This window comes from Acipenser ruthenus, chromosome 18, assembly GCF_902713425.1.
Source record: "Acipenser ruthenus chromosome 18, fAciRut3.2 maternal haplotype, whole genome shotgun sequence".
Lineage (NCBI taxonomy): Eukaryota > Metazoa > Chordata > Actinopteri > Acipenseriformes > Acipenseridae > Acipenser > Acipenser ruthenus.
This window is the reverse complement of record NC_081206.1, coordinates 28,461,652-28,533,740: the sequence shown is the minus strand read 5'-3', so window position 1 is coordinate 28,533,740 and position 72,089 is coordinate 28,461,652. Positions and strand designations below refer to the sequence as shown.

The 72,089-nt window shown below is 37.4% G+C and overlaps 2 protein-coding genes across 5 annotated transcripts in view; both read right to left on the bottom strand.

Annotated features, from left to right (window-relative positions):
- Positions 1 to 20,917, bottom strand: part of LOC117416686 (steroid hormone receptor ERR2) — a 76,822-nt gene extending 55,905 nt beyond the window's left edge. The window contains exon 1 of one of the 2 annotated variants that reach the window (XM_058991838.1): positions 20,784 to 20,917. In XM_058991838.1, coding sequence (XP_058847821.1) covers positions 20,784 to 20,785 — 2 coding nt within the window. In that variant the 5' untranslated portion in view covers positions 20,786 to 20,917. Of the gene's footprint in view, positions 1 to 1,027; positions 1,125 to 20,783 lie in introns of those variants that run through there. The other variant, XM_058991839.1, reaches the window with a different exon arrangement.
- Positions 20,918 to 40,754: 19,837 nt separating this feature from the next.
- On the bottom strand, positions 40,755 to 67,734 carry LOC117963856 (G patch domain-containing protein 2-like). Of its 3 annotated transcripts, none has more exons than XM_034905320.2 (10): positions 67,592 to 67,734; positions 64,942 to 65,601; positions 60,673 to 60,734; positions 58,980 to 59,156; positions 58,297 to 58,379; positions 57,767 to 57,834; positions 56,186 to 56,225; positions 55,461 to 55,546; positions 48,847 to 48,932; positions 40,755 to 45,297 (listed from the first exon to the last, which is right to left on the bottom strand). In XM_034905320.2, the coding sequence occupies exons 2-10, from the start codon at positions 65,592 to 65,594 to the stop codon at positions 45,125 to 45,127; spliced, it is 1,428 nt and encodes a 475-aa protein (XP_034761211.2). In that variant the 5' UTR covers positions 65,595 to 65,601; positions 67,592 to 67,734; the 3' UTR covers positions 40,755 to 45,124. The 3 variants fall into 3 exon arrangements, with proteins under 3 accessions (XP_034761211.2, XP_034761210.2, XP_034761212.2); XM_034905319.2 differs by having other exon boundaries at positions 67,634 to 67,734; XM_034905321.2 differs by having other exon boundaries at positions 58,297 to 58,376; positions 67,634 to 67,734.
- Between the last annotated feature and the right edge of the window lie 4,355 nt (positions 67,735 to 72,089).

Below are 72,089 nucleotides of genomic sequence, written 5' to 3'. Positions count from 1 at the left end.
AGTTTAGAAAAATGTTATGAATTCTATTCTCTACTACAATTTAAAAATATATAATTAAATTAAACATTTTACTTATTTAAATTATTTTTTTTAAATATCAACTTTCTGATAAAAAAAAAACAACCCAGTAAATAAAAACGTATCAATAAATGATAATAAAACGTGCACGGCATGATGTTAGAACTGTGCCGATGTCTTTGTATTTTGTATGAAATGTAATGTCTCAGCACAGCTGCAGTTTACTGTACAGCGGGGCTTTCCACATAGCAAGCAAAGTCACACAGTATTTCAACACAAGTACTGCAGCAGCTCTCATACTAAAAAAGGGCATCTCAAAATAAATCAATAAATCAATCTCTATAGGCTGTACATCTTTGACTTGACTGGGAAACAGAGAATTAACTTCTAATATCACAAACATATGGGTAACCAGAAGTACCATTGTCCCTTCCTTGTTTTCCTTCATGCTTAACCCCTGTTTGAAGACTACCAGGTAGTCTAGCATTCTCTTTTAAATGCAAGCCAATAGACTCTCCCCAGCAGGGCTGCTTTCATCAAACAATCAGTGAAAACTCACTGGACTAACAAGCATTCGTTTGAACTCAACAGTTCTCTTCCTTTTATTTTATTTCCCATTTACTTTCATTTACTTACTTTTCAACAGAATGCATCACAGCTTTAACACATGCTGAACACATGAACGGTACAGCATACAGAAGACACCACTCATGCAAAGTCATAGTTTTACGTGACCCCTGCAATGTCTTCAGGCACAACTTTTAATTCGAGGCAAATCAGAGACAAAATTCCAAACTCTTAAAAAAAAAAAAAAACTTTAAATAGATTCATAGGCTCGTACAGATTACTTTTGCATTTAAAAAAATAAAAAAATCCTTACTCTCCAAGTAAAATATGTATCCTTGTTTTGTGGACCTATGCCAATCACATGCAGTGTAAACACATGAGAAAAAGAAGTACTGCACTTGCATGATAAAGAAGACGTGCAAAGGAGGAATGGTTACTCTACCTTATCAGACAGGTAGGTCATAGTGAACTCCCCAGGAGGTACTGCTATGAAGAATGAAGTCTCAGAGTTACAGTGGCAGCCCCAGCCTCTGTGTTAGTAAATGTAGGGTTTATTAACACAGGACTAGCAACTCCTCCTCCTCCTCCTCCTCCTACATTCAGACTGCCCAGCCTACAGAGCTAAACACTTTAAAACTCACAAACCACCTCAGAGCCTTAAAGCTGCTCACCTCCATTCCTGGACACTAATGTAAAGCAAGAGGAACAGGCACCGTGCATTTTGCCAAAGCATTAGCTGGACAGTTACCATTAGTTTTTGTCCGGCGTGTGTAACAGAATCCCTGGAAACCCCAGTACCACTGAGACGGACACTTTCAAATGCTGTTTCTATAAAGGTATTATGTTGATGGCATGGTGCCTAACAACAATTCCAGGTAGTGTATAAACCATAAATCACAAACTGTCACAAGCTGGCATCATTATACAGTGGCGGTCTGGCACAATAGTTTAAATAACCCCCAACGTGTTAGAACACTATTGTTTAGTGCTAGTGTATTATTTTACTGTGTTTTGTAAGAGGTGTGGAAATGTGGAAATGTAGGCTAGCAAATGTTGTATAGTACATAATTATCTGTGTGCCAAAAATGAAAGAAGACAACCCATTCTTTCTTCTTGACTTTTCTTTGCTTCATTCTTTAAGATGTACAAAAAATATTCTATCAATCTTATTGTTTTTCTAATAGTTTTTTTTTTTTGTAACCTGATGGCAGATTGTAAAAAATCCCTTACAAAAAAAACTAAAAAACTAAAATGGCATTAGTAATGTATTGTGTGATGTTAATTTCTGGTCCACCGCTAGAGGGAGCATTTTTTCACAGGAACACTCAAGCCAGGTGTGTAACAATTGCATTTTTACAGTTTCCAGTTTCATCATTAAACAAATTATAAAATAATAAACTGCTTACTTTTGCACTGGGTTCAAACAACACTTGGGCAGCAGAGCTATATATTAATTGACAGAACACAAATAGTTCGGAATTGGGTTTTGAGACCATGTTTAGGCAGTTTGTCTTTTTCTTTTCAGACACTTAAAAAATCACTGGCCTCTGCATGAAGTAATCATGAGTACTATCATTAGCACTACATACTGCATACTGTCATTAATTACAGACACAACAAAATCAATACAAAATCCCATTGCTTCTGTAGGAATGTATAACTGAACAGTTTCTTACACTGTGGGAATGAAATAATAAGGCAGAGATCTGAGAGATGTTCCAATTTCAGAGATCAGATTTCTTTTTCCCTGCTGAGATTCAGATGTGGTATAAATTATGAGCTCAGATTATCCCTCACAAAGGGAAAATCTATAAATGTAATTTGTTAAAGGTGCAAAATCCCTCTGCCCAGGCTTATTAGCAGCGGCCTCAGTGTAAGACGCAATGAAAAGAAACCTTGAAATGGAGATTATATATTTCGGTCTTCTTAAAGGCCAGAGCTGGTACTTTTCTAAATTAAGTTATTAGCTGGGATCATAAAACCATCAGATGTTTAAGATCATTCAGACACAAAAGGGTATTAAATATTATGACATTGGACAGATGCTTCGGAAGCATTTCTTCTGAGATCATTGGAATTACATTTGTTTGGTCTGCAAGGGGGCTGATTCTAAAGATAATCTCCTCAAAACTGGAAGCTACTTAATCACTTAATCACTTTTTTGGTAGGAGGTTCACGGGACTTCCTGAACAGTTTCCTACCAAAATGCAATTCATTCACTTCCCTGTTCTGAGGACCTTGTCTTTTGAACTTTGCAAATTGATGTATTAATTAACAATAATATATCAAATGAATGTCTACCGCAGGTTTAGTATTATTATTATTATTATTATTATTATTATTATTATTATTATTATTATTATTATTATTATTATTATTAGAATACATGGTGAGCAATAATCAGTAATTCTCCTATAAACTGTGGTGGTGTGAGTCCAGTGCATAGTAAGAGTATAATATAAGGGTGATGATAAAACTGCTAACCTCAGTTTTTAAGAACAAGCTCTACACCATCAATAGCAAAACAACCAACAATAACGCATGTAAGTTTTATCTTCAGAAGAGCGGGAGAAACTTGTGGAAGAGCAGAATAAAGCATTACAAGTATTTTTGCACTTTCTATTCAGACAGGTTTCTGCTAACCTTCTCTGCTTTGTGCCTCTTGGTTGTTTTACTTGATGGCATGCATAGCAATACACTAATCTGTGCTCCAGACAGTGTATTTCATTAACTGTAGAGATCTCGGTCATTACCTCTATATGTGCGTATGGGCAATTTACTTATGTATGTCTTTATGTACTTATATTCTTAACATATTTACATCTCCGAATAGCAATACAAGGCAATGCCACAATACAATAAAATAGTATGTATCTACAGACCCACTATTCCTGACAAACAATGCAAAACATCTTACAAACTGGAGGGTTTTAAAGGCAGCTATATATATAAACCTGATGCTACAGTATGTCACGCAGAAGTCTTTACCTGTGATAAACGAGGTAAGAGTGAACAATCTGTCTTAAATGTGAACAAATATTTATCACAAAGCTATACGAGATTACATTTATACAGTGTGGACAGAGATGGAAAATAGGAAACCTAAAAACAATAAAGAAACAATAAACAATACTCCCCTGTAAACACATTGCTGTGTTTATTTTAATTGTCTGAGAATATACAGTCCTGTAGGTGGACAGAAAAACAGGTGCTACCAAAAGAAACGCATTCTACACAGTTAACTGTTAACTGAGTGGCTCTGCAATGGAATATATACTGCAGTCTGACCTAAACACTGGCAAATGCTTATAGGAAGTGATTTAAAATAACTGTACAAAGATGCAAGATGCAGTACCAATTACCATTGGGAGGGCTAGATTATTTGTAACAGTGGTACCATCTAAGCAATATCATTTGTATGCAGAAATAAAACTTGGGTTCACTATCAGAGTTTTCAGATTTAAAGTATTACACATGAATGTTCTGCAAAAGAATACAAATATGAAAGAATTGTACTATACGGTATATGTTTGAGTTTTCAATACATCAGCTTTTAATTTCCATTTAAAACTTGAATTAACCCTGAGCTTGAGAGATACCTTTGCTTGAAGCTTTATATAGATCTTTCTTAGCATCTTCCATGTCTGTACAGACACTGCCTCGTTATCCAGCTTCACCAAAATAATGTATTCATAATTAAACAGAGAAAATGGAGAATTAAAGCAGTTTCCCCTGTGCTTCAATTCTGTGTCTTATTTGTTTGTTTTTTTATTTGCTTATTTATTTTTACTTAATACTAAACAGAACACTGTGCAATTTAATTGCTTACCACACCCCTTCAACTTTAAATTAAGTAGAGGGCAGGATTAATTAGAATATGTGCTCTAAAACATTATTGTTGCCAGGCTAAGTTTATTTAACCCGTCTGATAAGTCTACTGCATACTGTCTTGATTGATACAATACATACTGAAATTTCAGAACCTTGTTGAATTAAATAAAACATTGATCACAAGGGGACAGAATACAGTTTTAAAACAAATCTGCCCATTTCTCTGATTGTATGGCGTGCCTATACGTTCAGCTGGCTGCAACCAGCCCAGCCCCTGGATTGTATGTTTTTAGTTAACCCAATTTTGATCCAGAATACATTTCTCGCTGGCTCTGAAGTCAGTGCACATCAGTTTTTATATTTACTTACTTACCCAATGTGGACAGGAGGACTAAGTGGTTTTTGAAATCTTTGAATGGACTTTGGAGTGCCTCTGTTTTTTTTTTTTTTTTAAAAAGAGCTCGCAGCATTGGTGGGAATGCAAGCGGTAAATAAGATAAGGATGTCTGATTCATGGGAACTGACAGGAAATCTATATGCTGCAATGTTTATAATCCAGCCATTACTACACAGCCAAATGAAAGAACAACAATCCAATAATTTACTCCATATTTACCTGAGGCAGATTTTCAGCTTTAAAGGTGAAGTACATCTTCTCTGCTGGCTGGGAACCGAATGCGGTGGTCTAACAAGCTCTAATGTGACGGGCTAAATTAAATGCGCTAGACTAATAGACTATATAGGACTGTGCAGACTAAAGCACCCCAATGCTAACAGTTCTAGGTTACAATGAGACTACAGATACATTGGCAGCTCAGCTGATAAACTAGAGGCCAGTGGATTGCAGTATGTGTTGGTGAAGTACCCTATTTCATAGAACAAAGTGGCAAGAAGAGAAATTACATTAGTCCAAAGTATATCCATGTTTCATTTGAGACATTATGAGATTTGCTCAGGGTGGTTTTTGAACCCAGGGATTTGACTGGTTTTCAGAGCATTGCTCTTACCAGTACTAAACAGCAGCACTTTGACAACATTTATTAAGCATCTCTGTGTATTTTCACAAGCATCCGGTAATGTCGCTGCTGTCTCTTTAACAGACTTCACATTTTTTTAAGTTATGGAAAATGTATTGGTACCACCCACTTTGACCTGTGACCTTATACGTCTGTATAAAGCCTGTAATAGTGAGATGCACGTATTTGTGTCTCACGTCACACTCTAAGCTAACCTCATGCAACATACAATGCATCCGTTCCATTCAGCTAGCCGGGCACTGGTGTGGTGAACAGAAATCCTGCCATTTCATTGTCTGCAATGAAGTCAGTGCTGGTCCCTGTGGCAGGGGTATTCTACTGGCTAAGAGATTGCACTGGATATGTACTAGACAATAGGATATGCATGTTGTATTCATTGCCTCCCTACCGATCTTACAGAGAGTGTAATAAGTTAAAATGTAACAACTGTATAAAACTAAATTCAACTGCATTGACTTGTATTTATAGTGCCTCTTGCTATTTGTTTTGATGTATATGTGATGCATGTTGCTGTCAAAATATTATATACTGCCACAGTTTTGTATGTGCACCAAAACTTGTCACAACAGAATTTGCTGTGCAGTCATATTTTATTAAATACATCAAACTCTGCCGAGTGAGTTTTAATATTCTATTAAAGTCATGTTAATATCATATTAACAGCGTATTGCAGTACAAGATGGCCTTCACATGTTTTCAAGACAAAAAGGAACTAATGAAAACATGCAAGCAACTTGAGAGGAGACAACCCCGCCCACTCCTTGGAACTATCACCTCCAAAAACTCTCCACTCATTTCCATTCCAGCAGCCCGTTTGTGAGTATAAAAAAAGAAAGCCTTCCACTGAGATGGCCAAGGTTGACAAAAACGAAATGCTTCCCTCCTTACAGGGTAGACTATCTTCTAGTTCCTTCTCCCCATTAAATAACTGTACCTTTGCAGCTTAAGATAATAGAATGCAGCTGTTTACTGCCAGGCTAAGAGCATTGTTCAGCTGGTGTTTTTCTGTTGCAATCTCTTCTAATCTAAACGTATCTACAGTTTCCTTCAGTTATTAAAACAACAAGCTGACGTAGAATACAGGCTAATTAAAATACCTCTATTGTAAGACCCATTCCCCGTAGTTGCAACAGGTTGAATTGCTTGTGCAATCTGAACGTTCATTTCCTGTCAACAAGTTCCTTCAAAGAAGCCGAATGTTGATTATGTGGGACCTGCTGTTCTCCCCTCTGTTTTATAGAAGGGTTATCTTGTTGTTGAAAAGTGAAGGGGCACTGTCCTTATCTGTCAATAAACTGTAATTAGATTTCAGTGCCCGATAGCGTCAATTGGTTTCTAATCTAGCTGTCGCCCTAGACGTGTGTAATTAAAATTCTGATTGATAAAGAAGCAGAACCCTGCCTCCGTCCCTACCTACCTGACCCTTCTAGCGACCTCTTTATAAAACAAAACAGATATGAAGAAAAGCCCGGGGAAAGCATCACATGTTATTGATCAACGCTCTCTGTGTTTCTACTGTGGCCATTCACACGATTGCTTTATAATGGAGGGTTCTCGGTCTCCGTTTCTGTTTAATTAACATCTCCTTGAGCAGTTAGTTCTGTATCTCTGGACGGGACCTGCTTGACTGAGTGTTTTGAAGTTGGATCTGTGAGAACCTGACCATGCCATTTATGAGGACACATCTATGAAAACTACAAACCCTGGCTCCAACAGCACCAAGCAAAGACAAGTAAATGTAGCAGGCTTGTGATTGTACCTTAGGCAAAATAAAATAGGATCTAAGTTGTGCCTGCTGTGCCAGGGTCTCTGTAACACTGAGCATGAGCTAGATCACATAGGGAATTGGATGCTGACTCTCAGATATGTCACCTTGGGTATCCTACGCCAGTCATTTTGTGCTTCAGTCACTATTGAATAAAACAAAAGCAGTATCCTAATGGAATCTAATGGGAGCTCACAGTTAAACTTCACAATTCCTTTGTTTAAGTCATTGCCAAGCTCATTATCACTTTATCACGAAATACATTTTTCAAAAATCAGAGTTGTGTTATCTATCAGGGCTAATGTGTCCCTATGCCACCTGCAGTGTCACTTTTTTTACCAGTTGATCAAATTAATTCATGTTAAAAAATAAATAAATGACACGACTGCTCTGTACAAGGCCGGGTTCCAGGTGGAAGGTTTTCCACTAATCTGGATGCCTCTTAAAACCCAGAATTGAAAGAAAGAGAACCAGGTACAATTGATAAGAATGACATTCAATAAGCCTTTTTTTGTTACCCGTTCTGTGGTTAATTTTCTTTCTTTCCCCTCCTTGCTAATACAACAGCGGATATTTCATCAAACCGTTCCGGCGAGGAGTTTAAACATGGCAGTCACTAATGAGGAGAGAATTACTGTGAGTTTAATGCAATCAGTGAGGAGAGACCCCTGAGGCGATCTCCAAAAAAACACCTTTATCTCTCAACGAACGACTTCTGAAAATAGAGAGGCTGGAAATACACACAAAAAAGAAGAAAGCACTCGGCATAATACACTAGATAAATAAAAGTGTTAGCTTTCACTTGGTCCGCGTGTCCCATAGGAGCCCAGGCTTGAATCCTTACCTCAGTAATATTCAGAACTAGAGCCTCCAGCCTCGGCTGTCATCAGCTGGGTACAGATACTCCAGCAGGGAAAAAAGGACCCCAGCTCAGAAAGAACAAAAAAGACCTATTATACCACCCAACCCACATAGAACTCATCAAGCTATGAGGAAAAGCCTTCAAAGCACACAGAAGACAATGGTTTTGTTTTATGGTACCATTCATTTCCAAGTATAAGCAGGGACATTTCTGAAACTGGGGTAATCAGTTATTATTATAATAATTATTATTATAATGCTAACTCAGATAAGTTGCAGTGGTTAAGGGTTTTGAAATACGATACGAAGCCTGTGACGTTTGTTAATCACAGGTTCAATTCCAACATCGAAAATTATTTTTATCTGTTGGCTGTGAAAACCTTGGGCTTTTATCTCAAGCCGTACTTTGTGGATGATGGAAATACAGAACTACTGAGATATTTACATGAAGTGGCTGAATTAACACAGGTTACAGGCTTGTCCTAAGAAAAGAGTTGCCAAGATCAGTCCTTGAGGACAAGTTCAGGTTTTTATTTCCAAACCGGCCCTAAATGTGCAAAATATATTTACACTGCTGTCAGTTCACATAAAAGGCACTACTCACAGCATACTAAGTTTAATAAAGCTGTCACTTTTCTGGGCCAGATTCTAACAAATGCCTCCCCGGGCCTGATTGTGACCGGCCCTGTTTGCTGTGCAAGGTTGCTTCTTTAGCGCACTGTAGCTGCTGCTCTGGGCCTGCTCTGAGGATAAACAGAGGACTTCATTCTTCAGTGCTGCCAAACTGGCTCCCCTCGCAAGAGCTTAATAAATCACAAATTAAAAGAAAAAAAAAAAAAAGACTGTTCCTGAGAGCAGTGTTCCAAGGACTGATTTACCTCTTAATGGAAAGCAAAGTTTCCAAAGGAAAACTTCCATTGAGCACAACATTACTTTCCTTAGTTTTCCAATTTCTCGGGCCCTCACAGAGATTAAGATTGATAAATGCTGGCAGAACAAGGAGCAGCAGTGTCAGGTTTTACTCCCACGTTTCCTTTAGGAGGCATCTTTTCCAGTTGGATACATGGAATAATCAAGCAAATAACCTGGGTCATGCGGCTGAACAGGTTTTATATCTGTTTAAGTCACCTTTAGCATGCAAATGCATTTGAATCACACCCACTCTGCTTATCAGATATTAGAATGAATACAGTATATAAAAATGTGGTAGTGCTTGCAGAAGAGAAAGAGGGTTTGAATTCCAGTTTGTCCGACTCAATGGACCTCAACTCCCCAGTAATGTTTACCAACTCCACTGTAATGTTGTTGAAGCTGACACCCTGGAATCCTTCAAGAAGCCACTTGATGAGCAAGATGGGCCGAATGGCCTCCTCTCGTTTGTAAACGTTCTTATGTTCTTATGAAGCTACAACTAATTTAAAGGAACAAAATATAACCACAAAGAAGCAGTTCAAAGCAGCTTCTTGCTAGCTTTATACAATTTTAATGTGCACTTGTTTCAAAGTAGACTTAATGTGTGCCTTTGGAAGAGTCCTACTGGAAGGAAAATGTGTTGAAAGTATTTCTGTATAGCAAAATAAAAACCATTACTAGGTGAAAAGGGGGACCAGGTGTATTGGTACTGAAATTTCTTTCACCTTTTTACCCTCAAACTGCTGCTGCTAAAGAGGCTTCTCTTCAGGAATGACAGCCACTTTACAACTGGATAACAAGAAAGAGCCATTAGGGTGCTTCATAGAGCCATTGGAAATCACAATTGTGGGTTGAGTTATAGGTTATTGAAAGTGATCATCACAGATTGCTTGCTTATCAGTGACACAGAAAGTCAGCTTTCAGGAAACAGGATCCAAACAGACACAGGCTGGAGGCTGTAGCAAGTTTTCTCTTCCATTAACTCCTGGAATGAATGCTCAACCCTCAGTGACCGAATGTAATTGTTACAGTATCAATGTGCATATTTCTTCCATGCTACATATCCTAATAGATGTTTAAAATTTACTGTGGCTCAACTTATATATAGAAGGACAACTGAAAAAATGGTTGTTGTGGTGCTATTGTGAGGTTTACAGGTAATTACATTTCATCTGCGTTTGTTTTCACATTGAAAAACCTGTACCCCTGGTGTTTACGTCGTGCTTTTCTTAAATTACAGAATTACTATTAAAGGAATGGATTGTCCAGGGTAGGGTTTTTTTTAAAAATTTTGGACATGTTGTAGCATGACAAGTAAAACATAATTTGTTAATTTGGTCTGGCTTTAATTAATTAAAAACTGCTTGTTCAGATCTAATAAATTCCAAACCGTACAATTTATTTTTATTTTTTTTAATCCAGGCACATGTGCCATCACTAAAACTTGCCTTAAGTGTGTTTTCACTAAATGTATACTAAATGTATACCTTTTTAAAAACAATTTTAGCATTTTAAAATCAGTAATTAATCAGTAATTAATGCATCTCTGTAATTAATAAATAATAAATAGATTAGCTTTCACTGCTTGCTCCTCCAGAGAACCCCAACCTGTGTTAAGTACACAGTGCTATATCATTGCAAATTACTGCATTTTTTGTTCTGTTTCTTTCAATGATTAAAAATGTATGTTGCCGTGAGAGGCTTTCATGTGGAACTCCTCTGAAAATGATCTCATTAATATTCACCTCCTTGTCCCTGTAAAGCTTTAAGTGATAAATAGCAGGAGGGAGGGGACAATGAAGCAGTTTTATTTGATAGTTCCTTATACATCATTTAAAGCACAGGCACATTATAGCCATAGATACAAAATGTCGGAAATCTTGTCACAGGAGGTTCCTGAAATTGAAGTCAAAACCCAAATAGTATAACAGCAGTGCACATTTTATTATTATTATTATTATTATTATTATTATTATTATTATACCCCTGATTTTCTCCCTGATTTAAAGTCCAATTATGTTCCTTCACCACAGTAAATTCCCCACGCAGTTTAGGAGAACGGAATGTCCTCCCAGGAACTCAAGATTGGATACCGGACTCTGAAGGACAAAGGCCAGCCCTGCAGGTGTCTGTCTGAGCTCACCAGGCACCTGGCCAGTAGAGTCCACTGTACCGGGATGAGGAGAAACAGTCCCTGTATACAGTATACATCTTATCTAATCTGTGAAAGCTCTGCTTCACTATACCAGGTGCCTGCAACACTGAATGAACATTATATTTAAAACAATAATCATTTACAACACGGATGCATTGATTCCTGTTTCCATTTCTGTGTCTGCTACAAAAAAAATACTTCACACCTTTTTTTTTTATGTGGAAAAATGATCATTTCCAACAGTACCATATTTTGCTTAGTGTAGTGGAGAGTTTTATAACCTGGGGCAAATTAGAAAAATGTTTGGCTGTGAAGCATGACAGAGTTATTAAAGCAGGTAAAACGTGTCACTAAGGGATGTTACCTGCTCCTCTCACTCATCAACCAAGCCATCAAGTGAACAGTTAACCCCATCCGCACGCCATGACAGCAAGGACAGACAGGCTGTTTGCAATGTATTGATTTGGTTTTCATACGCTTCAGATTACAGTTCTCACTACAAACACAAAATCCAACAATTTCTAAATAGTATTTTTTTTTTTAATTCTGCACATTGAAAATCTTCAAATTGTATTACTACTGTTAGTTTCTTTTTATTCTACTGTGTATCAGTTGATTGAGTGTTTAAAGTTATAAATCCATTGAACATTATACAACAGCTTCATTATACAGTCTAGGCTCCTAGTGCTACTTTAACCCCATTAAATCCCATAGGCATGCACCCGCATTGTTCATTGGACTATTCAGAAGAATACCTGAATAGAACGCCTCGAGGCTAAGCTACACCACATAGTTTTCAAAAGAAAAACACAACTCAATGCTTCTGAACTAGAAACTCAGTATTTAATTATATGCACCTAAGCAGCAGTGCAAACTTTGCAGTGCATTAGAGCAAGCTTTTAGTAAGTCTGTCCATAAAGGTTTGTTCATCGCTATTTTAAAGCAAGACCATAATATAACATATTATACAACAAACAGACACTGCATTGTTTTCTATGGAGGTCAGATGTTGCGTTATTAGTCAAGAACGGAAAGGCAAAAAAAAGCATGGCTGAGATGACACTAAGTAATGACACCTGTTCTAAAATCACTGCTTTCTGATAAAACGAGCCACACAGATGATCAGGCCCTGCTCTCAAAAATTAACTCTTTCAACACACTACAATGATGATTCCAGACCAACTAAGGCATATATATCACTTTAAAATCTGTTGTATAATTGTGGTAATGGCGTTGGTGTGATATGTTCCTCGGTAATAACGGAACTCCCTCAAACTCCCTTTATCAGTAGTTCCATTATTACCTTGTTACATGCCACAGTACCCTTATAAAAGTTTACCACTGTGTTTTGCATGGGTTTTTTTTTTTGCACAGTTATACTATGCATTCACCATGGTTTGTCATGATTATTAATATGCTTTAACATAATGTACCTCACTATTCTATGCTATGCTTTACTATGCTTTCACTATGTTTATTACACTTTGCTATACTTTTACTATGATAAATGTTTATAAGGGTAATGCCATTATACTTAAATGTACTCTTATAACATGATTATATTACAGTGGACGATGATAATAATTTAATGTCCACTCCTGACTGTTACAGTAGTTAAGCAAAAGTAAAAGCTCAATCACAAACACACAAACACAAATTAAATACAAATATTTACAACAACAAAACAGGGGACAAAAAATATTTAAAGCGTAGCCAGATAGCACTGAAAATGTGTCACAGTATGAGCATATTAGACCAGTTTCAGAAATGTTTGATTTGCCTTCCTAATTGCTCCTTCCATATCTCCGCTGGCCCTTAGATGATGAATGAGTTTCCCCTCAGAGGAAAGGGGTTTTAATTGTCAGGCCTTGTAATATGACCGGGCAGTCGCTGGCATGTTTCTTGTGTAAGTTTCCCCCGGTCCTGCCAAGCTCAGTACAGAGAGTTTCTGCATGGACTCAGCATCAGCCAAACACATTACAATATGTGTTTTGAGGAGGCACAAAGCGCAGCCTGATTAGCTTCTATCTAAAACTGTTGCTCAGCTAGTATCACCATTGTTTTCTATAAGGAAACCCACAGCGGGAGGGATCCTAATTAACAATCTATTCATTTGCAGTAAGAGCTCCGATTTCCAAGCGCTTGTTTTATCACGCCGTGGAGCGATGTCCAGGGATTTAGAGTGGGATAATTGCCTTTGCCGCAGGCTGCAGTAATCTGGTCGGCTAATTCATTATTTTAATAAGTTAGCCGATCCTTAGGGGTCTCGTGACTGCGCAATGGCAGGCTTGACGGTGGGCCTCGTTATTAAGGCAGACTTTTATGGCGACGCCTGTGCGAGGTTAATAACCATTATTAGCCTCTCTCTCCAGCCTATAATTTCTTGTTTAACGGGGGTAATTCAAATGAAACCTTGCAAGCAGTTAATAATCAACCTCTCAGATACCAGGGTAATCCCTTTGAAGAATTTAATTCGTACGTGACGAAGTTTATGAAAAAAAACATAAATGTAATCATTGAAGTAGTTGAAAAATAAAATATTAAATAGAAAAAATTAAATTGGTAACAAAAACAATTGCACTGGGTTTATAATCAACGGTATTTCATGCAGTTGTGATATTAAAAATCCACCTCTTCCTAATTCAGTGCTACCAAGTGGGGCCAAGCTGTTTGTATTATTTGTAATTCGTCCTGGTAGGCCTCATGAAAGTATATGAAATGACTACAGCTGCATTTTGTAGAAGTTTTATTCCTGCACACTTATCCTGCAGTTTTACATTTAGATGTGGAGGTGGAGATCACAACCAGCAGATCAGTTAAGATTCTCAGATGAGTATGTGAAGACTTGTTGCCCAAACATTTGTCACTGTACACTTTACTGTCAACATTGCTTTACGGCGAATTAAGCACATTTGTTAAAATTGTGAAACAAAGTAAATGAGGGAGCGCCTATATCTAAATATACAAAGAAATATACAAATATAGATGTAGAGATATACGATCTAGTGTGGACATCCACAACATAATGTTGAAGTGTTTCTTGCATGCCTTTTCAACAGTAACATGGTTCAGGGTAAAGATGTGTTTCGAGTATGTGGTGAGCGCTGTATTTAACAGAAGCCATCATGAAGACACCGATGCGTAGTTGACATCAACAGAAACTTTTCCTGATGCCAAGCAGGCTCTGAAAGTCATCATTCCCAAGGAGAAAGGGAAACTGCAGGATTATTAAGCAGATTGTGTTTATGTTTGGAGAAGAAACATAACCAGGTCTGACTTGATTACTTTAAGTTTAATCCACTTGCAGATTGTGAGTGCTCTGCTTCCACGATCTCTAAGGAGGCTTAGGAAGACTATAAGCCTCTCTAGACTCTCTGCTTCTACACTGGAGTGATAGAGGATTGGAGAATCAAGAATCAGGAGTTTAAACTGGCTGAGCAGACTGATCGGATGAGTACTGCAGACAAGCCAGCTCAAGAACTACCAGGCAATAGGAAAACAGAAAATACTATTTAAAACAATGTAAAAACAAAAAGGTCAACGACTGATTGCCATTTGTTGAAAAATAAGAGAACGTTAAAAAAAGACTCTCTTTTATATTTATTCAACTAAATAAAAAGGCAGGATTCAATCAAAATTATAGCACCACTTATTATAGCAGAGCAATACAGAACAATGCTTTTTTAATGGCACTATAGAGCTACTTTCACTACATTGTACTAGTCAGATGACTACCCTGCCTTTAGGTTTTGTACTCTAAAGTTGGGCACATGATCTGCAGTTGATGAGGGGTAGTCACAGTCCATTAAACCCCCATGTGATATTAATTATCTAGTACACTATTAACTACTTTATGTCCATTTCGACTAGCCAGTTGTGTAATAGCTGCTCGTTCGTGACGCAGTCAGCCTTGGGGGCATATTAAAGTGAATGGATTTTCAAAATCAGGAACACCAGCTGTGCTTACAGAACTGTTATCAAATGGCTAACGAGAATGACACCTTGTGCAAAATCCACTTGTAACCGGATAATTATATATATATATATATATATATATATATATATATATATATATATATATATATATATATATATATATATATATATATATATATATATATATATATGATCATTGAAGTGCAAAAGTCTTGGACACATTCAGGAGTTACAATGTATATCGATGTTGTGAGCATCAGGGGTTTACTCCGGGCCTCCGCTGGTGTTTTCTGCTGTTGTGCAGCTTTGACTGTTGTTGATGCAGCTTGGTTTGGGTGGGGGAGGCCAGGCTTGTCGTTTAGCGGTCTTTGGTTCGTGTTGATCGGGGTCTTCAAGACCTCGTGATCACGGCAGCTCAGGGTGAAGAGTGCATGGCAGCTGGTGTGAGGTGCTGTGGTGGCGAGTCCATCACATTTACCCAGTGGTTCTCAACGGGGGGGCGCACCGGCGCCCCCTAGGGGGGGGAGTGAAGCAGTCCAAGGGGGGGCGCAAGAAGCATCCAAAAAAAGAAATGTAAAGCGTTTTTATGTACATGTAGAAAGGCAAAATCCTTTAAATTGTTGTAAGGCATGGCAGGGTCAGATAAACAATGTGTGATTGAGATGCGGAAAATGCAGAGTAAAAACATGACTTTTGCACAGCAGTATATATGTATATACAGTATATATACACATATGCATGTATGCTGTATGTACTGCAGATAAGTAAGGCAGATATTTATTCTCGGGTCAACACATCGTTTTCATTAATGTTGTTAATGAGCTGAATAACTTATACTGGTATAAAAATATCCATTATTAAGAAATATGCAAAAAATGTGAAAGTAAACTTGTTCAAATGCAAGGCTCTTAAAGCAATTTAACAAGAATTCTACCATAACACGGTCAGGTGTAAATAAACTGCACTGGTTTTTGGATGTGTACTCTAGGTAAACATAGCCATTTACTTGTTAAATTACATTTCCACAGAGAAGGCCGTCATAAAAGTTTCCCACAGTAAAAGCATAGCAAAGAGTAATAAAGCATAGTGAAAGCATTGTGAAGCAAAGGCAAGCACTGTAAAGCACAGAGAGGTATGGTAAAGCACATTTAAAAACTTGGCAAACCAGTGTAAAGTATGGTAAATGCAGAGTACAACCATTGGAAAAGCATGGGAAAACTGCAAAGTGACTGTGGTAAATGTTTGATAAGGGGGAATAGGAGTGATTAGTGGATTTCTTTATTTTCCTCATGCTTCAAGCCTGCCTGGAGGGCCCTCCTTCTTAGGGCGTTAGGGAGTCTCCATACCCATCCAATCCCTGGCCTCTATTTTGAGACTGCCTGCAAAAGTGCCCAGTGCCAATTGTGCAGAATGCCTGTGATGTGGGATACTGGCCACCGAGGGCTTGTGTCATGCAAACATGGTCAAGTATGCATACTGGAGATTTTCAAGCTGGATAATAAACAAGGTCTGATAGTTACTGCATGTTTCCTCCTTTAAGGGGGTACTTTATTTCATGTATAATTTCTATGTATTGAATTACATTGTGTGTGTTTAGTACGATTTTCTATTGCTGTTTCTGCTAATATCTTTATTTGCCATGCTTATTAACTATCCCAACTATTACACACATTGAGATGGAGAGGCACAGTAGCATTGCTCTGTGCAGTGAAGCCCATTGGTAGAGCATTGTGCACGACTGAGCCTGTGCAACACTAATATATTTCCCCACCTTAGAAAAATCAGCCTCAGTCTTTTCAAAAGCCTTTTTGTGCAAGAATAGAAAAGTAGAGATTTATACAGAATACACACAATAGAATATTAAACAGGTAAGGCAGAATTGTAACACAATTGTGCAATCTAGACCTCTTGGTTTGAAACGTACTAAGTTGTTGCAATTAAAGGCACTAACATAATTTCTGTTACAAGTGCTCCTCCAGAGTATGTTGTGGGCTTTGCAACGACATTGCTGAAATAAAAATAGAACCACAGGGGCTGCAGACCATTGTGGTTCACTCCAGGCCACTAGCTGTTAGTAAGAACAATTTACATAAATTCTGTGAAGATTACAATAAATCAAGTGCAGTAATAAATGACATTAATGCACACTGGTAACACATGTTAACAACTGCCACTCAATTAGTGTCACTCACCATACAGATACAACACAGCTAATTCTCACATGTATTATTGAACAAGTTGCCTTGTGGAAAGTATTTGTTCACTATCATTTCCTAAAAGTAACAACAGTGTGAGCTGTTGACCTGAATATACAGTATATATTTATTAGCTTAAAACTCATCATTACAATAAAAGAACATATAAACCAGCACTGTTGACGTCTCCAATTTTTGTTTGTCTCAAAGCTACTTGGTGTAGCAAGATCTACTTAGTAATCATTTAGTAACTTGTCTTAGGAGGATTTGTGGAAGCGCAATATAGGCTAATGGTCTGTCTTTATTATAAATTGCACAGCAATCTGAGATGCCACACAAAAGCGATATCTATACCATTTGCACTGCATTGTATTAGGTGATGTATTTATTTAGCATGGCTCTTATTTCAGTATCTTCTAATACTGAGGTTAGATCTTTTGAGCAGTATTAGCGTGGGACCGCAGGAACAGTCACACTGAACAGGGCTGGCTCTGTGTATTACAGTTGTCTTAAAGCAGCTGGTTATGCCACAAATGACAGGACCCGTGAATACTCACTGAGAGTCTATAAAGGAATCTGATCAATAAATCCAGAACTATTGAAATACATGAACACTCCCTGTAGACTTCAGTGAGCCTCGGTCAAGAGCCTCCCTGTCATAACAGAATCTCAGTGATCAGTAATAAATTAGGACCCCCCACTGCAGAATGTCCTGCTCTTTACATGTTATAACTGCTGAACTATTTCCTCCATGATTGATGAAGGTTCTCAATTCCTCAGGGGCTCTGACTAAATGTCAATGAGAACGCAGAGCAGAGTTTCAGCTTCTAAATGGGGGGAATACAGTAAGTCCTGAACTCCTGAAAGGGACTTTGAGAAGAAGAGTGTTGCTAAAGTGGTCAATGTGATCAATGTGGAGGGGATTGATGGTAATACTGTGCTGGGTATTATTCACAAAAAGGAAAAGACCAAAAAAAGCTCACTATTCTGATTCAAATGATAATGAATTGCCCTTACTTCAGTGCCTGCTGTTTGTTTCAAAGTAGCAATTTGATGGTAACCTGAATTAATTGGTCACCAGTGAAGGTACTCATTGTATTACTGAGGTACTACAGGTAGAGCAATTACAGTACATTAGTACATTGTGTCACTGATAGGTTAAACCAGATATGCTGAACAACAGTGTAAAATATTTGTCATAAGTTTAAAGGATATAATTTTAAAAAGGCAAACCAGGAATGTTAAATATAAAAATAAACAGTACACCCACTTGCTTCATATATTCTTTAAAAACAAAATTGTGATTGTATCCTGCACATTGTGTGTGCGCGTTTGTGTGTGTTGTGAGTGCACGTGGTTCTTTTCACAAAATCAGAACCACCGAATTTTTTTCCAATGATAATCATATACCACACCTTTATCAACAGTGATTGATATTCTATTATTTGATGTAGATTATGCATATAAAGACGTATTTATGTATGTGTGTATGTATGATTTTATTTATTTAATTATTTATTTATTTAGCTGTACATCGCCCCCCCCCCCCCCCCCCCCCCAAAAAAAAAAAAACACAAACACACGCAAATACAATTTAAAAATATTTTTTTTTACATGAAATTATCTTTTGAACCGTAGCTTGGTTTAATTTTTATCCAGTGTTATGCCCGGAGGGGGTTTAACTCTTTGTGCAGTTTAATTTTAATCTGATGCTTTTTGTTAAATGTTTAACTTAAATTCCGAGCCTCATAAATATTCCAAATCACTCGCTCCGTGTTTGATGAGGAAATGAGCCTTCTACACTGTGCAAATCCCCAGGCAAGGAAAAAAACTCTACAACTTAACTAGTAGAATTGAACCTGCAGAGCGCAAGGGCTGCTGTGATTAATTATTCCGAGGACTGTTCTGTACGGGTAGAACCTGCTCAGAAGCGAATCATACCAATAATACAAATGAATAAGTTAGATCTGCACTATATAATAATCAGCATACGCATTTAAAGCTCTCACCTCAACAGGTTTCTATTTTGTACCCCTTAACTCGTTATTAAACTGTATTTTAATAAGATGCGCGTTTGAAAAGCAGTATGTCATGAATATCTGCTTATGAACTCATTTATGCTGTTACAAAAATACAATATTTATATTTGTATTTGGAATATCTCAATTTCATTGTATTCTTAAGCATTTATAACGTTTGTGTTTAGCATCTATACATATCTATCGTTACAAAATGTCAATCAATGTTGTAAAAATGTGTGTTTAATTGAAATATCTTACCAACAATGCTCAGTTTCAACAGCTACAGGTTAGAAAAGAAAAAAGTAAAAAACGTGATTTTTTTTCTTTTTAACAATACTAAGCTACAAACTATCGAACCATTTCAAATTGCAATCGGTTCTAATGCCTTTCCACTCAACGACAGAATTGAATTATGTATACACGTTCAATTGAAAGAAATGCATAACAATATTAATTGTAATGTGTTCACAATTAATACAGTACCTGTTGATAAGTAATTGAAACGGTTTTATGTTATAATCAGTAGTGTTCCGCTTAAACTTTTTTGTTTGTTTAAAAACACTAATAGGTTTTCCTTATTGCTAACAGCATAACCATTTCTTCGTCAGCTTCGATTAGCCGATAACGCCAGCATAAAGTTACAATTATTTTTCCTCTGAATCACAGCGCATATCATAATGCCTTTTACAAGAAAAGCAAACACACCAGATCATCTCTTCCTTTAAATATAGACTATCTGCATCATTGCCCGTTTCCCTGTCAAGTTTTCTAAATGAACTGCATCACTTTTAAAATATTAAAATATGAATATTAAAAGTATAGGGAGACAAGGTTATTTGCACAATTTACAATACGCTGTAAAGCCTACTGAACTGCGAATATGTCCGAATTTTGACAATAAATAATTAAACAAACAAACACAAATAAATAAATTGATGCATCCCCAAATAATTACTTATGGCAGCAAAAGTTAGTCTATACTGGTATGATTCAATCGATAGCCATCAATCATATCAGGCTATACTGGTATGATTCAATCGATAGCCATCAATCATACCAGGCTATACTGGTATGATTCAATCGATATCATTTTATCGTCAACAGATCATAGTTACTATCTCATAGGGAAAAGGGGTTGCATTTTTTTTTTACTGCTGCTAAGTAAACAATGTATAAAATATACTGAATATATATAGTCTGACCATAAATTCATTCTATACGTACAATATTTATGACCAGCTAAAGACGTGTAAATATTTCTGTTATATGAAAATCAGCAAGAGGCAGAAATACTGTATTTTCCATTCTCTGTCAGTGGATGTATTTTCAATGAAAATAATAAAAATATGATAATACATGCTTTAAAAACTCGGTAGAGTACTACTTGGCACCAACAGTCTTAACCATCGCTTTTGGGAAATGCAATATCCCTTAAAGAATGACAAAAGTCACACAGAAGGAACAGTGAAGTCATCAGTTACTTACATGCTGTGGGTTGTAAAGGTGTGTTATGAAGACTGGTTTTTTGAGGGGTTGTTCTCGAGCTTGTTGTTTTGTTTCTCTGATTGGCACTCCAAGTAACTCTGTCTGATTCTCTGAGTCCTCCTGCACTGTCTGCAGCCTACCTTTCACCAATGACTGAGGACAGAGTCCCCAGCAGCCTATAAATAGACCCACCGGCACAGTCTCTGTGATTGATATAACGGGCAGATGACAAAGAATAGATAACGTCACAGTTACACAGCGGGAGGAACAACATCGCTTCAACACAGAACGTTATATTTAGTTTAAAATAAAGCAATACTGATTTGTTGCACACATTGGTAGCGAAATAAAAATCACAATCTAACATGTACATTGCACTGGATAAAGAACAAGTGTTAAGAACATGTTTTGGGGTGTTTAAAAATTAGATTAAACACCATTTAATAATTAGATCGTTAGTTGTCTATAGTTTAAACTGTTGTTAGACATTTTTACACCTTAACAAAAATGTAATATTCAGAGATTTAAAAATGTCCCATCCAAAACTGATGTAAGTGCATACATAGGAGAAAACAATATCAACACATAAAATATAAACATACAACAAAAACATATTGATTGGTTTAACAAATAAACACATTCGTTTCAATTACAGAAAGTCCTTTCCATCTTTGTGACAGCACAGACCATAGAAGAACTGGGATTATTGTGTGAATGTAAAGTATGATAAAAAACACTAGTAGAGTGGTAAATGTTTCACTGTGTTTGCCCTTGAATTAAAAACCTCAGGATTGTGGAAGAAAATAAAACACCTGCTTCCTTTTAAAAAAAATATATACATTCCAGTACACTACCTCAGAGTAGGAGCATTTTTATTGGCTGCAAAAAAATAAAAAATAAAAAAAAATAATCAGATTCCAGGAAGATTCCTTGGGAGGCACTGCTGAATGGAAAATAGATATTGACACAGGGGTGAGATTTGAAATCCTGCTGTCACTGAATGACCAGACAGACAGCGGGAACAAATTAGAGGAAGAGACACAAGCAATGCTGAACTGTAGTTATTTTTTTACACCGAATCAAAAAGAATATCTAGGCTAACCCTTTCGATCTTCTGTTGTGACCGACCATGGTCTCTCAGGTGACCCCACCCCACCTACAGCGTGTTGTGTTTCATATACAGCAGATCTTCATTTTCATATTTTTCACCATGGTCGAGCACATCTAGTGGCCCTACTGTACAACTCACAAATACAGCAATATGCTATCTCTTCATCTTACATCTACATCGACCCAAGGGACCTTTTCAACCTGAAAAAAGAAACAAGGACCAGGGGTCACAAATGAAGATTAGATAAAGGGGTAGTCAGAACAGAAAATAGTAGGCACTTTTTAACACAGAGAATTGTGAGGGTCTGGATCCAACACCCTCCTTCAAGAAGCTGCTTGATGAGATTCTGGGATCAATAAGCTACTAACAACCAAACGAGCAAGATGGGCTGAATGACCTCCTCTCGTTTGTAAACTTTCTTATGTTCTTATGTTCTAAATGATGCATTACTGTATCCATATTAAAATACTTGCCACTTTCCCTACCCTTAGATTGAGCACTCACTAGAGGCTTTATCCTCTATGGTAATGAAGCTACTATTGGAACAGTTCCAATGGTTCATTGTCTCCCCTTGTCATCGGTGGTACAGTTCATATACTCAGCCACTTAATCTTCAGTGGAACTTCCGTTTCCCATCTGCTTATTGTCTGTGACCTTCTTCTGTTCCCTCAAACAATGCTGCATCATCCTCAAAGCCAAGATCTCGCAGCTTAAATACCTGAGCGTTCGCACATTGCACATTGCCCGTTGAGCAACAGCGATTGTAAACAGTGACTTTCTGCAAAGACACTGCATTCATGCTTTATGCTGTATCCAGTACAGGTACATTACGGGTTTACCTTTCTCTTACTGAATTTTTTAGGAAGGTGTTATTCTGTGGGCATGGGGAATTGGATTCCTATCTGTTCTTTATACAGGAGATTCTCATTGAGGTCTGCTAAAAGGTATGGTAACAAATATTTGAAAACCCTGTACACTGTAAATTATCTTCAGTTCCTTCACTGCCTATAACTTTGCTTAATTACATTTCTAATACAAGCTTGGCACATTGTTTTGATATAGTGGTGTCTTTTTTTTCACAATTTTCTCTCTAGAATAATTTGGATAGTTGTCAAGAAATACAAATCTTCGATACCACTACTAATTCACAAAAAGTCATGTTGGACATCATTACAGAACACTGTAGTGTACAGTACTGCAGGCGGAGGTCCTTGGAGCAAGATCAGGTACAGGTTTCACTAGGGATTTCCTCACGATGATCAAAACCATACTGCAGCAAGCAGTCATGCCATGCAAAACCCCCTCCCTTGGATTTTATACATGCCATGTTTTTATATTGCAATCATTTGGAAGCAGCTTGCCATGGAAATGGCTAGGATCTGAAATCTGCGGTTTCATATTCAAAAAAGGTTATAGGTACAACAAGCCCTGGACTTGTTTAATTTGTTCCCCAAGGTGTGAGAATGGCCATTCTGTACAACACTGTAAATATTGAAATCCTTAATGCTGAGGTAACACTGTGTGGCACAGGAAGTGTTATTACTGTCAGCAATATGTAAATGAAGGGTCTAAGATTTTAAAATCCAATCTCTTACCCTTACTATATATCATTTGCTTTTCACTACTCCCCTTATGAGTGTGCATATGTTTTTCACTTTAAGAAAAACTCTGGTAACAGTGTTTTGAATCTAAACCCCTTTTCTTACAGACTTAATTTTCATGTTGACGGTGGCAAAACCAATGTTTCCTACCACAGTTCACGTCCTGTGCTACAGTTAAAGATAATAACTGGACCCCACCTGGAGGGGCTTACACTTGTGCTCTACTGTATGCTGCACATACTGTAGGTGGTAAATGAGTGCAGTCTGGAAAACTAAAATACTACATGCAAAAACAATTAGGACTTGTTTTTAAGCTTTGATAACATACCTCCATCAACGTGTCCACAAATACTGCATAATCCTCGGTACAGAATTCAGCCGTATGCTACTAAAATCTTAAAGTGACATCCAGCCTTCCTCTTCACCTCTGTACACCTTCCATTGATGACTTTCAAACATGGCTGTCCCCTAGATGTCCTTTAGGGCACCTCTGCTCTTACAGCAACCATAGCAGTCACATTGTGCACGATGCAAGCAGATTGCTTATAATAACCGTTAGAGACCTTTCATTTTTCAATGTCAGCATTTTCCTGGATAATTTTGGCATCCTTTAAGAATATAAGTCCCTTAATATGAGGATAAAAATAAACCAGGTACTTGCAGAAACACTGCCTGGGGATGCTATAATCCTATATATATATATATATATATATATATATACTGTATAAGTCAGAGTTTGTGAGGAATGGTATTAACCTTTATCTATACGGTTAGCATACTGTATTTTTAAAACAAAAAATTACTTGTAACAATATTAGACAGGGAAGACAGCTAAAGGGATGAAATATCAGTGTATTAGCCAAACAGAAAATTTCAAGAAGGCAAACTGCAAGTCAGATGTTTAAAAGAAAATCATACATTACGTTCATCTGAAATTGCCTAACCTGTTCAACACCACAAGCATGTTAACGCTTTAATAAACACATGTGATTTCTATACCAACACAATTCGGGACTTGAGGATTGCTCCCACAGTAATTTCACAACCCCACAACTGGAACAGTCGTGGAGAATATCTCTAGTTTCCTAGATTCTGCCATAGCATCATTTGCAAACCAGATGGGCCAAGATGCAAAAGAGACATATAATCATTCATGATGTTGTTGTTTGCCAGGATCAGTAGAGTCATCCCACAGACACTAGCCATTGCAAATGTTGTTCACTTAGAGCCTTTATTGGGAATAATCAGACAACGCTGAAAGCTGAATTTACATAAAATGTCAGACGTCCACACAAATCCATCGCTTAATCTAGAAGCCTTGCTAGCTCCTTGACCTAAAACATTAGCGGTAGCCTTCAAAGAACATGATTAGCATTAATATTGGACTACCTTACCTAACGTAGCAAAGGAAGTCTGAGTGCTAATGGGGGTTTGTGGAACTATATACAGTATATATATATATAGGTTTCTTATACATTTCTTCCTCTTTATAGTTATGAGCACACTTGTTTTAAACAAGTAAAAACAAACCCACTAAAGTTACCAAACTCAAACTAAATAACATTTAATTTAGGGGCTCGTGTTAACATCTTGAAATAATAATTTTTAAAAAAAAATTGAATCTGTGCCCCCGAAGTCTTTAAACTGGAGCTCCGTGGCCACTACAGTAGCGTGGGACTGTGACTCTGCTGTTACTCCTGTTCTATTCATGGTTCCCATCTCTTACCTGACGGTTTTCATGACATCTCAATTATTTACAGTTTCAGCCAAGGAGGTTCTTCAAGCAGTGGCTAGGTGCCAGCTTGGTGTCTTTTCAAGGTGTTTGTGTAGGAATTGCATATTCTGAGGGGGGAAAGGTGGCTGCAGAAGTCTATGTGGGTGGAAGCTACTTTATTAAAGGTTTTAAACAGATGCCTGTACTAGGGTTTAGAACAAAACACTGCATGAGCAACGGCTAAAAATGTACAGCTTATAATATGTGTCAGTACAATAATTCCAAAAGTATCAGACATAAGCTAACATATTATATGATTTCCTATTGAATCAATATAAGGTAGCCGGGTGAAATAATTGCTTAACAAGGAATTAATTATCACTTCAATAAGGACTATGGCCTGTGACTTATTGCTTTCGGGTGTTTGACCTTATTTTATCATGGTTAATTTGCACAGTAATTCTGCAGTTTCTCATTCTTTCCTCATTCTTATACTACCGTACTGTATACGTTCACCACATCTTATCATGCTAACAATGGAATTCACAGCATTTTACCATTCTTGTCTGTGATTTACCATAGTTGTCTGGGATATAACATGCTTTCATTGTATTTTTATGCTTTACAAAACTTTGCTATCACAACAGTGTTGTTGATCTGGATAATAACAGGTGTTTTATTTATATGTGTAATGTATTGTATTATATAGCTTCATATGAGATTAAAGTATAATCAAGTACTGATTTCTCTTATTTAGCCACTAGTACGGTATATATATGTGAACTTTAGAGTAAACCAGTCTCTCTGAGTGTCCAAATGAAAGAAAGCATTTGATATTTTTTATAAACCGATGGTTTTGTGTCTATTTCTGCCCTTTTCTCTTCTGTGGTTCTTCCCCTGTCCTCAATTAATTCAAAATAAATTCCTACAACTACATACTGCACAGCTTCAATGCATATCCGACTTGTAGTCTAATATGAATTCATCAAGAAGTGGCACTTGTTTAAAAGTATGCCCCAATGAATCCAAGCCTGACATTTGTAACTTGCCAATTTCTAATAAATAGAAGCACTCAGTGTGGTTAAAAATGGTTATGGATGCAATAAATACCTGCTTCTGCAGCAGTCCATCACAGATCCACAAACTGTATATCCATACTGTAGCTGTTTTTTTTCTTTCTCTCTCTCCATGTAGCTAATATTTCTAATTTACCATCGCCTAGAAAGAGCGACACGAGAAACCATAAATTCCCTTCTAATTCCAAATAATTCCGATTACATGGACGAGTAGTTTTCAATCAGAAAGATAATCTCGATGATAGATGGTTGGATAATTGGCTGTCCGTGCGACGTAAATATTGTGTCGTTCTATTAATCTCGCCGAATGAGGTGTCAAACCTGTCACTCATTCATCAAACCGAATTAGGAAATATAAAGAATAAATAAACGTGAGGAGAGGAGTCTGTATCCATACAGCTGATAGCACCTCCATTCTGTAATCAGCGTTTAGCAAAGCAAATAAAAATGAGTTGGTCACGCTCGCCACAGGCAAAGGGGTTATTTTTGTATTCATTCATTCATTTCTTTATTTGGATTTATCTTGTATTGTGTACAACATTTTTTTTTTTTTCTCTAATCTTACAGAATGCTCCTTAATTCCTCTCATAATCCTGTTATAATCATACCTAATGTCCTCTTTGAAAGCCACTGTCATGAAATCAATATATATTTCCTGTTTTCAGGGTTAAAAGCCTATTTTGCCCAGCTATACAGGCAATTATATCTGCCAGTGTAGAAACCATTGTGACTAAGGTGAGTTGTGATTGGTGGCACCAGCTTCTGCCAGCCTTGGCATACCTCTTACCAATCGTAGAGCTTTCAGAGACACCCTGTCAGACACCAAGGGACTTATTTTATTAACCTGGCAACCTGGCAGAGCTGACATAAATGTCGACTTTCACAGAAATAAAGCTTGACAGTTGCAGTTGCGTCCTGAATACTTTATTTAAAGATTAACCCCATTAAACTTGGTGATCAAAATGTTCCTCGGTTCTGTGCATTTACATTTACAGCACTTCTTTGTTGCTCTTTGTTGGATTTTTTTTTAATGATTTTTTAAATTATTATTATTATTATTTTTTTAAAATCAAAATTTAATATCTAGCAAAAAAATAATAATTGAGTCAAAGTAACAGTCAAAAGCTTATTGGCATGATTCATATGCCTGACATGCATTTTGAATGTCAAAAGAATCTTTTCCATGACATTCAAAAATAATACAATAATGTCATCTTTAATGAATAATTTTATTATATTTAGTTAATGTAAATCGTCCCTTCAGTAGAATTCCAATAGGGGCTAATACTTCTCATAATGGATGTAACAAACCTCGTTATATATTACGGTTTCCATTTGAAGTGATCTTGAACCCCAAAGGTTTATGGGAGCTCCATGCAGTTGGCCGTTAGTGAGGTCTTGCATAATAGAATTAACCTGACTGGGAAGCAGTTGAGATATTTGCCTACTACCGTAAACTGTCTAATTTGAGAATAGGCGTGTGTGAGGGACTGTATTATTGGACCGAGTTAGCAAATTGAGAGTTTACCTAAGACGACCCTTATCACCAAGCACTAAAGGTTGGGCTGATTCCTTGCTTGCAAACTTTGGCTTGTGACGAACCACATCAGGCCAGCAACTGTGATTCATAACACACATTGGTCACATAACACGGATTCGTCTTGATGAATACAAACTTTTACATTTGCATGTTGCAGGTTTTCAAAAAAATACCTCTTATTCTGCTGGTAATCTAAGTGTTAAAAAAAAAAGAAATCAAATCCTGACATGCTGTTAATTTAATTTATAAAGATCATAATTAATGACCTGAAGCCTGCCGGAGACCCCATTTCAGAAGTGGAAGACAAAAGGCCCGGCCATAAGAATAAAAATGAAGTTTTCATTGAATTCCGAATTAAATCTCAAATATCAGTAATTTAAAAGAAAAGGTCAGCTCTAATGGAGTTCCTCCTCCTATTTTAATATCTCATAATTCTCTGTAAGTATGAGACCTGCCATTCCAACAGACACTAATGACATGTTATTAATTAATTAATTAAACTATCAAGTGTTTGTAAAGGAAACAAACCCTGAAGCATTATTCAATCAAGTAAGTTATTGGACAGGATCTCAGTGACATTCTTAGGATATCCAATACGACAGAATGTTTTCAAATCTGAACTTACTGTAGGCGTCTGAACTATCGTATCAGCTATCAAAAAAACAACTATTTGGTATTACAGTATTTTTTTGTGCATGTGTTGTAAAATTGGCAAACTGAAGTAGATGAGATTAAGATCTCTCATCCAAACTGTGGCACATCCATAATGACATGCATTCAAACCAACTATCTATAAGTTCATCTGCCACATTGGGCTTTTTGCAGGTCAGTAAAAGGTTCCATTTGACATTATCTGTAGCTACAGTAATTCCACACATCTGCATATTTCTTAAAATTATTGTGCCAATAACACTGCCCAATGACTGATCGCCACATCTATACTGTGCTATGACTGCAGACATTGTATAAACTTTGTAGATTTTGAAAGGTTCACTTTTCAACCTGTCTAATACTCTGGTTGAATTTTAATTTATCAAGCCAACATTAATGTTTAAACCTAGAAATACAGTACAGTGCTCCCTTGTTATTTTGCTATCTGACTTCTACATCGAACAATTATGAAATATTGAATTAGCGAAGGGACCTTACTTATACAGTAGAGTACAGTATGAACAATTGTGAAATGAAGAGGGAGACGTGTACACAACCCAAGATGTCATTCATACATGTAATAGTATAGCTTCTTATGAGTTTTGAAACATTGGCATTTTCCTTTTAATGCAGACTTGGTACTTGCAGAAAGGCTTCCTAAGTGTAAAAACACCAACAAGCACTGAAGAAAATTTATAGACACTAAACTGAAAAAGTGGGAGAACACAGGTGGGACTTACTGCAGCATGACAATTAAGTAATAAACCCTGCTCAGGTATAAAGTCAGTCATTTGCAGAAGTACTTAAATGTCAAGGGTAAAAAAAAAAACAGGTGTAGCACCAACAATTACAAAGTAGGAAGACATTTAGGGTTCGTCCTCTGAAGTATGGCAGACTGAGAGAGGGATGTTTTCTGACCAATAGAAACTAGTCTGCAGCTGCAATGGCTGTTAATAGAGACGTGAGGCAGAGGGGGTCTTGATATGCCTATGCTTGGGGCTCAAGGTATAAATATGCAATTCATGTGCAATGGCTAATGTTGGGCACTTTTGAATTATAAATGTCTTAACTGCAAAGCTTATATAAACACAATTGTATGCAACAATACCACATCTAAAAAAAACATATGATCCGTTGCAAAGTTTGAGATTTTTTTTTTTGTTGAGTAGATTTAAGACATTAGCAGGAAGTCAGTTCATGTCTTTTGAATGGGTTGTCTTCAACCCCGATGACGAATAGCTTGAGCTGCCCCCTGACAAAAAAGCTGACCATCTAAAGATGATTGATCATCCAACCAAGTCTCTGACAGTTCAGCTGGACATCTGGCTTACAACCTAACCAAGCAGTGCAATGATAAATGAACCACCCGCTCCCATTTGTGCTAACAAGGGTGGAAGTGTTGCTCTGTCCAGTAAACACACACTGCTGCCATGCACTTTCCCATTCTCTGAGAGTCTCAGCTGAGAAGGGAAACATGGTAACACTTTAATCGTGTGCCACTGAGCAGTAGGTGAAGGGTGCGGGGTTAAGAAGATCAACACAGGCCACATGGTTGGTTCTTTATATTTCTTTACATGGTCATAATAGCACAGACTCATTCTAAAGGAGTGACTGTTCTAGTACTGTGAAATGGTTCTACAGAGTTTCTTCTAATACAGACACAGAAGGGTCAAAGGGTGCCAATTGCTTAGATTCTAGTGACGTCTTGCTATTGTCAATAAATCAATAAAGAGACGCTAACCAAACACAGAAATCAGAATACTAGACCTTAGATCTTCTTGTTATTAATGATATAGTTCAGCACAATAGGCATACATTGGGCCACACATTTTATATATGTATATATATATATATATTTTGTTTGCCATTTACCCTTTAATTCCACATTGATGTCATAGCATTGAGAAACAAACTACCTGAGAGTGCCAAAGAGTCCTTGAATTATATTAGGTTTAGTTTTGGTTACTTTATAGTAAGTTTGATTTAATGTAATTTGCTTTAATGACTGCTTACTATGGAGTGTACTTTGTTAACTATGCATGCGTTAGGTTTGTAATATTAGTGTAAGCGTGAGGAATTAATAAGGACTCCAAAGCAGGTTTCGTATCGATGCAAAGGGTTTTATTTAACCAGAGGTTGGCTTTTCTTATGGTACAGTCACCATATCTTGCATCAATCCAGCTTTACAGGTACATCACCATCTTAACTCTCCCCCCGAAGAATAAAACAGGAAAAGGAAATAACATCTTGCATATGTAAGGCAGTAAACCCATGATAATGGTCTTGTATTATTAAAATAAAAACTTAGCAATTATCCTATGTATAAAATATACAAATAGCACACAAATCTATTGAAACATTACATGTTAAAGTTGCTGCTATACATTACATCATGTATAGTGACAAACTGACTTTGCCGATCTTTTAGATGTAGCTTCTCATATAATAATGAATACAGTAGATCTCTTTGCAGGTTTGAAGAATTATAATAGCTCTCTCTCTATAGGCAGAATATAAACACTGCTGCTTTGTAAGGTTTTTTACTGCAATAGGGGAGAAATAGCTAGATTTGCTCAATATATATTGATATTATTTTGTCATTGATTTGCGTGACACTGCGCACATCTGCGATGTTTCTATGCCAGAATGTAGCATGGCTCTATAAATAGACCAGCTGGAACACAATGCCAGTGGATGGCCTGTGCAGTGTTTACAAGACAGTGATGAATGAGGTACAAGTGTTTTGCAGCTAGACAGGTGATATGTATTTGAGTTCTTCAATGGCACACTGCATCTCAAAAGCAACCCTCTTACCACGGTGCTAATTTAGGATACCATTTTATAGTTTTAGTTTTCTTCAGTTTGGAATGTGATTCACAGTATTCCCTCAAAACGTGTATTGGTTCCCAACATCAAACACATTTTTGTCATACATAAATGTGGCATGAGGTTAACTATCTTTATAAAATTGGAAAGGAACAGCCAGCTGTAATATCTAACTGGACAGTGCCTTGGCTTTAACCCTTGACTTGCCTGAAACTAGATGTAAGAAGTCTGACTATAAACTGTACTCTTAGACTTGAGGCCACACAGTGAAAGTGTTATTGTTGTCCGAGCATGTATTGCTGTGTTAAGCTTAATAAAACCAGCTCGTTCTAGTTTTTTTTTTAATTGTTTCACAGAATCCTTTAATTGCCAGATAAGTAGACTTGCAAAATAACAATAAAATATCTTTCCCCAATTGGAATTACAGGTTATATAAATAACAATTATGGAATATTACACACATATTTAATAAATACAGATACTACTTTTTAATTGAAACCAGCTCTTTAAAAAAAATGATATAATGCTATTGTTGTGTTGCTATGGCATTTTACAAGCAAATGTTTGGATCATATGTGGAAACCAGTGGCAACAGAGAGCAGAGGACATACCTTAAATCTTTCACTGTCACGTGTGTCTATATATACATCCAGCAGAACTCTCTACCTCTTCAATGAAAAAGAAACTCAGGACCTGTGCATACGCCATTGTTATTACTGTTCCTTCATTACTTTTCATTTTATTAACGTCAAAATATAAACTGCTCGTCCCGAAAGCAATGGTATGAAATCGCTTAAATTATACTGTAGCATTGTCTACCCATGCCACACATAAAGAATTGCAAGCACCATGTTTGTATTTTATTGAAGCATGTGGATGGCATTACAAGCACAAAGAGGAAGAGTCACTGGAAATGGACAAAATAAGATGGAAATATCCATCAGTTTAGGCAGCCCAGAAAACTGTGGATGACAGGATACTTACTGAGATGGGTGAAATCATGTTGAGATGAAGAGAATACTCTGGGGGGGACTGAAGCAGCCTGAGGTAGAAAAACACATTTATATTGAGAGCTGTTTAATCTGAAAGGATACCACCAGTGTGTCCTGCCAGAAGTAAAAAGTAACAATCCGCAGGACTGATTGAAGTGTGCCTAAACATCTTTACACCGAGTCTGAACTGGAATTGGTCTTTACAACTGTATGGACCTATTTATTTTTAAATAATCAGATATAATTCATCCATTTATTAAAGCAAGCAGAATCTTCCAAAAAGGATATACTAATAAACCTCATAGACAACAATGGCTGTAAATTAAAAGGAACTGTACGTTATATGAATAACATTAACTGTAAATAATGAAACTGTGTTTGGTAAGAAGGGAGCTGTGTCATCTACAGTAAGTAAATAAACAGGGCCCTGCTGTCAACGCCAACCCAACCAGAACATCCATGTTATTCTGCTAGCACCATGCACCCCTCCTCTTTCAATCTCACCAAACAAATATATTCCCAAGTATACTCATTTAAGTATGGCTCTCTTAATGTTTATATGCTATATTTAACATAAAGCATACTTCAAATTCCTTGCGTAAAGAATTATCCTTGATGGTCAGTGACAGTCTTATTTTAAGGTAAGAATCTTAACAAATTTAGTCATCCCGGGGTTTCCTTCTTCAACACTTCAAAACTTTATTCCCCCTCCACACCTGTACTATTTTGCATCTGCTGTGTGTTTGAAGTAGCTCGTTCACCATCCTTTATCTGCTTCCATACAGTTATTGTGCCACTGAGCTCTGTTTTATTCCTTCTATACCACGGCCGTGATGGAAAATAGCCTTGTGACCACTCTGACAGATTTGCTTCAAGGTCTTGTCAGCAGGGCTGGAGCCAGCCATGTGGCTGAGTGTTAAAGGGTGTCACATTTCGAGGCCTAACACTGTAGGCTTCTGTCCTGACTATGGCCTGGTCTGAATGAAGCCTTTGATAGCAGACCTGGGGCTGTCATCGAGCAGCCTGCCCCAGAGCAGAGTATTTTTATGGTTGAGACACCTGGCAGGTACTGGAAAACATGTGCCGTGGGTTAAACAAAGAAAACTTTGTGAGGCATGTAGTGATTTTTTTTTTCTATTATTATTTTCCATCTAAATAAACACTGCGCTCAGAAAGCAAGAAAGATTGCAAAACACAGACTTATATACTGAACTTAAATTCTAAACTTGTGAACTTGTGGAGTAAGCTGTTTGGCTTAGAACCTGCAGGTTGTCTTAACAAAAAATAAAACCCTAAAACTAAACATTTTTGTGAGATGCAGCCTATAAACAGATAATATACATTTTTATTTTAAGTCAGTTCTGAAGATACTACTCAGCAGAGATTTCAATGCAGGTTAGTGGAAGTAGGAAACATCTTATTGGAAATAGAATAAAAAATATATATATTGGTGAGATAATATCAAATGCTGTCCTCTACAAGGGCAACACATTTACATTACAGATGATTGTGCAATGCCAAAAAGACCTCATTTATTACCAATTGAAAAAGTAGAAGAATTATTGAGCAAATTATTGAATAATACTTGATGCTCTACAACGGTGGTTCTCAAACGTTTTGGACCCTGCTCCCCTTCCTCTTGTCTGTGGGACTTGATGCCTTAACAGATGGTAGCAGACTTCGTCTAATAATATGCAAGCTTAAAAGGCACCAGTCAGATGCATAGCGCCCTCCAGAAACTGACATGCCAGGAGGTGTCAGCAGTAATATTTGCCTTAAGTTAATATATATATATATATATATATATATATATATATATATATATATATATATATATATATAGGTTAAGATACATTCTGTGCCCTCCATGAGGTGTGCATCCCCCAGTTTGAGAACCATTGCTCTACATGTAACAGTGATGTTGCACATATCATAACCAAAGTAGATTCTGTATCACACTGGCTTGTGAATGCTACCCGGTGACTTTGAACTGTATATAACTGAAGCCTTCTTGCTTTACTCCAGGTATGTAGTTCAAAAAAAGACCAAAACACCTGAACACCCCTCTCTCCTTCCCTCTTCAAACATTGAACAAAGAGTAATAGCGTCCCAGTGTTCCTCTTTTTACTTCCTTATCTGCGTTCAGAGGCCGATGATGGAATTATCTCCCCAGAACCTTGCAGGGAGGAAGTCACTACCGGCAGCTCTCAACATTCAAGGGAAATTCTTAACTCCTCTTACAATTGCTCAGTTAAATGTGACTCTCTCTTAATCCTGCTGAAGATAGATGGGAGGGAGCAGAGGATGGGTGGAACAAACTAAATAACCATGGTTTTATTTGTTCGGTCAGCTTCAGGTGGAAATATTAGACACTATTCATAACCGATGAATGCTGCTTCCAACTGCATATTGAGAAAATTTGATTGAAGAATAAAGTCAAAGTTTAATGGCTTACTTCTTGTACATACAGATTCAAACATAGCCACTTTGTATTGTAAAACAAGCGACACAATGGGAAGTTTCAAATCCAATGCCCAAAACCTCCAAACTGAACTTTGACCATTTTTCTACCATATTGTAGCCTTCAGTATTTTAGAGTTAGTGTATAGTTTATCAAAATACACTTTAGCTGGTCCTGTGGGTGCTAGGTTCAAATTTTGTACGTTGACAACCAAGGTCGTATATTAATGAACCGCAGACAATCCAATTAGAGAAACAGATGGACACAGTTAATTGGAAGGATTTATAACTTCATTTTAGTATATCTTACTGGAACGGCAAAGGGACATTACTATTAATATGCCTTTGGCATAGTCCAGCTTAGTCTGTGTCATATAATAAGCATGGTCATAGATTTGACAATGTACTGTACAGCTGTGCACATTATTATATTATATATACAAAAAATAATCTTGCAATTGAAGTTTTTGGACAAAGCGACTGTCAGGCTTGTACCAATAATTACAGTCTGGTTATTGATTCTATTGTCAGGTGGCTGACCGGCGCTTCAATGGGGTCCAGTCCATCAGTGGACAATGCAGTCAGTTACAGCTCACTGCTCTATCTAATAAACTACACCAAGATTAATATCACATTCGCATGAACTCTGGCCGAGACTACAGAGCACTTTTCAACACATTCATCAGTGTCCCGCAGACCAGGAACTGTCAAATACAGATGCAGTGTTCAGACTTCTCCTGCCATGTATTAGACTATCTGTGCTCTGTGGCTGAGTGCAAGTCAGTCCCTTGTCTGTTTTGTTAACCAGCAGCTCAACTAAACAGAATACCTTGTTATCAGGGGACTGGTAACAAGGTAGTCACAATAGTGTGTTCATGTTGGGGCTGAGCATTCTAATGTGTCTCCGTCCTAACAACTGCCAGTACTGCACTGAAGCATACTGGTTGAAATGAAGATTTAGGTATGGCAAGATAAGAGAACAAGTAGGACAGGAAACATGTTGAGTAACCCTCATAGGACAGGATCCGCTACAGTGTTTAAGTAATACGCTTTTATTTGATGATGCTCATATATTTTTAAAACAGATCCTTTTTTTTCTTTTTTTACCATGCTTTTTTTTTTTTAGCCCAAAGGTCTGGTTACTTACTTTGAACCAAAAATCTTACCTAGAATTTCACAGCGAGCAAGAGGTGTTAATCTGTCAATTCTCAACTCGATCACTTCTTGACCTGCTTTTTATTAGTTAGTCTAAGGTGAGAACGCTTTTTAGATTAGATGACAACCTGGCATATAAAAATAAGAGAATAAGAACTAAAGGCTTGTAAAAAAAAAAATAATAATTGCAAGGTGCATTGTTTTAGTTACCATATATGCCTGTTCTTGAATCAACGCAGGCACAGAAAGGAAGACCTATGAGGGACAGCAGGGCTTGTATTTAAGACAAATATCACCATCAGCCAGGAATGTAAATATTTCATTTATAAATGACTAAACAGGGATAGCCTGCAGGTTGCACATATCTGAGCAAACCACAGTGATGGGGAAGAACATCTGCTTATAGTGGGTTTGTGCGGAGGTTTGCTTGTAGTCAAATACCAGCAACAACAACAAAAAGATGGCTACTTTGAATTTTCTGTGTTTTTCTGTCTATTTAAGACAATAATAGGCACATTCATGTTAGCAGATTTTGACAGCCCTGGCAGCCACACAAGCGGTGAAGTGGCAGAATAAGTGGCTCGGTTCTCTCTGGCTCCAGGCTGTAAAAATGAATATCAGCAAGTCACAGAGTGTATTATGTGATTAAACAATCCGACATGTGAATATGAACCAGTAGCCACCGCACCTGGCAGGCTGAGACTAACTAAACAAGCCTCTGTGAGCAGCAACACAGGCGATTACTCCTGAGCAGCCAGCCAAAACAAAAAATCAATAAACAATTTCAACGTTTCTGAAAGCCTTTCTTCTGACCGAATAAATGTCTCAATTCACCGTTATGACTTAATTTCGCTTTAACATCTTCTTCATGTGCATTTTTGTAGATCACTTAGAAACACAACGTCTCCCTCCTACTTTGTCCCCAAGGTCGGGCCAGGAGTTGACCCCCACTCCCCCTTAAAGGGTATTGACAAGGCACTTTGTAACACTCGCCTACACAGTAAGCACAAAACAAAAGGCTTCTGAAACCTAAATTCAAATGGGAAGTTAGCTTTGTAAATATGAAAAACCATTGGACAAGAGGAATTAGTTCCAATGTAAACCACTATGGACAGTAGGCAGTGTCACTAAACTAACACACAGTTTTTTCACTGGGCTTTGTGGGGAAGCTTATATACTCAATTAAGATCTCACAACAGTACAGTAACAGTATTATTACTACACTGGACTGAATCTCTGACACAAATTTAGCTACATTACAGGACACTACAGCACAACTACTAGATTGTGAGTCTAAACTTCTAGATTGTGGTATGGAAATACAGACAAAGGTCTTGCATACGGGCAACACAGGTACATTAAAGGCAAAGTGAGCTCCACCACACAGCCCCAGCAATCCTGTCTTGAATCATCTTCTTGAGGGTGAGAGACTAAGTGTCAATGCCTGTTCAGTCATAGACAACCCCACAGCGATGTGATTTAAAGACACTTTAATTCATTGACAACAACCTGTGCTGGAATTTAACTTAAAATGAATGACTTCATATCCCATTGCCAATCAACTAAGCCCCAGTAGATTCCTAACAAGCAAATAGTATGTGCCAGTCCATTCAATAGCTTAATAATAGTCATGCAGGTTCGTTGACCTTTAAGCTAATGGTAAAACACAACCAACAATGCTAAAGAAACGCACAAGGCTTGGTTTAACTCGTATAAGCAGTTCACTTAACTGTATAACCCTCAGATAAAGTAAACTGTTTGGAAGTGTCGGCTACAGTCTTGCTCCAAGAAAAAGCTAGACTTGCACTGCATCAGGGCTCCCAAATTCCCATAGTTCTCTATTTGGTGTGTGTGCTCTGGTTGGATAATGTGACTGAACGGCAGCCATAAGCCCCTGTGATTGATGGTGTGGGCTCTCCCACACACGCTGTAAAAGATTATCCGCTCTCCAAGTGGAAACAAAGCTGTGATGGAAATTCGTCTCGCATCATCAGCAACAGAATATCTACACGCCAAGCCAGGAGTCTCTCATTTTTCACGGGCTATATATTAAATAAAAAACAGTATTAAAAGGAAGAGGCCTGACTGATAGTGCTAGTTGGTGTTTTTAAAATGAGCAGCTTGAATCATGGAGATTATTAGGTTTATATTGGCTGTCAAGAAACACAACTTTGGATGTACTTCACTTGAAGAAGCTCATAATGCACTGATTACAATGCCACGAAAATGAAAAGAAATAGCATTGTTGGCTCTACAGCAAAGGGGAGAACAGAGAAACCTATTGCTAGTGGTCATGTTTAAGTATAGGGAACAGGGTCCCGTCATTAAAGGAGTGCCAACCAAGGTTTCACTATTCAAATTAATATTAACACAGGACGCTGTTTCCTTCTGCTGAAGATCTTTTTGTTTTTCTTTGCCTTTGTATTGTATGCTTCAGTTTAGAATATGCAGATATACAGATGAAAAGTTTCTGGTCTCTAACCACTTTGTGTCTTGAAGTGCACACTCACAGCAATCAGACTACAGCAAAGGCACCACGATACGACAGTTTATCTGTAGCAGCGTATTTGAAATACTTGCAAAGCCTAAATAAATGTAAAAAGCACAATAAACAGTCACAATGTTAATAAGGCTAATAAAATGGGTTTTGAAGCATTGGTTAGCACTCCTATAAAGTAGACCCATAATGTAACTAGTAAGCATTCTCTCCAGTGCAGTCCAGTTTGAAACCTCCAGAGTGGTCACTTACTAGGACATACAGTACAGGTACAATGACAAAAATCTATAGAAAGCCAGAAGCGCATAGGGCCAGAACCATAAGGTAAGCATTCGCTGCCAACTGCCAAAATTGTGATACTAATATCGGATTGGAAGTACCAGTGGAAATGCAGGACACCTGTTTTCCGGCTTGTAGACTGATCCATTTCTCCCACAGGAATGGCGCAGAAAGGGCTTCCGTGACAGGGAACTGAAGTCCCGCAGCCCCCAGCTGAGACCAGCGATTCAGACCTGAATCCCCTAAGACATGCTCCATATGTTTACTGTGACTCACTGCACAAGCACACACTCCTCCATACATGCTATAATCATGTTAGGAGAAAAAGGGCTTCATAATTGGTTCAAATCTGGGGGTCCACTTATCATTTCCCACTTGCCACTTTAACTTCCCGAAACAGCAAGCAGGAGCCGAAGAAGGGGCAGAACAAATGAAAAATAAAATACAAATGTAAATCAAAGTAAAATCTAATTTCTCTGCTCCGAATCTGCGGTGAAACAGTGGCTGAAAAGTGACTGATTTGTAGTAGCAACTGGCCTTGTGACTGAGCCCCTGACTGCACATCAAACTCTTAAACATGACAAAGCTTCCTTTTTCTGACTAGAGGAAGCCATTGATTTTTCTTCCATTTCGCCATCAATCTGTTGGAGAAAAAAAAAGAGACAGACAGCGAGAGATGCGATTTGTAGCTCTGACTGCTGGTGCAAAGAATGATTTGCTCAGTTCTCACCACATACAAAGGGGTTCCACACCCCAACCAAGAAACCACAAGATGAACGGCATGGGCTCTATTGGTTAAATTCCCAATACCTCACTAGTCATCACTCTGTAAAAGGAATTGGGGAACAGTCAATATATTTATCTTTATTGAACTGTAATAAACATACATACATCCTTCACGACTTGCAATGTTTCTCTTTAGTTAAATGCGGAACATGATAAGCTCAGTGACTTCATCCTTCTGGCTGTTTTGATGTTATAGTTTACTTTTCCAGCAGCACCCTATTTAAATTGATATCAGTTCTTAACACTGGTTGTAATGGTATGTTTTTAGACTGTGTGTGTCACCCAGCACAGATATTGGTGATATAATGTTCAGGTGTGCTTTCCTGTTAAGCAGGCTGTCTTGGATAATGGAAGACTCTATGCAACCGGATGTTTTTTCTTCATCTATGCTTGCTTCTTGCAGGCTCCATGCAGCCTAGAGGATACATCAGTACATGCTGTACATGCACTGAACATGTTACACCTCAAAATAAAAAATATCCACCTGAATGCATTTTTTTTATTAAGAAAAAGACCTGCTTGTATCAACTGCTCAAGGGACCATCAGAAAGCATTCTTTAATAGACAGCTGTTTTTTGTATACTGGTTATTTAACACAGGGTGTATTTATATGAATTGGCTTGGTCACAATATAAAGTCTTGTTCAACAATGAACCGACTTAAAATAAAAAGTACAGAGCAAGCCTGGTACTGCATGTACAAAGCATGCTTCTTAATCTTTAAAAATAAATATATACATAGATTATAATTAATACAGATTTGCTTTAGTTCACAAACATATTTGAATATTCTATTGCTGGGAGCCTGCATTCTTACTTTGTTCACCTTTGACACAGGAGAATAGCAACACTATGTGATTGCACTGGCAGGGGAATGTGGGTGATCATTATCTGCAATAGGTACTGGAACATTATAGGACTGCTCCACTGTTCCATGCTGACCTTACCTGTCGTTTATTTTATGGTATTTTGTTCCCAAGAATATGCTGAAAACAATTTTCAAACAAACAGTTACTTTAATTGATTGTTGCTCAAAATGTTAGGGTTAGGGTTAGGGTTCTAGGCTGCTGTTAATACTGCCCAGAGCACACCTTCATGGTGAAGTCAAGGTACTTCCTTTGATCAGCTAAAAAAAAATAGTTTCACTATATCAGCATGTGTACAAGCCAAAGAAAAGTGGGTGCGCTGACGTCTAATAAATGTACAATGGGCAATCCAAAAGAAGTTTAAATATGAAGATCAAACCACATTAAAAAAATGAAAGAAACACAAAAAGCTCCAATGAATACTGCAGGGTGTTTATTGGCAGAATACATGTTTGTTTTATAAACTACTTCCATTTATATTTAAGGATCTATACAATGTATGGAAAAGGTACAAAACATCCAGACTAGGAAGAAACAGCACACATATTTCCTGTTTTTGTGCAAAGTAGATAATTTTTTTTTTTTTTTTAAATACCTGCAATGTTAGTGTTCCTCAAACATGTTACCATTCTAAGGCTATAGTTCAAGAAGTCAAGGTGCCTTTTAGTGTGCTTATCTCAGCGTTTTACAGAAATCCATTTTGCATAACATCTTCAATCTACGATGGACTGAAGTCAGACTTCAACCATCTATCAAATGTTTTGTACTAAACTCAGCATAACCACCTTACAAATCTAGGAGCTTAAAATGATTACATTATCCGCTGGTATTTTTTTATGTCACAGCCTAAATAACCTAAAATACCTCATTTAAAATAATATTAAAATCATCATTTTGTAAAACATCTTACATATTAGTTACTGGACGTTTGTATCTTAGTTTATATTTACAAAAATAACATATTTAAGTAAATGACTCATCAGAACCCATAACTGTCAAGTCAAAGTTTTACTGGTGTAAAAATGTAAATTCTAAAAACTCGGGGGGGGGTTACAATAATCCACGTTAAAATATGAAAATCTCCAATCGAATTTATAGCATACATTTAAATATTTAGCTTTTAGAAATTGGTTCAACACAGTAATCATGCCATGAGCTGTAGACAACCAGGAGTCTGGGCGAATCCATTTACACTCTAGAACATGAGCAGGCACTATAGTCTGCTGCACCTGGGACATTTCTGTATGGTTACATGTGAATACATGTGCAACATTAACAAACACTTGACTGAACAATACAGTTTTCTAAAGAGGATCTGAAGATACATACAGGAGCATGTTTAATTGGGACTTACTGTACAGTATATAGTTCCCACAAGCATAACACTTAGGGTGCTATTCATTAAGCATTTGCACACTAATGCTGCATGAAATAACCCTTTTGAATCATCTTTAAAGTTCCAGTTTTAAACTATTACTCAATAATTTACACATCATTGCCTTTTGCTACTGCTGTACTTTTTTTTTTTTTTACAGTATTTCAGATGCCTGATTTAAAATGTTCTTTTGCCTCTCATTGTGGGCCCCTATTAGAGGTTACAAGATCATTTACACTGCTAAAAAATTATTAAGTCTGTAAGTTACTGGATTCGTAGCATTAAAGATGGGAATTAAAACATGAACAGATGTTTTATATCAGTGTTAATACTGTAATACATTTAACACTGACTAATACATACAGTAAGCTTTCAAGGCAGGGAACATTCTTCAAGTAATAAGTTTATAGAAACATAGCAATTACGCATGCTTTCATAGCTAAAATTATTAAGATAACAAGATATGGTTGTGCTAATTCTTCACTGCAAGGGTTAGCTGCCTAAGGACCCGCCTCCATTATAGAAGGAATACCAAGCAGTAATATTAGCCACCCTGGACAGCCTAATTGGAAATGTGTGTGGCGTAATGCCCCTGTGATTTTAGCAGTACCAACCGCAATACCTTGGACTTCAGTTTAATTATAAAGGATCCATTACCCAAGCACTGGAATGCCTTAGAGTCAGGTGTAATGACGGAGTGTAACTTTTGGAGGGGTTAGGAATATTGAGTGCAATAAGAACACCATGAATTGCTGTATAATACTGTAAAGCGTCCCCTATTTTAGTATGAGTCATCCCTCCAGAGCTGGAGAGAATGCTACAATACTAGAATAGCTTACTGTGCTGTACATTACATTATACAAAATGCTAGTCTTCTTGAACTAGCTTATTACAGAGTCAGAAATGAAACACTTGCCATGTTCCTAGAAGTTATTCCATTTCAACTACACTGAATAACAGCTTAATACCGGTTCAACGAAATTTAAAATAAACATTTACATTAAAAAAAACTATAAAAACAAGTAAGAGTACGGTAGAATTACCTTGTGGCAGTTTCCAAAGAAACAACCTTACATTCACAAGTTGTATTTGTAATTTTTGGTGAAAATGGTAACGAATTGTTATATCAAGGGCTAATATTCAGCTTGGTAAAAGGGTCACAATGTCATTGTATTCAAATAAGCTGCAACAACGCTAGTATTTTATTGCAATGGAGTTCAAGAGAGCCTTCACACTTGTTTATCTAATACTCTTCCATCATTTTGTGTCCTTGGAAAAAATAAATTCTGATAGTACTGTAATCTATAAGGCTAATTACTCAACAAGTGTACAACAGTTAAACCTACTTGCTGAAGGAACATATTCCCTTGTATGAAAAAAAAGATCAAGTCCAGTATAAAAGAGGAATATGACGCAGCACCAACAACTCAATGTCAGTTGAGTAGAAGCAAACTTTGTTTTCAACAAGCAAAAATATGACCAGTAGTACAATTGTGTTTGGAGGGATGGTCTCAGAAAAAGAACTTCCTGCCCCAAATATAAATCTGGATTACTTAGCAAGAAGCAGTTACTTACAGTAAATCCTTCAGTAAACCCAAGTTCACATTATAATACATTCACTAAACGTTCAGTAAAACAAGTTTGTATATTAGCTTTTCTTTGCATGCATTTTGAATGTCAAAATAATCATTTTGGCATCGATTTCTAATCAACGTTTAATGCAAAAATGAAAAAATATATTTTTTTTTTAACTTGGGCTTTGAAATTTCTGATGTCCCATGGTGGATACAGTAGCTGACCTGGTCTGAGACACAGCCAGAGACCTGGTCTGAGACACAGCCAGAGACCTGGTCTGAGACACTGTCAGAGTACGAAACAGTCTTGTGTATTTCCCAAGTTCACGTTGAGTTTATAGCTGCATTATCTTTCTTTGTCACCGGGTCATTTGAAGCACCTCCACAGTGGGTTACGCTGTGGGCATCACTCAGTCATGCTTTTCTAGGTGCCGTTGTCAGGTGATTGCTGCTTTAAAAAGGAAAACAGATCAATACATCTCTTTTTCCGCTGACAGGTAATCCTTACAGGGAATGAAATATGAGTTTTATCAGGCCTCTGGATTTCTTAACTGTAACAGGGCAGGCAACTGACTGCACCCATGTGACACTTCCAAACTTCCTACACACTGCGATTCCATTCCGTCGACTGGAAATCCTTTCCCTGAATATGCAGGTGATGTTATTGCAATAAAGGCATCACCAATGTGACTGCTAATTGCCTTTGGGAAGCCCATGATTCCTACTTGTTCTACCACCACTGGCCAGCTCAAGCACACCTTTTGGGAACAGAGACCCGCTCGGCTCACTCAACCTGTGACTTACTGAGAATGCGTTTCCATGACTCCTCTCTTAGAGGTGGCGCTCTACAGCGTAGTCTAGCAAATGTCAGCAATGTTTTTTTGATATAGTGTTTTCATAAGTGACTCAGGAAGCCTGCTTTTGGCAGCAGATGCTGTATTTAAACAGACTGAACACTAGACCCCAATTCTATGTAGAGGGAGTCGTGGAAACAGTAGATTATATCCCCCATGGACAAGTAAGTAGAGTTCATCCAATGCGAAGAATGATACAGTATTGTACTGTATCTAGATACTGCTGTACAACTTACATAATTTATAAACTTGAATATACTGCAAGAGGATACTGGAAATTTTGACATGGCCACACAAACAAAACCATTCAATTTGCAATACTGTGCAAACCACGGTTAAAATATCTGTTGCAGTCAAACCTGCCTTTAACCACCACTCATGGGTTGCGCAAAGCAGTCTTTAAGTCCTGCTGATTTTAACACATGAAATACATAACATGGAAATTAGTAGTCACTATAGACAGGTGGTCCGATTATACAGGAGAACTTGGACACATGCATAACATATTTAGTATTTCCACTTATTTTCTTTTATGTTTGAACCTGAAATATAGAATAAGACCCCCAAAGGAGAGAAAACCACAAAGCACTAATTCATTGTGCATTTCCAAATGCACCCTACACTCATATCTGGAGTGTAAGAGTTGCACTAGCAAAAGCACTAAAACATTTTAAAAACATCTCATTTTTATTAAAATGGTAGTCTTAGGAACGTCACCATCCTGCTATTTACACTGTGCCATTTACACAGTGCTATTTTGACAGGAGGTCGCTATCCACCACTGCTAAACATATGTAAAGAACAATATTAGCTGTGCTGATTGAACTGGGGTGCATTTATAGGTTTAATGCCCTCCGGTAATTTAAAAGACAAAACGTGTTTCCTCTCTCTTTAGGTCCTGTGGAAGTTATATGTACAGCACCTACAGTATGCCTTTGATTGTGACCTAGAAAAGGTTAACCAGGCTGGTAAGGAGAAGCACGTTTCAGTCGTGCTCCTGCTCCCGCCGTGATTTGAAGAAACTGGCTGGCTTGATAAAATCCGGCTTCTCAGACATTGAAGGTCCTCCCCCTCTGGTGGACTCCAGGCTTAAAGGACTACGATGGTGTCCACCCTCTGCAGCTTCACCCAAACTCTCCTCATGGAAGGGAATGCAAGCTTCATAAAAAAAAGAATAATACAGATGACAATTATATACAGAACAACAGTCTGACAGTAAAGGCCTAAAACGAATACATTTCAAAAACTGGTATCGACTTCCATGTGTTGGATTAATCTAATCTGCAGTTAGACAGACATTGTATATCTGCATTTACATAGCGGAGTTAATTTAAAGGGGTACTGCAAGTTACTTTTCAGTTACTTGGACATTAACCTTAAACACATTGTCAGTACTATGAGAGAGTAGACCACTATGACTTCCATTTACAGTATCTGAAAAGATTTATAATATAACTGGTATCCCTCAGAACAAGAAAAATCTGTATTAATTTGCTCGAGAACAGTGATTTTGGACATAGCAGTGTGGCATTATGGAGATGTTTGGGCGTATATGGATTATTATACAATGACCAAATACATTTGGAACAGCAAGGTGGGATAGCTTATGTTTTCTCTTTCACGTAGTGCTGATGTACCCTTTAAGATACATATTTTCCATCTTGCTGTTGGTAACAGTAAGGGAATAATTTATTGCCCACCCCCTGATTTTTAGATTAACTATTTGAGTTTGTGAAGGTTACTCATACATATCAACATGAAGTATGCATTGCATCAAGTACACAAGGTAGCAGAATAAATACGATTATAAGGCTCTGTGCTTTCTTGGAGGATAACACACACAGCAATCATTTGTGGGTCCCTTTGGCATCTCCATTATGGTTACGCATTTCTTCTTTCCAGATGAGTTACCTTATGAACAGATCCAGGTAGGAGAATTATAATTGATTCATATTTCTTCTGGGACTGCTGGTTTTCATCCTGGTTGTTTGGAATCCAGCTCAATGACTGGATACTGGCTGGTCTATAATCAGGGCTCAACCAAAATTGTGTACATGTGCTTTTTGGAGCACATGTTAAAAAATGATCTAGGTTGCTAAACAACTAAGTTTTAAAATATCCTGAAAATATTAAAAGTATTTTGGAAATAAATTACTAGACCTGTTTTAAGCACTAGCTTCAAAGAAACTGCCATTGTCTCCACTAGGATTTAACCAGTTAATGCCTTTTTTTGTATAGAATTAATCTCCAGAAAGGCCAAGTCAGAGTAGCTGTTATTCTAAATGATGGACCATGTAAAGCAGTCTGGCCATGTACAGTAACCTCCAGGCAGGTGAACCTACAGCTGCAGTATGACGACCAGACCAGCCACATAGAGGTGGGATGAGCTAAACACTTCAAAACACTTCAAATGCAGATGAGTGAACGTGTAAAATCACATACAGTCTATGCTATCTTTATTGATGCACTGCTGGTTATGTTTCCCCACCCCTTTTCTAAAAACTTTCCAGAGTTTGACTCCCGGAAGCCGTGGATTTGAAGGACAATCGGAAGGAAGGTGAGCAGGTGGAATTGTGCGGTGGGCTGCAGTTCTGTCAGCAGAACGGATTGCTGAAATGTGCCGTTATTCGTCTTGTGCTGCCATGTGGCCCTCACGCTGGCATCTAGGATAATGAGAGAGGGCCAGCCCACCAGGGAATAACCAAGAGGCCCAGACACAGGTGATCTGTCACCGACCTGGCCACTGGAGCACACAAAGGTAAAGCATTTCAAAAATGGTCCAGCAACACGCAGAAGTGGGTGTTTCTTTTATAGGAAGTTCATTCCCCAAATAAAAAAGGTGTTAATAATACAGAGAGTGCCGCTGTGAATTATTTAATCCCTTTCCCTTTGTACACATGAACTGTTTTTTACTATTTTAAAAGAACGAATGCATTTGCAACTATAAAAGTAGCCACGATACTTTTGCTATTTGTTTCTCTACCAGACGTAATGGATTTGCAGTTACACAGCCTTAGTCTAATTATTTATTATATTTTATTTTAAAACGTTTGAAGGAATTAAACCCACAGAGATGCATGATATTGTGGGCCACGGGACTCTACAACAAGCATAGCAAAATATGTATTTGTGTCGGTGTTAAATTTTCTGCGAGGATGCTGTGTGGGTTTTTAAATGAAAGCAATTAAAAATCTTTCTACTATGTAGTAACTAGGAAACTATCCACAACAGACTGGCTACTTGTGGGGTTAATAAAAAAAGAAATGTCAGCTACGAGCATGCTGTGTGGCCAATGAAATCCCATGCAGCTGCGGAGACTGCTAATATAAACAGGCAGAGTAACTGATAACTTCTTCACAGCACACTTTAATTCCAATGTTTCAGCTTTGGCTGGCAAGTGCAAATGGGGTAAAAGGAACAGACATAACAACAGCTGTGTTCCGTTCCAATGTAACACACCGCAGTCTTCAGGGGATGCTACCTGTCTGCCTCAAACACTGTCCATATAGAGAAAGGGTAAGAGATGTTCACTTTTTATTAAGAGCTTTACAGCAGTGTGATGTTATGCAGCTTCAGCATCAGGTCCACGGCAGTGGTTATTCAGCTGCTGGCAGGAGACTGACAATCCCGTTCCCTTCATCAAATCACAAAACAAATCAGATACTGTCTGGAATATTTACATCCAAATCTTGACTGCTTTTTTAATTCTTTTTTAATTTATTTATAGTTAGTTGTCATATTGAATGTGTTGCATTTGACTGTATTACAGGGGATCATGTTAATCACTGTATACTTTAGTTTATTGAAAACAAGTAAGAATTGTAATAAACAATTTTAACTAAATACCAGCGCAATTATAATTCAACCACAATCCAGCAGTACAGTACCACCCAAAAGCACTCCCATTTCAGGTAGCACCACCATGGAGGGTACAACCAAGACCCACTGACTCCAGCTCATCCTGGAATTATACTGAAATCATTCTTAAACGTTGAGATTTCACACTAAGAACCTCTGTTTTAAAGGAGCACAGCTGGCTCTGTTTTCTAGTTTTATTAGAACCGAAGAGGCACACAGAGGTGAAGGACAGAGTTATGGACCATTCCATCACTCAGTACAATAAATTAATGCGATCTGTATCCCAGTAAAACATAGGCTGTTTTTAAATTCCACCTCTTTTATCCAAATGAATGATGGACCCCCGTACACTGTACTGCGCTGTGGTATTAATATACATCAGAGGCCAGCACCCCGCACTAAATCAGGTAACTGCAAGCATTTGTTATTTAAATGGCAAACACCACTGGAGAGACAGCAAAGAGAGGGAGACTCTTAGCAATGAGGTGGACAAAGCAATTCAGATTTCAATCCAGCAAACATGACGAGAGGCACCATCAGCCAAATGAAAATCAACAGCAGTGTTGTCCGAAATAGATATCACAGTTAAGATAGGTCTTCAATAAAACTCTTTTTTTTTCTTCACCTTTTCTAGTATTTTAGTATACCTTTTAGCTCACATAAATGTTTTGATCTGTTGAGTCTTAATATTTTTCCTGGTGAATATATTTGTATTATTGTATTAAAATGAAAAAACACATACATCGTACAATGTTTGAGATCAAAACTCCATTTCTATGTACAGCTATTTTGTGGTTATGTGAATACAATTACAGATTTGTACCATGCATAACAACAACAATAAATTACCTGCTGCAGAACTAGGAGCTGTGGTCGTTTTTCTTCTTCTTTTTATGTCGCCGGTGCACAGCAATCCCAGATGCACGCTTGTCTGTCTTTTAAAAGAAGAAAAAAAAGTACAAGAGGTTTATTGGCCAATACCTGTTTACAAATGTAGGAGTGAAATGTATCTGGATATGGCAGCATTACAGCAGGCAAGAATTGTTTTGTAATCCTAAACCACTAAAACACATAAAACGGATTAGCGTAAACCTGCGACTTTTTATATTAACTGAAATATCACCCAGAGGTGTGAAGATTGCGTGTCTCTGTCACAAGTTCAGGTGTACAAATGCCCTTTTCCTTTCACCGGGAGGTCACGCGTCGTAACTGTGGGAAGGTGCCTCACAGCCTTGATTACTATATTGTAAACTTCCTTGATGTTCGCTGCTGCACTGGAAAGGGCGGAATTGACTTCCCAGCAGAGAATACACAACACTGATGCAAAATGAACTGCACATGTAAACTCCAGAGCTGTTCTACTGCTTGTCATCAGCTTGGCATAGGCAGCTCTGCAATGGGGTGGCAACACATATAAAGAGTATGGGGGAGGAGGGGTTCACACAACAATGACAGCAATGGTATGTTTTTGTTATTTATTAAAATGCTTAAAGTAATGAAGAGTGATTGGCACTATGACACCGTTTAAGGGTCCAAGATGAGAACAGATATACTGAGATTGAAGAAAAAAAAAAATTAAGTGTGCTACAAAAACCTTAAGTGGTTAATTTTTTGAAACCCTGTAAATGAGAGTGGGGGAGGAGGCATGTGTGTGTGTTGGGGGGGGCACCGTCTCTATGTTGTATAATCAATAGTTATAAAAATTAATGGCTTGAGCGTTATTCTCTCCCTGTTCTCCCTCTCTATAATAAAATCCCAGTAATGCATATTTCATTTACTTTTATCCTTATTGATTACCTGTACTCCAGTTAGTAAATCATGCAGCTATCGATCCTTCAATCGGACCTCTGTTGGACAGCGTATAACCAGCCATTTGCACGGCTGATAAAGAGCTGAGACACTGAACTCCCAACAGTAAATCTTAACAAACTAACTTTTTAATTCCAAAATCGATTGCCATTTAAACACTGCATTATATCACAAAGCATGCCTACAGGATTAAATGTAATGCCCACGTGTCTTTTTTGTCATGCTTTCATCCATCTGTCTGTCTATTTTTATAGCACACAGTAATGGATCTCTCTACCACTTTGCATGGTGAATCCCAATGGGCTCCTACAGCAGCCAGTGCAGTCCAGAAGAATATACAGGGTGGAGGGGCCCATTTATTCATGCTCTTTTCTTTATGAAGGTTCTTTTAGATTATACAACCACATATAGAGATCAAACACATTTTAATTTACCAGCTCTTAAACTCCGCATGCTATTTGGTTCAGTAATATTCTTTAGTGTTTTTAATTCTGGCTGGTATTAAATCTGCCGGATTTGCTACCTTGGTAGATTTTGACGTTTTTTGAATTGTCGTTTTTCACTTTGCACGTTCACAAAGAACAATGCCAGTTTTGTATTTATACTTTTAATTTCAAAAACATTCAAATACTTGTTTACTTAATGAAATCTGTCTTCCAAAAGAGTATTTCATTTACAGTAACTCATAGCATCTACAATGTCACTGCAGCAACTTGGAGAACAACAAAGAAGGCCATCTATAAATAAGTTACAATATTTATCATTAAATAGTCGTTAATTTTAAGATACCAGTAATTGGAAAGGATTAGTAGCTGCAGTAGACTTTAACTATAGGCATTTGCAAACTCTCCGTTTTAAAACGTAGCTCTGGTTCACTAACATAACACAGTGGAATGATCACAATATCATTTAGTAATTGTAGGACAGTATTGCCACGTGTGAAAACTTCAACAATAAAGCTGAAATAAAAATGCTTTAAAGTTCAAACTAATTAATAGACTAGCAAGCACTGGCAAAGTCAACTCATTTTTATATGGTGCAGAACTCATTTATTTTAACATATTGTTTAGGGACGTTGTGATACATGCACGGTGGGTGTCTTAATAGTAGCATCTACAACAAATCGACAATAACAATCCAAAGCAAATTTGCTTTTGTTACAGACTTTCTAACAAGTCTGGAATAAACTATTTTGGCTGTTACAGTACTTAATTAACCCCTTCTAAAAAAAAAAATAACACAAACCTGCTTAACATAAAAAAGAACAGTCGTACAGGGACCACAGTAGCAGATCCTGATCGCATGATGTAAATGTCCGGTCTGCTTTTCATTTTTTCAAGCAAATTGGCTTCATCACACTGCCATTCTCATATTCACTTTGACATTCGACACATTCTTTCCCTTGCCTAGTGCTTCTTTAACCTTTGCTGCATACCAATTTGTCAGAGGCTGGGATCACTCACTGTATGCCACACTGTGATTGGTGGAAGAATTATTGGCTAAACTAAATTCCCTGCCAAAATTTCCCGTTATACGGTATATCTATCTATCTATCTAATATATAGATCCTTTACTGTTTTTGGGCAATATACTGTACAGCAAAATACACTGCTAATCACCAGCAGCCACTTTCAGAAAGTGTATACAATTTGTTTGAGTTTTCCAGCCTTATTTTAAAATAAAGTTCAGTTTGTTATGCAGAAAATAATATTAGATTCCACTATCACCATGTACTATAGATGCAAACAGGAATCACCTGCATTCTGCAGAGTAAACCTGTGCCAAAGCACACCAGACGTTTCATATTTTACAAATCTGGAATTGCTTTAGAGAGATACTAACTTTGCATAAGAAAAAGTTTACAGTGCACAAAGGGGCACATCTGTCCCTGGGTTTAATGATAGCCTGATAGAGTTTTATACCAAGTCCCACAAGGTTTAAAAAAAAAAAAAAAAAAAGCAGCTCTGACTCCAGGGTCATACATAATTCTGCCATCCAAACCCGAAAACAGATAAATCAATTCAAAATAATAAATAAAAAAAGAGACAAATGTAGGCAATACGAAATCTCAATCTATTTTCATTAGGTACACATAGCTTCTAGTTTTAAAAGGGATTTCAAGATGAATAGAGGTATTCAAATGAATCAGAAAGGATTAGGGTCCCTGGAGAGTTCAGTCAATGCTTGCAAATCAATAATCAATAGGCCACTCACACCAATATATTAACTGCTGACACATAGATCTCACAATTAAAGTGAAGCTGAGAAAGGAGTGGTGCAAGACTATGATTTATCTTACTGCACAAATGTCATTCAGACATTAATAAGTCAATACCAAACCCTGAGTGTATGAAACAAGGCAGACAACGGGAGGGGCATTTAGCAGCTGCTGAACCATCCCACCATATTCCACAGTGAACCCAGTCTCCATATCCGTACACTTCACTGCTTTGTTTACTGCTGGTGTATTAAAGAGTAACAGCGTTACACGTCCCCACTTGTCGCTACAACTGTTTAAATAACGTACCTGTAATCTTTCTTTTCATTGTTAACACCCAGACAACTTTTTACTTAGAACTTTAAAGTCTGTTTCAAAGCTCTTTTCAAAATGTCCGCCTAGTGCACTGATAGTGTAAGAACAGAAAAGCCAGAGCACTTGTTATGTTTCGTTGTTTTTTTCTTCCTGCATTGATTTAGAGGACAGATCTCAAACCCCAGTGCACTACAGTGGCCATTTTGAAAAAAGGGTTGAAACAGACTTTAAAGTTAGAAGTGTAAAAAGTTGTCAGGATGTTAACAATGAAAAGAAAAATGTACAGGTATGTTATTTAAACAGTTGTAGCAAAACGTGGGGACGTCTAACGCTATATTTTCCAGAACCCCGCTCTCTTTAAGATATTGTGATACACGTATTGTGTAAGATATTGTGCTGAATGCCTTCTTTTAAAGGTAGACAAACAAGTTAGCACACCATCTTTTTCTGAAGGTCTATTATCTGCTTAAACTGTTGCCCTTTTTAGCTTTCTTCAATTATGAGATCAAATTATGAGACCTTGTCGTCTATGGGGGAAGACTAAACATTTTAATGAACAAGACACTTTTTGTTTTTCAATGCTAGTGGCATTATTTGGTAGAACTTGAGAATATTCTACCATTATACCAGAGTGATGCACTATTGGAACATCTTCATTCATACTTCATTACCGAATCAGTTCAGCATGTTCAGAGATCAAGGTTTCAATATCCATTGCAAGTAAGAAGCAGACAGACTTCAACCACATATGGATATATTGTGCATACCTAAGCTTTAGGAGATTAATTCTCTTGGTATTTCCAATGGGACACTTCAGACAGACAGACTGTGGAAACCATCCCATTCATTTGGGAGTACGACTTTTACTTTTTGAAGAATCTTAAAACAGAAGCGCTCAGTTCTTTATAAAGGAATTAAGAATATTCCCCAATGCCTCCCTGTTAAATGGAAGCATAGCAAGGTCTTAAGAACCTGTTAACAGATATAAATTAGCATTCAGAATGCTTTAAACTTAATCTGGAAAAAAAAACAAAAACCTTTCAGGTAGTGAAAAAAAAGGTCAATTTTTAAAAGGATACAGCCAACACAGACCATTTTAAACAACTTGTTTCCAGTAGACGTCTGTTACATTTAAAGACTGTTTCAGTAGCGACTCGAGTTCCAATGTTACAATGTATATTTTAAAGCGGTGACTCGGTAGCTAGGCTAAATGTTACAATGTTTCAGCCTTGATTTTTGGGTGATGTTCTTGATGAACTATCACTGATAACACATTGTAGGCATATGTTCAGCTGATATTAATATGAATAATAATTCAAAATGTCAATATCAGCACCGTGGACAGCAACAGAAGAGCAGGCTATGTGAAGAGATAGATACATCCACAGATCCTTTGTCATTGCTAGTCTGTAATATATGATATAACATCCTCAGGCAGGCTTAGCACCTCTACACTCCACTAAGGGGGAGACCGGGAGACAATGTATGGAAATTGTGCTGAAGATGGATTGCCTCTCCCTTCTAATGTTTGGTAAAATCATATACCTTGCCACCGACCTGTATAGGACAGAAGCGCTCTTGCAATTTAGCAAGCTAAACTGCACGATCATTTACATTTAAAAACCAACAATAACTACATTATAAGGAAAAGTAGGCCTCACGCAAATTAATACTGCTGTGTTAGACATGTGATAGAAAATACAAGGGAAACTACCTGGAGACTTCAGCTATAAATTTAAATACAAAATTACATTGAAGACTAATTTTAATTTGCTCATTAAAATCATAAAACCCAAGGGAGAGTCATCTCAATACTACCTATTCTCTTATTAACTCCTTGTAGCTTCTACAATAATTAGGCATACTTTACATTTATTTAACAGACTGCACAAAAAAAATGGATATAGTGGAAGAATTGGGAGTGTTTTTAACTGTATAAATAATCCCAATGGTAAATGCTTTAGTGCAATATCATTGTGTGTGCCTGCACTTTTGAGCAGTTTTGAATTAACCAGTTCCTGAATTCTTTCTAAAGCAGAAATGCTTTCAGCATGTATTGTGTGTGCGCTAAGTTTCAATATTATTCCACTATCAATTTCAGCATAAAACAGTAATCTCTTTATGTATAATTTTTACCTTACTCTAAAATAAACAGTTCCGAGCTGTTCATAAAAGGGTAATTACATCACAATCTGACTACAGTTGTCTCACTATCACATTTGTTAACCTGAGGAGTAATCACACCATTACAGCTACAGAAAGGAAGTCCCTGTTGCTGATAAACAAAACATGAAAAAGATTGTTTAGGGTGGCCGGTACTGCTGTTTTTTACTATTTTCATAAGCTACATATTTCATTAAAGTACTAGATAGATAGATAGATAGATAGATAGATAGATAGATAGATAGATAGATAGATAGATAGAGATAGGTTTATTCATTGACATTAATAATTGTGTAGAACAACGCATTTCGACACGTCCGTGTCTTCATCAGGTTACAAATCAGAAACAATTTGTTTATATATATATATATATATATATATATATATATATATATATATATATATATATATATATATATATATATATATATATATAGTGCAATGCCTATATTCATTTCACAACCCCCAGGGCTACCGGTAATTCAATATGAAAGTATCTGTGCAGATAAAAGTAATTCCATTATTTGAACATGTAATAATGAACAATATTAATTGGTAATTTCAATTTAAAATAAAAGTATGATTGTGTAATTGAAGCACCAAAGGAGATAAGTTAACTCTCACCATTCAGACCACACTCTTTCAGCGTCGTTTTTCAGATTAAACAGAAAGGCATGGGTTTGTGTGCGTTTCCTGATGGGTCTTGCACAAGTCAGTATATTAGAACCATGAGCCCCACACATGATTTTTGGGTACTGCTTCACAAGGACATATTAAGGATATTTAAATAAATAATACATATTGCTCATTCAAAACATAAAGCCTTTGATGGATTGTGAAACATTATTTAACCTCCCAGTTATACGAAGCTCTTGTGTCAAGCATCTCTCTTTTAACTGACTGAAAGAGTAAATGGTGTTGGTTAATTGCTTGTCGTAGCGAAGATGAAGGGGGTTACCTGTTTTTACACAGTGAGGAAGAGCACCTCCGGTGGCAGCCATCTGTAACCACATCCACTGGATACAAGGAAGACAAGGGGTTAAACTGAAACACAGAGACAGACAGTGGGTATGTATAATAAACCACATTACCAGGTTCATTCAGTAGCATGCAAAAAATAATATGTACAAAAACTAGTAAGGCTCAGTTTAGATGTATGTGGACATTGTTAAGGTGGCTGTCTGCATTATCATGAAGCGAGTCACGATACATTGAAATCATACATTCCATCTGTCCATATGTCCATCATTCATGCTCTGTGTCTCTCACACTAAAGCAGTAAGTCTGGAGACCATCGTCACACAGGTAAACTAAGTGACAATCAAGTTATTGTGGCAAACCTTCGACCTCCAGGTCAAGGTCATGGAGTACAAGGCCACTCCTTTTTTCAATGTTCTCACAATAGAAGAAGCAATGATCCAATATGGATACTGATTCATGCCTGCCATCGTTTGCAAGGCACAGTGCTGATGCTATGATGATGCTGTATGTGTAAGGTAATAGTTACAGATACCAAAATACACGATTCAAGTTGATAACTCGTTTTGTACAACAGCATTACTACTTTGAATTTCCCAACAAAAGCAAAAAGCTTTGCCTGCCAAGGTTCACAGTACTTTATAAGGAGTAACAGGACCATGGTACAGTAGCTTAACAGTGTCAGACACTAAACAGGCGTCTTACCTGGTGCCAGTCTCTTTTTCCTATCGATGGTAACCAAAAACTGTTGGAATAAATGTTGAAAAACTTGTCAAATCTAAAGCCAATGTAGTTTTTTTTGTTTTGTTTTGTCTAGTTCAATCTATACATAGTCCTTGTGGATTTACGTACAATAGTAATGTACACTTGCATTTCATATCAGTTAGATTGTAAAACGGGTCTTGGATTCCAGGGATGGAATTATGATTACAAATATATAGCATTCCAGGTTGTATTGTTTTACTGCAGTTAGCTACAGTGTAATAAATACGGTAGGTAACAATTTAGGTGTGTCTAGTTAAGCCCATTCTATTACCTGGATTGGCTCACACTTCTATGCAAAGGGAGACTCTGACCAGTTAATAGATATGTGACCCAATTTAAGGTAAAAGGGAATAAAGAAAAAAAACAACAACCACATATTTGTATTAATGTTGAACACTTTTGACAATAGTTAACAATAAAGGGGTTGCACAGCGCTGCATCTAATGCACAGTACATCACTGTATGCAAACGCCACAGTCAATGCACCTGATTGGCAGGGGGTATTACTTGATTAGGAAAATATGGCATTTGATCTTGATTAGAGAAGAATGTAACTCAATCAGTGCAAAACTGGAATAATAAAGCATGCATCTGAATGACTTTGTCCTTAAAAGGGGTTGCCTATAAAGCAGTACACCTGTGGCAGAATTTCTTTCATCAATTTTGCCCAAAAAGGTTTCTGCTACAATGGTCCTGGTTTTAAATTATTACAGTTGTTACAGATGTGTTTTACATTTACAGATACCTGATTCCCATTTAACCACTTCAATACATTCATCATTTCCATGAAGCAGCCATTTGGAATAGTAGCTGGGGATTTCTTACACATAAAGATTAATGCTATAATCAGCATGTAATAGACTTTTCAGATTGTTTTCCTATTATTTATACTTGTTTTTAACAAGAAATGATCTTTTAGACACACAGAATGCAATATAATGCTCACTGACTCCCTCACATGAACAATATATGACTTAATGAATCATTCTCTTAACATTCAAGAATGCAGTCTCGTATGCTTCTCTTTGGAAACGGTAAAGATGATATGCATTGGTTTCAAAATGAAAGATATATGCATTGTTTTTTTTAAACCCATTACGTTAGGTCAAAGAGTGAACTAGATATGGCAAAAGATTTTTTTTTTTTTATTAACACAGTGTGAAAGAACTGCTCTTAAAATTTGAAAAGATGAGGTCAATCTTGACTGATACTGTAAACTCCTTTCTATCCAGAGCTTTTAAGGGTGACCAGAATACTTAGATCACATGAGTATCCGTTACTATAATAGCAATAACAAATGATACAAGAGTAGAAAGCCTTTTAATCAATACCTGTAGCACAGTATTGTTCTATGTAAAAAAAAAAAAAAAGCATTTAATCAGCTCTCGGTGCAAAAGACTTTGTCGTACAAATGTCAAAAGTCACAGTAGAAGAGAATTACAGTACAGAATTGAAGTGAATAATGTATATGCAACAGTTTTACAATGAAACAAAATGAAAACCAAACCAACCGGAACTTACTCTTTTTGATAAGGGTCTTGTGAAAAGTGGTTTATTCTTTCCGCAGACAAGGCTGCAACACCACTGTCCTGCAATGTAAGAAAAAACGGTTCAATACATGTTAATAGCAAAATAAACACAGAACCTGGATCTTATATTAATTGTATTTAAAAAAAAAAAAAAGAAAAACTATATTCAAGCAATGATGTTGTGTAGCAGCAGTAAAGATTAGCACATGAAGATTAGCTTCAAAGCATCGAGCATATCACGACAAAACATGCTGATCACTTCTAATAAAAAATACATTCAATAATAACACGCTTTTACGTAGGTCCAACAAAGTAGAACCTGTGGCTGTCCTACACAACGAAATCTGAAAACTGGGATTATGACTTATATTACAAACATGTATTTGTGACATAAGGAATTTAACTTGAGGATGTATTTATTATTATTGTTTACCAGTTTTAAACGAAAGATTTATTCAAAATATTGTGAAATACCGGTACAAATACATTGCCAGATATATAGGAACAAGCGAAACACCTTACCCTGCCAGGCAGCCTTCTTCTTCCCTTCCTGATACAACGAGCAGCCACGCCTGGCAGGCGGTTTAAGCGTGCATGATAACCTGCTGGATGCACAGAAATGTACATTTACTTGAAAAAAGTTATTATCATGGGACGTCAAAATGTGACACTAAAGAGTTAAAATAAAACCTGCTAAGTATGCTTTAATTGACTTTATTATTAAGGGTGTAAACGTTAAAATGCTATTAAATATAATATAAATATAAATTATACAGTACTATCACAAACACAAGCACATTTCTGCTTTTTTTTTTGTTCACAGCATGCACCTATATTTGTTCAAAAGTACACCCTCGAATTTAGCCGCATGAGCTATTATATTGCTGATAATACAGTATTAGTCAACAGTGTGTGTTTTTTATTTTTTTTTATTGAACTAGTATTAGCTTTAAACGTTTGCTCTTTTAAACTGATCTTGAGGTTCTGCAACATTTCTTTCATTCTTTTTTTGTTCGTTCGTTCTTTCTGTGCTAAGGCCATTTTGGTCCACACCAATGACCTATTACCCTGCCTGCTTTTGCATATTAATTAATCAGGCCCAAAGATCTCTTTCCATCATCAAATTACCACTTTGCCAGTGACGTGCTGTACATCCTGATTTTCTGAATGACTAGTCTCCTTAAATGGATGAAAAATAAACCCACCTCTCTGTGGAGGTCGAGAGGGCTGGAGGAATGTTGGGGATGAAAGCTTCTCCAATCCAGAATCCAGGTGTCCCAGCTCTGTCTGGGAGTCTGTTTCCCAGTTGGGAAGAAGGCTAGGGACCCCAATTCCAGAGCCACACTCTCCCTCAAAGAACCAATCACTCTGCTCGTCATCTCCTAGGATCAATTAAAAACAAGTGATACATCTATGAAGTAACCAATTTGCTTCAAATGTATGTAATCATTTAACAAAGTATAATGCAGGCTGCAGGCACAAATTTAAGCAAACCTTAGATGATATGTGCTAGAGCACAACAATGAGATAAACATTGTAAAGGAAGTAAAAAACAAACATACCCTTAGTCAAGAGCACACCGAAAATGAAAATGTGTAGCTTGTCAAATATAATATTCAGACTGAACAACATAACTGAAAGAAAGAAGCTAGCGGATTGAAACCACAACATCAAACACTTGACCAGTACCATCTCTATTAAATTAAGGAGGAGACCAACCACTTGTGTATGAAACAAAGGCTTGCCTTGTCTCTCCTACAGTATGATGCAAACACAGACAGATAGATCATCGTCTAGATAGTCTTGTGTAGTTGTTCTGATGATTGAGAGACTGCATGACCTAACTGTTATTGTACCGAGCTATGGGCAGAAAGATGAAGGCTTCCATCAGTCACTGAGTGACACAGGGCCAATAATTTCATAGAACAGACTAGCCAACAATAAAAATGGTGTACACAAATACAGGACTCCACTGGAAAGAATAGGAACTCAGTCAGGCTGTTCTGTCTTAATAGATTCTTAAACAGAAGCATTAGGAAGCCTACTGCAGCTATCAGAACCTCCGGTGATGAAACAGTTAATTGCAGCCAAAAGAACATGCTCCCTCTTGATTCCCTGTAGACTGTTTAGTCCCAGACCTGTCACTCACCCTTGCTGTCAGGGCCATGCCTCTCACACACAAGGTGTAGTGACAACTGTTAAATCAGAGCCCTGTTTCAAACAGGCAGATCTAATGTGATTAGCAAAGCTTTCAGCGCTCATTAACACAACCTAACAACCTCTCATTAACACAATCTGAATGCGATCCCCATTTCACTGTAGCTGCAGTTTATGTATGTTGAAAAGCAAACAACACGCATTTTGCAATAATTGCACAAAACAGACATGCCCAAACCTAGGAACCAAAGAGTTGATGGGTGATCGCCGTACGCTGACAAAAACTGTAATCTGATTTTTTTTTATTATTTTTTAGATTGAATTAATCATCCAGGGTTCATATTGTTAAACATAATTATTAAAATGATTTCATTTGCATATTTTGCATTTTCAATGGTGTCACCAGATAGCTAATTTAATACTGTTTCGAATTAGGGAGCATATAACAAGAGCTGCCTACATCTGATTGTTCTTCAAGCAGCAACAAGCTCAAAATTATTTTGGGAGAAATCAAATCAAGTCTCTAATTCTTAAAACAACATTTAATTAAAAATTATCAGCATCAATTATCACAGCTCACATTCCATATAAAGAAGCCAATGTAAGATATGATTCTTGTATTTTTTTGTATTATTATTATTATTATTATTATTATTATTATTATTGTGAGGGTAACTTTTAAAAAAATCTAATTCAAATAATTGCTTGATCCCCATCAATCTACCTTGCACTTCAATTTACCTTGTCTCCCCTCATCATTTGTAAAGAGTCCAGGGTCACTGCTACACACGCTACTTGTTTCACTGCAGAGAGAGAGAGAAAAAAAAAGTATAACGATGTGACTTTATACAACCAGCTCATCAACGATTCTATAAAGCAGTCTACAACACACAACTCTCAGCTGCTTAGCACATACAAAAAACACATTGAAATTGGACTGAACATTCTATTTTATGATATAAAAATGAGTGCATTAGAGCTAGGATAACAACATTTATTTATTTCCAATGTAGAAAGAATTAGTTACTAGCATTTTTTTTAGAATCAGTAGATGCTTCCTTATATTATAATAAATATTGAGTACATTTCAGTGAATCAACAAGGCAGTCATGTATCACCATTTCTAATGTGGACACACCAGATTTACTTCATTCACTCTGTCTGTTTGCTTTAATAAATTGGTTAAAAGCCCCAAACTGCATTGATAACCATTCCAGCTTACAACTGTCCCAACATCTGGTCACTAGGAGCTTTAAAAGCTGTAGCATTCCAATGCCCCTGGGGGTGGGAGCAATATTGTCAGTTCCATTCCACTGACCACAGCCTCCCAGCCCTGCTGAATGAAAACTCTACAGCCGCTGAACAGTTCTAAAGTCCAAGCTATCTTCTACCTCCTTCAGAACCTTTTCTCAAAGATGAAGAACCAGTTCAATCAGTTCAATAAAATGTGTGGAAGCTACAAGCGAATGTCAGTCAGGTAATGTTCTTGTGTATTTGTCCCATGCAAAATGAGACACCAGGTAAACCAAAAGCTCTACATATGGGTAAATTAAGGACTAAAAGATTATTTTTATATATCTAACCTTCTTACCTAGTGATCCACTGCAAGAGTTGAAGTCAGTGAGTCTGGGAGCATAGAAGTTACCAGGAAGCAACAGTTAAAATGTTCTAAATCTATTCTGATGCCAACAATAAACCTAGCGACAACAAAAAAAGATGTATCACAACGATCAGGGAAGCAGTCATAACACTGCTATTGTAAATAAGAGGTAAGCAAACGGATTGCTTACCCTTAATGATTACTCATTTATTCCATCATGAAAGATGGATGGGGTTTTTTTGTATTATTATTCTTATTCAAGTTACTGCTTCCTTATCTGCACAGTAAACAACACTGACCTTCTTCCCAATAAAACTGGAGGTCAAGGATACTGGTCATATTGCCCATACTTCCAACTGACTGATGTGCATCCCAGACTGCGATCCTGCCCACTACCCTCCTGCCATATGCTGTTCCACTTGAAACCCCCCCCAACTCCCATCCCTTTAAGAAGCAGATGTGAAGAGGTTGAGGTGAAGCATGAATCCCCCAAAGGGTATTCGCTGCTAGACTGGAGTTGTGCAACCACCACAGTACGACTCCCATAGCCCTCAGCTGTTCAGTCACCTCAGTGGACATGGCCTGTGTCTCTGCAGTGCTCAGCTGTGAATAAATCATTTTTAACCTGGCATAAGGCACTACCACCACTTTTGCTGCTAGATGTCATAGCAGATACAGGCATCCACTTGGTCTTGCTTTTTTCCTCCTCACAATTTGTAATCTCCCCTGCACTTTATCCATTTTAAAACTGGCTACAATGGATTCTGAGTTGAAATGTCCATTACTAACTAGACTGTGAATCTGCCTTTTCCCCCGCTGGTTGGAGGGTTAAGATCATGGTTCTATCTTGGTGAAGTCTCAGATGACCCCACATACAGCAGAGGGTGAAGTAAGTCTTGGGACAGCGCACACTAGATATTGTATATATATATATATATATATATATATATATATATATATATATATATATATATATACTGTATATATATGCAAATATTCCTACATACTGTAATTTAAGAGCAAGAAACTATTTCAATGAAACAAGAAAATATGGTGTCACACGGTGTCAATATGAAACATCTGAGAAAAAAAAAAAAACACAACATACTGGAAGGAAGGGAATTGGATATCTGCAATTAACATTACATGTAATTAAACCACCATTTTAATATTCATAGCAGGTCCCCCTCAAATAGAAGATGTAATTAAACCACCGGGCTCAATATTTCAAAAAAGGGTGCAGCAAAAAGGATGACTAAAAAAAGAAATGAGAGCAATTCAGCCTTAGACTTCTGTCATGAGGGTTAAATATTTAGGCTACATTATATGGTGCTTGTTTGCCTATCATTTGTCATTTTCTAAACGTAAATAATTAGATATAACTAAATCAGTGCTATCTGGATGAATCTGACTTGTACAAAGAATCACACTAGATCACTTTCCCAATTCTAATTGGAGGTTGTGTATATGTCTTACTTGTATTATTATTTATTGTTACAGATCTTGTTGTGTGCATGACAATAAATAATCTAAGGCGCTGTAGACAGCGAATACAGAAATCACTGCCCAAACACATTAAAATCCATATGTGAATATTCTATTTCTCCGGTTTTGTTTTGTTTTAATTGAACTGCTCCCAAGCTGTTTATATTTATTTAACACAAGCTGGAGCGGTGAAATTGACACAAGCACCAGATGAGCAACAATCATCTGGAAATAATCCACTACCCGAGAGACCTGATGTTTGCTTAGCAGCAAGATTATGAAGCCGCAAAATTATTTTGTGATTTATTGAGCTTCTCATTCCAGTAGTAAAATAAAGAGCAGCAAGAATGGGCGACTGCGGAACGACATGCTGATAATGGCAAGCGTGCACTTTTCAATCAGGCTGCCTAACCTAAATCCAGCCCTTTACTACGGATGTGTGATTAAAAGGTTATTCCACCCCCCCCGTGCTCTCCAAACTGGATTAGTCTCAGAGATTTATTAAATGAACTTCGGCATTCTGCATTTCCCAAACCTCCTTGCTCTGATCCAAATTAGAAAGTATGGAAAAAAAGTGAAATCAACTCCAGTAATGCTATCATATTGAAAGGATAATGCTTGATTGAGTTTTGAATGATGAGGATTGCTAATGGCTAGTGGCTTATCAGATATTATGTGATAGGATACATTAGAGTGACTCGCTCTTTGAAATTATTATTTTTTTATGACAGATGCAACTTGCTCCCTGTCTTAGTGGGGCTGCCAGGTGGGAGCCCTGCCATAAGGCAAAGGCAGAACTCATACAAGGATATAGAGTCCATCTGCTTAGAATGCACTTCACTTACCATAGGGGGGGGGTCTGTTCTCATATAGCCTTGACCTTGAGGCCAGAGGTGTTTAATAGGTTAGGTGCATAATAGACAGGAGTTAATGGAAAGAATCTAAGCGCTTACATTCAATGATTAAAAAGCATTAAAAATAACTGTAGCGATCTATTGCAAAAATGCTGCTGTTATGTCATCGATATGATTACCCTGATGTTTATACTTTCTTACTACAGATAAGCAGTTTCTTTTTTCTTCCCCCCCCCTCAAACAGATCACTTCCAATGATTCCGCTGCCTTCAATACTTTGGCTGAACTCAGTTTAAACAGAGTGTTTTGTAAGTGAAAAATGATTGACAGCAAGCTGTGCTGTTTCCATTTATTTCTTCTCTGGAGCTGTTTTCTGTCAGAAAGAGTATTGATTTTTCCATAAAATAAGAAAACAAACGCCATTGCGGGGCCAGATAGGTCAGCACAAATTAAACTGGAAGATGTACAGCTTTACGTCTCCACATTGTTGGTTACTGAAGACTTTTTTTTTTTTTTTAAGCTGGTCGTCAGATAATAAGATCATCAAAGAGACCTCCCCACTAAGGGGACAGGCACTGGAAGCATGCTGCAGACTTTTATCTTGTAACTATTACATGTTTACTTGGAATCTGAAATGTAAACATGCAAGACGGGTGGGCTTGGGCGCATTACAACGCCGGAAAATGTGTTTTATATTAAAATAAGACGATAAACTGTAAGTGAGAAAAAAACACCATTTGGGGTTAAAGGGTTACTTCAATCTAACTTGGCTAAACAATTCTACCATTTAATGAAAACCTTCACCCCATTGTGCATGACCCCATCCAATGGAAGAGATAGTAGTGTGGCATAATGCATAGTGCAAGCATGGCAAAGCATAGGTATTCAGCATGGCAGAACTGTGGTAATTAGTATCCATGGGTGTATCACAATGATACCTAAACAGAATCTGTGACCCAACAGTACTAAAAGCTGGGGAACGGAATTATTCAAATAAACTAGGTGGGTTTCAATAAATTACAGAGCTTCCTTGTAAAATATTTAAAGCAAGGTTAGAAGAAGGTATATTACCATTCTGACATATTTTCATCAGAGGCTTCCTTCTGCTCTTCTGCTTCAAACATCATTTTCTCCTTACACCCCTCCTCATTAATGAAGCCTCTATTACTCAAGGACTCATGGGCGGTTGTCCAGGGAACGCTCTTCTTTAACTTGGAGAGCCGCTGCTTTTTGGCAGATTTATGGTTCCCGCTCCTTTCGGTGTCCAGCTCAGACACTTTTAATTTCTGCTGGAGGCTGACTGTAACATCAGAGGTCATCCGTTTCACCTTCCGCCTCCTTCTCAGGGGCCGGCCCGGCGTGTTCTCGGTGAACGAGTCCGACTCGGGCCAGGAGTGCTGCTTGTTTTTGAGGGAGGAGGAGAAGGAGGGACGCCTCTTGGCCACGATCATGTCGTCCGAGTCGCTGAAGTTGGCGGCCGCGGCAGCGTTCTCCCGGCAGTCCTTGGCAGCTTCGTCCAGACTGGACTCAGAGGCCTCGCTGAAGCAGCGGGCGTGCTCCAGGGAGTGGGAGGAGTCACAGCGTCGTTTCCTGCCCCGCCTCCTGCGGATCTGCCTCCTCTGCTGCAGTGGACTCAGCACCATCTCCTCCCACAGCTCCTCCAGTTTGTTTTGTTCTGAAGTCTGCTCCAGTGCAGAGGCCAGGTCGTGCACGAGCTCATCCATCTCTCAACTGTGTTAAAGAAACAGATTTCTAAATCAACAGGTGGATCATAAGTAGAATAGCTAGGGAGAACTAGGGCTGGGACGCAGGCATTGTAAAAGTAAACAAATATATATAAAAATAAAAAATGTATTAAAAAGTTTTAACCAGGTGTGATTAAGCCTCCAGACCTTTGTTTTTTCTATTAACACATGTTTTCAGTAGCCATTACAGCTCTCACCAGTGTTATCAACAGCTGTGATTTGTGCAGATTTTCAGTATCATAGGTTATCTGTACAAGACCATGATAATGCATACAGCTACACTGTACCAATCACAAAAAACTGTGGAAGTAAATAAATAAACGTTTCAAAGTTTGTATGATCATCTTATACAAAACACAAGGTTGAATAGCAGCGGTATCCTCAAACTGCTACATCATAAACTAATCAGAATGTCCTTAGGCTATTATTTTATTTATAATTGGCTAACTCTGGGACTTCTTTTTTTTTTTATAAAAGCTTATTTTATCCCAACGCTCGTACAGATTATAACGTGCACGTTTATTTATTTATTAAAAAATATATAAATTGCAAAACAGAAACAAGAGATGCTTTTGAGTGTCAAACGGTTACTATGGTGCATGCCTTTCTTATGACAGGTGGGGGAGGGGGGGGGGGGCTTATCAGACCTGCTGGGAAAACTGGAATTGTCACAGATTACAACCTTAATTTTTTGTCCCAGTCAGAAACAGTAAAATTATTAAATCGTCCCGTTTTGCTATTTTGTATTCACATGTTTTGCCCGAGTGTGATCAGCAAGCTGGCAGCATGTATTAAAAAATAATTCATTAATAGATACATATTCCTGTCCTGTGATGGTGTTTCTGTGTCTGAATTAAATAGTAATATCATGGCAAGCAAACGCATACATAACATTTGGAACCTTGTGTCTGTCAAGTAGAAAATAATGCAGCATTTATTATGTTACATGTTATGCTCTAGTAGCACAAACAATTTATACTTCATGATAAACAAGGAACATTAAGCATTGTTATCTGATTATTTTTTTGCAATACCTGGATTCGCTTTTATATCATTACATCCCACATATACACACACATTTACATTTAACATGTTTTGGTCAGGTAGCAATAGAGGGAAAACAATTAATTGTTATGACCTGCAATAAATACAGCTAATATTTAAAATCTGGTTGTGCTACAGTAATTGTAACTGCTTCAGAGTTAATGAATTGAAGAAAAAAACGAACTGCTTTCTAGCGTAAAACGGAATCAATCTGCTTTCTAAGCGTATCAAACGGAGTCAATATTGACTGCATTCCAATTTCACCGTAACACAAATAAAGGGCATCAATCTGGGTGCGTTTCAAATCCGACATTTAGCCTTATGTTTTGTGTTACACTGTCTGACTCTTGTCTGTGACGTCGCCACATTTACATCCCTCACACTGGTGCTGTGCATTCCAAGTGAAACCGCAGCGAGTATGGAGGGTATGTCATTGATTCTGTCGACAACAACATCAAGACTGCACAAACACTGCTTCTGTAACGAAGTCCGCTTGCAGCTACTTCCCTGTTTGTAAATAACATCACAGATGCATTACTGTACGTTATATTGTAGATACTCAGATATAATAACAAGAAAAAAAAAAAAGCGATTTGCATTGCAGCTTTGCTTGTTTTTAAATGTAAACCAATCGATTCAGCTGATCACCCTCATCTTTCCAACGATTTACTCGAGTCTTTAATATATCTGTGTTTAATCTCAGATTGGTTGCCTGACCTGCAATTCATAATGCCTGCATTAGCTTTTTTTCTGACCTCGGTTGACATACACTATAGTATTGTTTATAGTGCTACCACCAGCGATCTCGCAATGTTACATAACCCAAGCAAGCATTTTCACAAAGCATGGACAGCGCAGACAGAGGCTATATTTCATACACTTTAACAACATTATAGATAGTGCGTATTGTCTTAGAAAACAGCATTCCGTACTTATTCTATGTTTTTGATGTGTGTTGTCGCTACAAAACTCACCAGCCGCAGTTCCTGCTTATTTGTTTTCTCAGCTCAATACTTGATACGTACTTCCGCCCTTCAGTGGTGGGGGAACATAACTTCCGCCCTGCACGGTTCTACTGAGGTAGATTCGTTTCATGTTCTTTGTCAGGAGCATTGCTCAAATTTACCAAGAAAATCCTACATTTTTCTCAGTGATACAGGGCTACTACAATTAATCTCGTGTCGATATATTGATATAAAATAAAGTGTTTATTTAGTAAAGAAAAAATGATGGGTTTAGAAATTAACTGAGCTTTATTAAAAGAAGCATTATTGTTCTCTAACCGATTTATTTCCATGGAATGAATATCCTAAATTTCTATTTTGTGATATGTTGGTGTTTAAAGCATCTAAAGAAATTGAACATTACATTTTGAATGGGTTTCTCTTTAGGCTTTTCATTAATCTGAACGTGGATTTCTCTTAAGCACTCCTAACTTAAGTTTAAGCAACACACATTGACCGATTCTGTTTGCAGAATTATGCAATATGTAGGTTTTTGTTTGTTTGGTTTTTTTTAGCAACTGATTTGTAAAATATTATTTGGTTAATGTTATGATTATTGGATTGGTGATTAGTCATTTCATTATTCTTCTGTTGTGCAGGATCTGAATCTGCCTCAAGGTTTAGCTTTAAGATTTTCAGTATTTGGTGCATACTATTCCACATTCAATACTTAACAGAGATATTCAGGGAACCCGTGACTCTCAAATTATAAGTCAACATCAAACATCGCTTTGGGTTAACAGAACTGGCAATGCAAAGCGTCTGTTCTTCTTTCTCTACAGCATTGTGCATTTTTCATGCAAACGTAAACATCAGTTCCAAGATTTATGTTGTCCCTGACAGCTCATGAGGAAGACACCTGCTGTATAAGGTCTTGCATGCTCACATAATAAGTGCTTGCCATTATTTATCACAAGTGTTTATTTTCCTAAAATGGCACTTTGTTTCCTCGCCCCCCTGGAACAATCTAATAAACACCATGCACTGCTGCTCAGCTGTTGCATATTGGAGCACTGTAATAACTCTGAAGCCCAGGCTTCAAACAATCATTGAATATATATATTATATATTAGAACTTTGCCATGAACCAGCTTCTAGCAGAATTGAGAGAAAGTCATTTATAACTTCTTTCATCTTAGAGATGAAGCTGCTAAATAAAAGGGCAGAGAAATGAGCACAAAGGCTTTTAATCTCTCATCTTCCTCTTAATAACTGCAGACTCCCCCCCCCCCCCCCCGGGCTCCTGGGAGAGGGGCGCTCTCTGCTGCCACCACCTTATCTTTTCCCTCCATATTTCACAGCCTACTGCAGTTCCCTCAGAACCCTGCCCCGAGCCTACTCTGACTAAGGCCTGTGGGAGCACCCTACTCCCTGGACCTCATTGTTCAAGGCCTGAGAGGGAGCCCAGAGTGGGAATTGAAAGCAGCAGAAAGAAAAAAGGCAGCACTGCTTCATTAAGTGCTGGCTTTTCAGAAGCAAACATATCAGAAACAGCCCTTTTCAGAGGCAATAATTAGCAATTTGGAACCTTTCCCCTCAGGATATACAGTTTCAATTTGCTAGCAGAAACGCTTTAGATTCCAAAGCACTTAATATTCATTGTTTCTCTCTTCTGCCCAGTTCATGAGTCGCATTGTCCATTCTTTCAGCGAAGATAAAGTGTTTTATCTTTCATGTAATTCTTCGTTTCCAAAAGTCCTCGGCAAGAGAAGTTAATTTTTATAAATAATTTTCTAAAGGGTTTGTTAAAAATGCACAGGACATGGTATCAAAGTGCTCTTCAAGAAGCCCTGCGTGGAAGGTTAACATCACAGACGTCATGTGGGCCCTCGTTTATTGCGTTTCAATAAAGTTTGGCTTGGTTTAAAAGTTGTGATCACAAATACTTGACTGGTGTTGTTTTGTAACATCACCACTGTCATTAATTTCAAACAAAAAATAATTCAACAGTTTATTAATTTTTATTTATTTATTTATTTTTGTTCTAGTACAATGTTTTACATACTAATAAAAAATAAACAAAAATGTGTGCTACCATGGTAATGATGTTTGTTATTTTCCAGTTTCATGGAAGGTTTGAGAATTAATTGGAGATCAGAAGCATTTATGTTCAAGCTCTTGATACAGGATTTATTATTAATAATAATAATAATAATAATATTATTATTATTATTATTATTATTATTATTATTATTATTATTATTATTATTATTATTAAGTCATCACAATGCGGTGTACGCAAATAAAAATAGACATCACAAAGCGCTGTGCACAAATAAAAATAGATAATAAAAAAATATCAAACATTAAATCAAAAAAGCCAGTTTAAACAAATAAGTTTCAAGGCGAGATTTAAAAACACCCAAGGATTCAGAGTCTCTAACTTCTTTGGGAAGGGCATTCCACAACCTAGGGGCATAAGAACAGAAGGTCTGATCACCCACAGTTTGTTTGGGGTGTTCTTGGAAACCAAAGCAAGCAGGGCATTACTGACATGTAAAACAAAAGTGTAAAGCAGGGAAACATGGAACTACCATGCTCTCCTCCTGTGTGTGCAACCAGAGAAGCCAGCATGTTTAACCTCGCCTTGAGCCTTGTAGATGTGGGAATTCTTTTAGAATGTCCTTGCTTTCCTTTTGTAGTAAGGAGCGGGTAGCTTTAAAATATATTATTATTATTATTTATTTCTTAGCAGACGCCCTTATCCAGGGCGACTTACAGTTGTTACAAGATATCACATTATTTTTACATACAATTACATTATTTTTTAACACATTATTTTTTTACATACAATTGCCCATTTATACAGTTGGGTTTTTACTGGAGCAATCTAGGTAAAGTACCTTGCTCAAGGGTACAGCAACAGTGTCCCCAACCGGGGATTGAACCCATGACCCTACGGTCAAGAGTCCAGAGCCCTAACCACTACTCCACACTGCTGCCCTTCTAGGCATACCTTTCTATGCAGTGTTTTCTTAAGAGTATCTTTTTCCATTGAAAGGAGACACCTTTGTGAGTGCAGTTATGAACTGGCTGTGCTCAGAGTAAATTAATTAGACTGTCAGATCACATTGAGACTTGAACTGTCAATATTGCAGATATGCAAGGTGAGAGCTCAGCAGCTTCATAATTGTATATGTTATGCCTTCTTGACATCGTTTTGAGGCTAATGCCTTTTCATTTTGGTTATCTCAAACTGGTTTTGAGTGGGAGCAGAATGATTTAAATCTGAGTGCTGATCTGTTCTGTGCTCCAAGTGATGATTTAATCTGTGCTGTTTCCAATTTACGCACCGGGTATCAAGAGATCCACAGTACTGTATTATGCCACAAATATGCTCAATAAAACCCTTGTTCACAGACTACATTTATGACATCAATTTATAGAAAGCAATAAATAACGCATATTGAAGGAAAAAAACATGCAGATAAAAAAACAATATTGTGCAACTTTAAAGTAAATATACATAGGTATTAGCAGACAGTAAATGCAGCTACCATACGTGTGTCCTGTGGAGACGTATTTAGTAAAATGTTAATAAAAAAACATTGAAAGATGTAGGTCTATATTACCACAGCCAATATAACAATTCTCATTGTAGTGTCATACATCAAATCCACACCATTTAACTTTAAACCAATAATAAGCTATCCACCAAAACGAGTATAAAAAAAATACCGTCCCAGCCCTATAGCGGTGGTGTAGTAATAAACTACTTGAGTAATTACAGACTAATAGCAGTGTAATTACTCATACTTCCAATATGTGTCAGCAGGTAGTTGCTGCTAGTCACTGTAGCCAGGTGTTTTGAAAACTGCCACGTAGGATTTGAATAATAATAATTTACCTTGATTGCACTTCTCAAAAGACACTGAAAGTTGGGGGAATTAAAAAGATAATCCATGGCCAAATGAATCATGAAGCTGTTGTTTCCTCTATAAGGGCTGAATACAATCCAACGCAGGAGTAAAGGATAAGTCTAGTATTGCTTTACGAAGTGCGATGTTGAGTGCCAAGCCCATGTCATAGCAAAAGAACAGAAAGCAAAAGTAAACACTGGAATGAGACCCAGTTTACTAGCCCGTGGATACAAACCATCCTCCACTCTGTGGCAACGCCAGGCTATTAGCTTGTGTTCCTAATTACGAAGAAAGATTAATTAGAAAATCTCTAGGAATTAGAAAAGGGACTCCACCTTTTAAATTTTGATCAAGCTTATTTTCCTTGAGACATCTGGGCCTCGGTAATTGAGAAGTGTAAATAATCCCTTCAAAGAGGAACAATGCATCAACATCTGCCTAATCCCTTGTTAATGGCAGTTATCAAGACTCCTCTCACAAAATTCTCACCTTCAGCGACATCAATTAACATAATACCAGACAGTTACAATGCAGACCTCATTGGCTTAATACTAGGGATATCAGAG

What these genes read in the sequence shown, in the direction of transcription:
- LOC117963856 (XM_034905320.2), bottom strand. Translation starts at nt 65,594, where the DNA reads ATGGATGAGCTCGTGCACGACCTGGCCTCTGCACTGGAGCAGACTTCA. An exon ending in TCCTCACTGTGTAAAAACAG is followed by an intron (nt 48,933 to 55,460) that starts GTAACCCCCTTC and finishes TTCTTTTAAAAG; the next exon opens with ACAGACAAGCGTGCATCTGG. An exon ending in AGCTCCTAGTTCTGCAGCAG is followed by an intron (nt 45,298 to 48,846) that starts GTAATTTATTGT and finishes TTTTTTATGAAG; the next exon opens with CTTGCATTCCCTTCCATGAG.